Here is a 62,079-nt window from a genome sequence, read left to right as displayed (position 1 = left end):
CCATGGGCAGGGACACCTCCCACCAGCCCAGGTTGCTCAAGGCCTCATCCAGCCTGGCCTTGAACACCTCCAAGGATTGGGCATCCACAACCTCCCTGTTCCAGCCTCTCATGTTCCCACCTAAAGCAAACTGCCTGAACTAGGGCAGGTAAAACAAAGGGGCTCCAAATAGCAGAAGGCAAAACCTCCTCTTGGAAGAAATAACCATAATGGTCTGGAAATGCCAGACAAAACAAAAAGGAAGATCAGAGAGAGACAGGAAGAAAAAATAAAAAGAGGAAGGAAGCTTAGAAAGAGGAAAGAGAAGTAGAGGCAGGAAGAAAAATTAGGAAGGAAGGTCAGAGACACGGAGGAAGGCCAGAGAGAGGCAAGAAAGAACCAACAGGTGTCAATAAAATCACAACAAAAGAATTCTGGACTCCATGAGGTTGATGAAAAATCTCTGCTGCAAGTACAGCAAATTAAATATGAATAATTATCTAAAGACAGATAAATGGCCCCTCCTTTATAGAGCTGAGCTGTCACTCCAAGCTTTCAGGCATGACTCTGTATTTGCCATTGTCACTTGTTACCAAGCCAGCAGCAGGAGATTCCCAGCACCATTCTGAGCAGAATCAATCCTGGTACTAACCTGAAGCCCCTCCAGTAGCAGGGCTCAGATGGAGCACTGGAAAGCTGAGGTTTGTTTGGAGTTCAGCTTCTCCCACCAAAAGCTGAAGGGTGGGACAGAAGAAAACATCAACTAAACTGCAGTAGCCTCCAAAAAGACTTCTTCTTAGGAGGATACCTGGGAGGGAAGGGCTGAATGTCCCTTAGAAGCACAGGGACCTCTCAGGGTTCCCAGGGTAGGGCAGAGGAAGAGATGAGCTGCAGGCTACAACCAGTCCTGTTGGTTTGCTTTTTGAACCCCACATCAAAGAGTTTCTGGAGTCCTAAAATCCATCAAGCCAAGGTGTCAAAGTGCAAGCAAAGCAGCCAGGGTGGAAAGCTGTGCCCTGCACTGCCAGCTCCACCCTCTCTCCCCCTTTGCTCACACTCCCTCTCCTCTCTGCCACACACAAACTGTGCAATGCAACACAAGGAAAGATGCTCCAGCACCCAAGTGCAGGAGGACTTGGACAAGGGCTGGGTGCTGACACTACAAGTTGGAAAGGTGACTTGGAGTCAAGTCCAGCTGCTACTTTGAACATGAGGGAGAAAAAAGTTAAAGAAACCAAAATCACAGAGGGTGACCAAGAGCATCAGGGGTGCACCAAATGCAGCAGTGCTGCTTTGACAGCAAGATCTGACACCTCCAACCCTCCCAGGTTTGAGCACCTTCCTTTTTTCCCCTGAAGGAAAGCAGAAGCAGCTGCACTAGCACATAAAGGCTGTTTCTCTTCAACAACAAAAATAAAAGATAAAAAAATACATTGTTCCTCCTCTCTTTCAGCTTTATTTACAAAGAACTGGGGATCTCTACTCTAGACAGAAAAGCTCTCACCCAGGGTCAGTGGTGCTAAGCTGGGGAGGAGCTGAGGCCAGGGTCTCACCAAAGCAAACCCAGCAGGTGGACTTGGTATCAATCTTCACCTGAACACAGCCTCCCTGTTGCCAAGGGCTACAGTCAGTGTCCAAAGGGAGCAGCAGGCTGAGTGCTGAGCCAAGTGCACCAGCAGGAAGGAGAGGCTGCAGTGGGACATTTCCTACTGCTCACAGCAGCCTCTCACCCTTGCAAGTCATTGAAGCAAGTGTTGCAGACCCGGACAGGCTTCTTGGAGGAAGGGGTTAAGGCATTCTTTGCTGAGCACTCTGCACAGAAGATGTTCCCACACTGCCTGCAGTGGTGCTGGGAAAGAGAAGGAACAAAGATGCCAAACATCAGGCACAGGGCAGCACAGGATCCACCCAGTCACAGAATGGGTGGGAAGGGACCAACCCCCTGCCACGGGCAGGGACAACTCCCACCAGCCCAGGCTGCTCAGGGCCTCATCCAGCCTGGCACTGAACACCTCCAGGGAGGAGGCATCCACAGCCTCCCTGGGCAACCTGTGCCAGTGTCTGCCCCCCTCACTGCAAAGTATTTCCTCTTCATCTCCAGTCTGAATCTGCCCTCTTCCAGCTTCAATCCCTTGTCCCTCATCCTGTCACCCCCAGCCCTTGTCACAAGACCCTCCCCAGCTCTCCTGGAGCCCCTTCAGGTACTGGAAGGCTACTCTGAGATCTCCCTGGAGCCTTCTCTTCTGCAGGCTGAGCAGCCCTAACTAAGCTGCTAACATCTTAGCTGCCCCCAGCTGCTTTTACAGAGGTCTGCCCTAAACCCCATCCAGCTGTTCCTGCTGTTCCCTGGCCCCTCTTTAGCATAACAAGGTTGTCACCAAGCCCCACACCACTTCCACATACATCTCACTTGGGCTCTGCAAATGCAGCTCAGATTGATTATAAGCAATTTCACTGCAAATACCCTTAAAGCAGGGTCCCTTTTCTTGCTCCCTGTGGGGGCTGAACTATCCTCACACTGTCCACAAACTGCTGCTCTCAAAAAGGCAGAAGAACCAGGGAGAAAGCAAGCTCCACAAACTGTATTTGGAGTGCTTAAGGCCCTGCAAGCAAGAACTGTGTTCTGAGATGTCCTGAGGATCACAGCTCCCTTTTAAGGCCATTTCCTGAAGCTTGGAACCCATCTGAGAGCAAGAAAAAGAACCCCCCAGCCCCAGGCAGAGCGTGCAGCACACCTACCCTTCTCACTGTCACTGAGAAGCCTTTCCCACAGGCCATGCAGTTCTGCACCTCATTGTCTTCTGCCCATTTCCTGTTGAGAGCCTGGGTGTGCTTGATCTGTATGGAGTAGATTACAAAAAGCAAGTTTGGCTTTGAAATGTCTCTCTCATTCCTACTAATTCCCTCTCTTTTCACTGAACAAGACATGCCCCAATTCTGCCATCACACTGAATACCACAGTGCCAGGTTGGAGAGGACCCCAAGGACCACCTGCTCCAACCTGAGAGCTTTGATTTCACAGAATCACAGAATGGGCCAGGCCAGAAGGGACCTCCAAAGCTCATCCAGGCTGACCTCCCTGCAGCCAGCAGGGACATCCCCAACTGCAGTAGGTTGCCCAGAGCCCTGCTAAGCCTCATCTTGAATAGCTCCAGGGATGGGACCTCAATCACCTCCCTGGGCAACCTCTTCCAGTGTTCCACCACCCTCAGTGCAAAGAACTTGCTCCTAACATCCAATCTCAATCTGCTCTGCTCTAGTTTGAAGCCATTGTCCCTGGTCCTGTCCCTGCAGGCCTTTGCAAACAGTCTCTCTGCAGCCTTCTTGTAGCCCCCTTTAGGTCCTGGCAGGCTGCTCTTAGGTCCCCCTGGAGCCTTCTCTTCTCCAGGCTGAACACCCCCAGCCCCCTCAGCCTGTGCTCACAGCAGAGGTGCTCCATCCCCCTGAGCATTTTCCTGGCCTCCTCTGGACCTGCTCCATCAAGTGTCAAAGCTATGAGCAGCTTTAGCCCTACCCCAGCCAGCAGTGTGGCTCTACAGACCCCAAGCACAGCATCTTCCTCACTCTGGAAGGGTAAACCACCACCAATCTGATGTGAATTTGAAGCTCTCCTAAGCTGCCACCCAGAGAACCAAGAGTTTGGATGACTCCAAGTCAAATGGTACCTGCAGAGATTGGTTTTCCCTGCCCAGCTCCTGCATGGCAGCAGTGGTGTTGTCCAGTTTTTTCTTCATTTCTACAAGTTTGGCTTGAAGCTTTTCAATTTCTCCCTCACTCTTTATACACCTGAGAGGAAAAAAAACCAACAAACAACAAACCAGAATTAGTCAGCTCAAAGCATGTGAGGCAATGGGCAGTGCCTCCTGTGGGCAGGTTGTCACAGCTGGGAAGTCCTTCTCACCAAATCCAGCCAAAACCAGCCTTGCTGGGAAAAATTCTTGGTTGCCTTGACTGGGAAATGTTCTGCTGTAACAATCAGTTGAAGATCATCTGCACTGCTCCCAACTATCTGCAGCTTATTAATGCCTGGAGTGGCTGTCCCCTCCCTGGAGGTGTTCAAGGCCAGGCTGGATGAGGCCTTCAGCAGCCTGCACTGGTTGGAGGTGTCCCTGCCCATGGCAGGGGGGTTGGAACTGGATGAGCTTTAAGGTTCTTTCCAACCCAACCCAATGAATCTATGAGATGAGAAGCCACAAACTACACACCTCAAAGTTCAGAGGAGCCCAGTGGAGTTGGAAGGCTCTTATGGATGGGCTTAAATCTCTGAGCACAAGCAGGGAGCTGTGGCTGTGGTGCTCAGTCAGCTCCTGCTGAGCCTGCCTTACTTCCTGCAAAGCAGCCCCAGAGAGCAGTCTGTTCCCAGTGCCCCTGTGCTGTGCTCTGGAAGGGAGCCTGCACCCTGGAGCCTGCATCCACAGCACCAGGAACAAACACAGACTGAGCTCAGGCCTCACAGAGAATCCTGATTCAGCTGCAGCCAGTGTGAGGCTACCCACTGCCCAAACTGTGCTCCCAAAGCACAGACTCACAGAGTTGTGTGGATTGGGACAGGGAGGTGGTGGAGTCTCCATGCCCCATCCTCAGGAAAGGTGTGGCCCTGGCACCTGGTTGATGGTTTAATGGCCATGGTGGCCTTGGGTTGCTGGTTGGACTCAACCTTGGAGGTCTTTCCCAACCCACACAACTGACCACTCTTGCAGCCAAGACATTTTTCCTCATCTCCAACCTAACCCTCCCCTGGCACAATTCAGGCCACTTCCTCTCCTTCTATCACCTGAGAGTGGGGAGCAGAGCCCAACCCCACCTCCTTTCAGGGAGTTGTGGAGAGCAATGAGGTCTCCCTTCTCCAGACTCTGCCACCCCAGTTCCTGATGCCCACAGCTTTACCTCTCCAGCAGTGCCCTTCTCTCATCCTGGTTGTTCTGCACTGTGGCCTCCAGGACAGCAATGTCCCCACGCAGATCATCTGTCTGCTTCTCCAGCTCACTCACTCTCCTCTGGCTGCTCTGCCACTCTTTCTTCATGGTAGCCAGGTTCTCATTCAGGGCTGTGACCTGCATGCTGAGCTTGGCCTCCTTCTCCTCATGTTTCCTGCTTCCTTCTTCTTTCTCTTGTTTCTCTGCATGCTAAGGAAACAAAAGGGCAATGAAAATCAACCTCCCAAGCTTCCTTTCCCTATGCCCTGCAGTTAATTGAGGCAAAGAACCTCCTTGTTCTAGAACCACTGCCTGTAATCACCAATCTCTGCCAGACCAAGCTGTTGTCCCACTGGATTTTCCCCACAGTGCCTCAAAGATTTCTGTCCTTGTCACTTAAACATTCAGGTAATGTGAAACTGAAGTCAGCCCTCTGCTTCCTCTCTGTCCCTGGCACAATCCAGAGGATAAAGCTAGCACTGACCAGTTTAGCTTCAGTTTCAGCACACTCTTTCTTCAGCTCCTCTTCCCTCTTTTTCAGCTGATCCTTGGCAGCTTGGTAGTTTTTCCTCTCCTGTTCCAGAGCTGAATTCACATTATCAACTTTGCCCTGCAGCTCTAATTTCTGTTGGATCAAGAGCTGCTTTGCATCCTTGAGATTTGTCACCTCCTGTTGGGAAACAGAGCTCCAAGTGAAAGCAGCAACATTGTGTAAATTATATCAGTTCAAAATGTCTCTAATTCTCCCCAGGGAGAGCACAGGAAATGCTGCAGTCTAATCCCTGGGAGGAAGGATGACTTTACAGCCTCACAGATTGCATTGGACTGGAAGGGATCCTCAAAGGTCATCCTGTCCAACCCCCTGCAGGGACACCTCCAGGTTGCTCAGGGCCACATCAAGTCTGATCTTGAATGACTCCAGGCATGGAGCCTCCACCTAGTCTGAGCAACCTCTCCCATCCTCATGGTGCAGAACTTCCTCCTGATGTCCAGCCTAACTCTGCCCTGGTCCAGTTTCAAACCATTGAGCCTCATCCTATCCCCACAGCCCCTTCTGAACAGTCCCTCCCCAGCCTGCCTGTAGCTCCCCTTCAGATACTGAAAGGCAGCTCTAAGGTCTCCCTGGAGCCTTCTCTTCTCCAGGCTGCAGAGCCCCAACTCTCTCAGCCTGTCCCCACAGGAGAGGTTCTCCAGCCCTCTGAGCATCTTGGTGGCCTCCTCTAGACCCCCTCCAGCAGGCCCATGTCTCTCTTAACTTTACAGCACAAAGTATCAGCCCTTTCCCTAAGCCAAGATTTGTACCTCACAGCTGCATTGTGACCATTCCATTTTAAAAATGACATTGGGTGGCTGTTTGCTACTGAAGCAGAGGAAGCTTCTTTGGCTTCATTTCTACAGCTCTGTGGAAAGACACACAGAGGATGCTAGGGGCTGGAAGGGACCTCCAGAGCTCATCCAGTCCATGTGTCCATTGTCATCCTCCACAGCCTGTTCTACAACTGACCTCACTTTGCTCTCTGCTTGCAACAGTGAAGCCAAAAGCACTGCAGTGACAATGTGAGAACTAAACCAGAGTCACTATGGTTGGAAAAGCCCTTCCAGATGAAGCCCAACCATTAACACTGAGGGAAGGAAGTTTTATTGCTGTTAGATGTTTAAATAATGAGCCCAAGTTTTATAAGCAAGCAGGGAGAGGCCCAAACCTGACCAGAAAACTGAACACATTTGTGCTGCTGCCCTAACCCAACAAATTCTGCAGCAGAACAGATGGGAACCATTTGCCTTGAGATGGCACAGCCAAGCATGCAGCTGCCAACAGGCTGAGAGGGTCTTGTGGAAGGTGTCCCTGCCCATGGCAGGGGGTTGGAACCAGATGACCTTCAAGGTCCCTTCCAACCCAACCCATTCCATGGATCTCTGATGTTTACAGCAAACATCTTTGCAAAGCCATTCCAGGTAACACTCCTGAGCAGGCACAGACTTCTTGTCAGCCAAGCAACCACATGAAGCCTCAAGCTTTGTCTTGCTCTACCTTCTCAAATTCTTGCTTGCAGGCTCTGAGCTCTTCACCCAGCTTGGCATTTTCTTTTTCAAGTCTACTCCTCATTTCCTGGAGCTCCGTTGTTTTACATTTTTCATTAGCCAGGTCTTTTTCTTTCAAAATCTGGAAGAGGAAGAAAAAGTGACAGAAAAATTACTTCTTCCAAGCTCAATCAATCAATAAACACATAAATAAGTAAATACATAAATAAACAGAAACCATCCAGGGCCCAAAGCCTACTTGGAGGCTTTGTAATTAAACAAGTGTCCCAGATCTCTATCCACAAAGTGCAATCAGCAGCATGTTTGCAGCTTTAGATTTCAGTTTAGATGCAGTTTTTCCACCTGTATAAACACTCAGAACAAATTAATTTTGAACCCAATTCAGTCTGCTCAAAAGGGCTTCCCACCAGAGCCTCACTGCAACTGCCTTTGCCACACACTGCAACAGTGCTGTGCCCTTTACAGAGTCATAGAATGGTTATGGCTGGAAAGGACCTTCAAAGGCCATCCAGTCCAACTCCTCTGCAGTCAGCAAGGACATCCTCAACCAGATCAGGTTGCTTAGAGTCCCTGGGATGTTTACAGGCATAGGACATCTACCAGCTCTCTGGGATAGGGTCTCACCACCCTCACTAGAAAAGAAATCTCTTTCTCCTATCTAGACTGAATGTTCCCTCTTCTAGTTTCAAACCATCAGCCCTTGTCCTGTCAGGACAGGCCCCAATAAAAAGATCGTCCCCAACTTTCTGATTGTGCCCTTTAAGCCCTGGAAGGCTGCAGTAAGCTCTCCCTGCAGCCCTCTCTTCTCCAGGCTGAATTTCTTTGTGTGGAAGTGCCCCAAAAAGTAAGGAAGGTGCCTGTGTGGGGGGAATGTGACTGCCAGAGGGCTTCAAAAGGTGGAGGCACTTACCCTGTCATTCTGAAGGTCCTGCAACATCTTGGTCTTCTCACCCAGCTGCTGCTCCTTCTTAGATGCATCCTGCTCCAGTGTGGACTTTGCTTTCTTCAGTTCCTGAATCTGTTGATTGCTGCTAGCAATGCGATTTCTGCTGGACACCAACTCCTCCTGAGCCAGGGCAAGCTTGTCTTCTGTGCACTTAAGCAGAAAGAGAGTTCTGAGAATTGGCTGTCAGGAGAAGAGCTACAGGTACCAAGCAGTCACATCTCCCACGTGGGACAATCATTATCCAGCATGAAACATTCAGCTTCATGGAATCATGGAATTGTTTGGGTTGGAAAAGCCCTCTGAGATCATCCAGTCCAGCCAGCAACCCAGAACCTCCATGGCCATCAAACCATGGCCCCAGGTGCCATGGCCATAGGGTTCTGGAACAGCTCCAGGGCTGGGGTGTAATGAGGTGTAGGTGATCCTGCTCTGGCAGGGGGGTTGGCCTGGATGATCTTTTGAGGTCCCTTCCAGCCCCTGACATTCTGTGGTTCTGTGATGGGGACTCCACCACCTCCCTGGGCAGCCTGTGCCAATCCCTGACCACTCTTGCAGCAAAGAAATTTTTCCTCTTCTCCAACCTAACCCTCCCCTGGCACAATTTCAGGCCAGTTCCTCTCCTCCTATCACCTGAGACCAGGGAGCAGAGCCCAACCCCCAGCTCACTGCAGCCTCCTCTCAGGGAGCTGTACAGAGCAATGAGGTCTCCCCTCAGCCTCCTCCTCTCCAGACTGAACACCTCCAGTTCCATCCCCTAGCTGCTCCTCACAATCAATATTTGCCATTGATATCTATTTCAGATACATATTATTTTTTAATCAAAACCTGTAGCATTTACAAGCCCTCAAACTCTCTCCAGTTTCTTTTTCCAGCCACAGAGACAAAATCACAGCAACACAGCATGCCAGGTGGGAAGGGACCCCAAGGATCATCTGCTCCAACCCTTCTTGCTGACAGTGGAATTGAGAGGAGCTGGCCCAGCAGCCTGCCAAGCTGAGTCTTCAAACTGTCCAGGGTAGGGGAATCCACCACTGCCCCTGGGAGATGATTCCAGTGCCTGACTGCTCCATGGTGAGCACAAGTTACTGCTACTAGTGGTGCACTTTGAAACCAAAGGAACTTGTGCAGCAAATGGCATCCATAAAATGTAAACTACATTTCTGCTCCTGATTTTGTTACAACTCTTCTCACTGTTCCTGTATAAGGCTTGCAGCTTCCATGTTTGCACCTGGCTACGGCTACACAGCTAAGGATCTTCTGCTGTTGAACCAGAACCTGGGATTCAGCCGTGCTGATGGAGCTCTCTGTGGAGCTCTCTTGTGCAGTGCTGTATCTGCAGCTGCCGAAGCCCCCTGGAGCCCTGCCTCACTTCTCACTCTCACCGCAGCCTCCCGCCCGGGAGGCAGCCGTCCCAGCAGTGTCATTGCACGGCACGGCCAGCAGAGGGCGCTCCGTGCGCAGCTCACAGTACCACTGCGCTGGGCTCGCTGCAACCTCCTCTCAGGTAGGTCTAGAGGGCGAGAAGGTTCCCCTCAGCCTCCTCTTCCTCACACACCTGCATTGCAGGCAGGGCCCTAAGCCTACTGTTCCTATTAGTTTGGCATCTCTGAACCTCTACAATCAGCCAGGAAGAAGTGGAAGGGGCAAGGCCATGGGCAATGGCTGACAACTGAAGCTCTCCTTAAATCGCACAGAATCAGAGAGTGGTAAGGGGTTGGATGGGACCCTGGAGATCATCCAGTCCAACCCCCCTGCCAGAGCAGGGTCACCCAGGATAGGTCACGCAGGAACATGACCAGGAGGGTTTTGAATGTCTCCAGAGATGGAGACTCCACCACCTCTCTGGGCAGCCTGCTCCAGGGCTCCCTCACCCTTAAATTATAGAAGTTCTTCTTCATGTTTAGAAGGAACATCTGCTGCTCATGTTTGTGCCTGTCACCCCTGGTCCTCTCAGATAATCCATAAGCCAGTGGCTACTCAGATGCTGCCAGACTTTGCCCTAATTAGCTGTGCTGTTTAAATGAGCTGAAAGCACCAACTAGGAACAAGAAAAAAGGAACATGAAAAATTAACTCCTCAAAGACTGGAAAAATCCATCAGCTTTCACTCTGCTGCTGCACAAATGCAAGGGCATGCCAGGCAGACTGGCAAACAGCCTGCAGCTTTAAATCAGAATCACAATATGGGAGGGATTGGAAGGGACCTCCAGAGATCATCCAGTCCAACCCCCCTGCCAGGGCAGGAGCACCCAGGGCAGCTCACACAGGAACACAGCTAGGTGGGTTTGGAAAGTCTGCAGAGAAGGAAACTCCACAACCTCTCTGGGCAGCCTGCTGCATGCCTCCAGCACCCTCACAGCAAAGAAGTTTCCCCTGGGTGCCAGTTTGTGTCCATTGGCCCTTGCCCTATCACAGGGCACCAGTGAAAAGAGCCTGGCCCCTTCTTGACACCCACCCTGCAGGTATTTGTAACCATTGCTCAGCTTCCCTCTCAGCCTTCTCTTCCCCAGGTCTCTCAGCCTTAGCTTCAAGATGTCCTTTGTCCCAAGGCAGAGCTCTAACAGCACTAAATTCTATATGGATCAGAGTTTTTTTCACTCCTGTGTGGCTCTGGCACTTCAAAATGGTTCTACACAAGTCACCAAGTGACACAGGACATTAAAATGATATGTGAGTACCTTCAGGTCTTGCCTAGTTGCCAGCAGCTCAGACTCCTTCCCATAAAGGTCCAGCTGCAGCTTCTCCATGTTTTCCTTCTGTTTTTCATGGGTCTTCTGCAGGTCTGCCAGCTTCACCTTCTCTGTCTTGAGCTCCTGAGCTGACAAAATCAACTGCTGCTGCAGTTTATTCTCCAGCTCTGCCTGAAACATAAGCAGGGGAAGCCTCAGCTGAAGTCAGAGACAGTAAAGGAAGCTTCATCATTTCCATAAACTGCATTTTTACTGCCAGCCAAGATTTTGGGGGGGTTCTCCCCCACTTGAGGACACTGCTGTTCAGTGACCTGCTGTTTGTCGTTTCAGGTTCATGTTCTGTGTCACACTTCACAACCAAATCTGATTCCTTGTCAAAAGATGAAGGGAAGCATTCGAAATCTAAATCAGGTCTCCAAGGCCTAAAGTTTCCACAGACTGACTAGAGGACAGCCATGAACAGTGCATGGCACACAACACAACATTCCCCAAGGTTTTAGGACATCTGAACTCTTTCCATTCTGGTTTCTGAATGTCTGTTTTCTTCATGCTGCCACTCAGCTAAATTCTTTTGGTGTAATAAGAGAGGACTTGGTTTAAACTGACCATGGATATTTCAAACACTGCAGAGTCTGCCCAAGCTGCTCTCCAAATCCTGCTGCTTTGCAGGAAAATGGCAGCTCCTGCAGCTGAACAAACCCCTTCACTCCAGCTACTTCAGCACTTCATTCAAACTCACAGAGTCACAGAGTGGGAGGGCTGGAAGGGACCCCTGGAGATCATCCAATCCAACTCCCCTGCCAGAGCAGAGTCACCCAGCACAGGGCACACAGGAACACATCCAGGTGGGTTTGGAAAGTCTCCAGAGAAGGAGACTCCACAACCTCTCTGGGCAGCCTGCTCCAGGCCTCCAGCACCCTCACACCAAAGAAATTTCTCCTCATGTTGAGGTGGAACCTCCTGGGTTCCAGTTTGTGTCCATTGCCCCTATGACTGTGCACTACTAAGGGCCTGGCACCTTCATCCTGACACCCCTCAGATATTTACAGACATTGCTCAGATCCTCTCAGCCTTCTCTCCTCCAGAGCACACAGCCCCAGAGCTCTCAGCCTGTCTTCACAGGAGAGACTTGCAGTAGTTAAGTCTCCTTGACTACTCCACTCCACCTAGCCAAGGGTAGCTGTGCAATCTTACCCCTGCTAAAACCCTCAGCAGGGCTTCCAAGTCTGGTACTGAGACAGCTGAGACAGCTGGGAATGGCTTTTGTAGGACTCATTGCTACAGAATTCCTCTTCCACCACTGTTTCTTTTTATTTTATTTTATTACTGTTGTTGTTCCTACCTCCAACAGCATCTGAACATTTTATTTCCACACCTGACCTTACCCATTCCCAAGCAGAGCTGCAGCATTTACCAGAGGAATTCACAGCCCTTTGCTCAAAGGAGCAGGTGAGGCCTTACCTTCTCCAAAAGGGCAGTTTTCAGTTCAGCTTGCAGGCTCTCACTGTGTTTTTTCTTTTGCTCAAAAGACTCCTTGAGCTCTCTCAGCTTTCCCTGGAGGTGCTGCTCACTCTTTTCTTTCTCCTTCAGCAGACCCTGGATCTCCAGTACTTGTGCCCGTGCTGAGTCCAGCTCTAGGGACAGCTGCTTAGAAATCTGCATTCAAAAAGCCATCAAATAACTACCACAGCACTTTGACTGCAGTCACTTGGCACTTGCTGTAGTGTGTGAGACTGCCCTAGTGAACTGTGTGGCTGACAACTCAGGTAGTTCAGAGAGCAAACAGATAATGGCACAGGTTAAAAACTGGTCAGAGCTGATGGTTCAGCTCCAGGAAATGAGACTTGGAGGAGCTGGGGAGAATCCTCTGACAGCAGGAACCTGAAAGGTTGGCCCTACTCTGCCTTTCTCTGCTGCAGAGCAGATACCAAGCTATACCTCTCTTGTCATGCCCCTCTCTGGTCACCTGCAGATGATCTGGAGGAAACAAACCATGTTCTGTTGGACTGGTGCCCAGCCATGCTACTGCTGTGTTCTAGGTGGTGGAACCCTGGCAAGCAGACTAAAGAGCTCCCATAACACATTCCAGTCACCTCTTACTCCCAATTGCCTGCCCTCTGAGTACCAGTACGGGGTTTTCAGCACTCAGAATCCAGAGCAGGCAACTCTTCTCAAGCCAACAGTTGTCTGCTCTTTCCTCCTGCCAATTGCAGCAGAGACCAAACTCATCCTCCTGCACTTGCCCCAGAGCACCAGAGTGCTTCTGCTGACCAAGAGAGGAGCCAGGGGAGCAGCAGCAGTAGTCACAGAGCAATTACCATCACATCCACTTTTCAGGCAGCAAGAGTCCATCACAGTCCATCAAACTGTGTCCATTGATCATATCTTTTCCTTTAGGGACAGGTAAAGAACTCCATGAAAGCAGATTTGGCCTTCAGGCTGCCAGCTGGACTACATGACTTTGCATGATCTTTGAAAAAGAAGTCACAGGCAAGTGATGTACACAAAAGAAACTAAATCCTCCCAGGACAGCTGCAAATGTCCTGCCAGCCACACACAGAGCATGCTGAGTAGGCCTGAGACTAACCCAAACTAAGCCTACAGGCTAACAGCTTTCATTGGCTGAAAATAGGAACAAACAGAAAAAACAAAGGAGGCCATGGTGATACCAAGTAACTGCTTCACAACCTGAAGGGCTAAAACCTCTCACTAAGGTTTGTGGAGCACACAGAGGGAGGAGTAAAACCTGCATGTTAAAGCTCAGCATTAACCACCCAGGAAATTTTTAGTATCATCTTATTTCAGTGCCCCAGAGAGGTTACACTTGGAGATCTGCAGCCTCCTTATCTCTCATGAGGCTGCAAATGAACCTTTGCAGCATTTATCGTTCTTGCTCTCTAGATTCCTTTGAAGCCCAGCAGACAGCTTACCCCTTCTTTTTTCTCCAGGGAGTTCTTCAGTTCATTCCTCTCTTTAGCTACAGATTCTGTTTGGACCTGGAGTTGGTGTTTAACTTCTTGGTAAGACTTTTCCTAAGGAACAGAAGAGAAGGAAATATTCCTGTGAGCTCCTGAGACTGTGTACCAGGTATTTCACTTGCAGGATCTGCAAAGCCCTGATAGGTTTTGAAGCTTTCCTTTTCAGTGGAAAAGCTTTCCCCCTCAGCTGCAGAGCAGCCCTGAAGAAAGAGCCTTGGGGGTGTTGGGTGCTGAACAGTCCCCAGGAGCCAGCAGTGCCCTCCTGCAGCTGTGTGCTGGGCTGCAGCCAGAGCAGTGTGGGCAGAGGGCAGGAGAGGGGATTCTGCCCCTGGGATCTGCTCTGCTCAGACCTCACCTCCAATCCTGCCTCCAGCTCTGGTGTCCCCAGCAGGAGAAGGACTCAGAGCTGCTGGAGAGAGTCCAGAGGAGGCCACAAAGATGATCCAAGGGCTGGAGCAGCTCTGCTGTGAGCACAGGCTGAGGGAGCTGGGGGTGTGCAGCCTGGAGAGGAGAAGGCTCCAGGGGGACCTCAGAGCTGCCTGCCAGGACCTGAAGGGATCCTGCAGGAAGGCTGCAGAGGAACTTTTGCTGAGGGTGTCTAGAGCCAGGCCAAGGGGGAATGGTTTGAAGCTGAGGCAGGGCAGGGTTAGAGTGGAGCTGAGGAAGAAGTTCTGCAGTGTGAGGGTGGTGAGACTCTGGCACAGGCTGCCCAGGGAGGCTGTGGCTGCCTCCTGCCTGGGGGTGTTGAAGGCCAGGCTGGATGAGGCCCTGAGCAGCTGAGTCTAGCTGAGAGGTGTCCCTGGGCATGGTGGGAGGTTGGAGGAGATGAGCTCTGAGGTCCCTTCCAGCCTGAGCCGTTCTGTCATTCTCTGACTCTATGAACTCACACAGTGCCCATTCAAAGCACAATAGGGAAGATGAGAAAGGTGCACTGTAGGGCTGGAGTTCATTTTCTTTACCACTCCAGGTTGCTCTGGGGGTCAAGCACTCATTATCCTGCCACTTTTGAGACCTTCCTGAAACTCTGCTATTTAAGTAGTCTGATGAGACTTCAAGCTAAGCATTCCCAGATCATAGAGTGGCTCAGGTTGGAAGGGACCTCAGAGCTCATCTACTGCAACCCCCTGATATGGGCAGGGACACCTCTCAACTAGACTCAGCTGCTCAAGACCTCATCCAGCCTGGCCCTGAACACTCCCAGGGAAGGGCCATGTGGCAGGGAGAAGGGACCCTGGTAGTGATGTGACAGATGTGCTGCACTGCAAAGCACAGCCAGGTTATCAGCCTGTAAGGACACCAAGCCAGGCCCCAGGGAACAGCCTACTGACCAGCTCTGCTACAGATGCTTTGCCTTTTTGGATTTCCTTTTCTAATTCCTCCTTTCTCTTTTTGAAGGATTCAGAACTTTTGGAGAGCTTCTCTTTGGTAGCTGTAAGATCCTTCAACAGAGTCTCCTTCTCTGATTTCACCTGCTGCAGCTCTGATGTTGCTGCTTGCATTTTAGACTCTAACTCCTTCAGTTGTTTACTTGTCTCTTGATTTGATTTTTCCAGGTTTTGTTTGAGGCTGGCCTTCTCCTCCTCCTGCTTGGAAATTTGCTGTTTCACTTGTTCAAGGGCCTCAGATTTCTTCTGCAAATCCATTTTAGCATTGGACACCCTGCAAATAAAAAAGAAAAAAAAAAAAGGAAAAATTAGATTAGTTTTCTAATTCTCCTTCCCAGCTGCTTTTGTATCTCCAACTTAACCCTCTCCTGGCACAATTTCAGGCCAGTTTCTTTCCTTCTATCACCTAAGACTAGGGAGAAGAGCCCAACCCTCACTCATTGCTCTCTACAGCTCTCAGGGAGCTGTAGAGAGCAATGAGGTCTCCTCTTCAGCCTCCTCTTCTCCAGGCTAAACACCCTCAGCTCCCTCAGCTGCTCCTTCCCAGCCCTATTGTCCAGACCCTTCCCCAGCTTTGTTGCCCTTCTCTGGTCCTGCTCTAGCACCTCAATGTCCTTCTTGCAGGGAGGAGCCCAAAAGTGAACCAGGATTTGAAGTGCAGCCTCATCAGTGCCCAGTACAGGGGCAGGAATGATCCCTGCCCTGCTCCTGCTGGCCACACCACTGCTGAGGCAGGCCAGGCTGCTGGTGGCCTTTCTGGGCAGCTGGGCACACTGCTGGCTCCTGTTGAGCCTTTGCCAGTCCTGCCTGCCTCTGGGAAGTGCTGTAGCCTAGGTGACACCTACGCTTCTCTTGCTGCTTGCAGCTCTTGACTCAGCTCTGCTGCCCGGAGCTCCGTCCCTGCCGCCTGCTGCCGCTGCTGCTGCAGCTCCTGCAGGGTTTGGTCTCTGCTTGCTTTGGCATCAAGGATGTCAGCTTCAAGTTTCTGAAACAGAAAAATACAATGTTAGAACCATCAGAGCACAACCAGCAAATGGAAACCAGCCACCAGCCCAGGGTGCTCAAGGTCTCATCCAGCCTGGCCTTGAACACCTCCAGGGAGGGGACATCCACAACCTCCCTGGGCAACCTGTGCCAGAGTCTCTAAAGTGATGCTTTTCATTTTATTGTGTGTGCAGAAAGAAATCTGAATGGGTTTACACCTTTGAAAGGATCTTGCCTTTCCATGCCAAACACCACCAAAGCAGCTGAACAACTGACTATAGACACCACCACATCTCAACACGTGGGGGTTGGAAGGGACCTCTGGAGATCATCCACTCCAATCCCTCTGCTAAAGCAGGGCACCCACAGCAGCTTGCCCAGGATCACACTGTCCAGGTGGATTTGGAATCTCTCCTGAGAAGGAGATTCCATGACTGACTCCACAACTTCTCTGGGCAGCCTGCTCCAGGCCTCCAGCACCATCACACCAAAGAATTTTCTCCTCATGTTCAGGTGATACCCCCTGGGTTCCAGCTTGTGCCTGTTGCCCCTTGTCCTGCCACTGGGCACCACTGACAGGAGTCTGGCCCCAGCCTCTTGCCCCCCACCCATTGCTCAGCTCCCCTCTGGGGCTGCTCTTCTCCAGGCTCAATAGTCCCAGGGCTCTCAGCCTTTGCTCCTCACAGAGCTGCTCCAGGCCTCTCAGCCTCCTCTTCTCCAGTTTCTTAGGCATTCCTCACCAGCACTGTTCTCCAGGCCCTTCACCAGCTTGGTTGCTCTTTGCTGGATACCCTCCAGTCCTTCAATGTCCTTCTTGGAGTGACCCCACTATTTAAGATGCAGCCTCATGAATGCTGAGCAGAGGGGGAGAAACACATCCCAGCCCTGCTGGCCACACTGCTCCTGACACGAGCCAGGATGCTGTTGGCTTTCCTGGCCACCTGAGCACACTTCTGGACATTCAGCCAGCCATAGATCAACACCCCCAGGTCCCCAGTGGCTTTCTCCAGCCACTCTTCCCAAGCCTGCAGCACTGTGTGGGGTTGCTGTGACCCAAGTGCCCTGGAGTGGAGAAGGTTCACTCTGCAAACCCAGATGCTGTGTGCAACACAAACCTTTAGCTGCCCCTCCAGCTCTTCAGTTTTCTGTTCCAAAGACAGATGTTTCTCTTTGTGCTCTTTGAGACTGGCTTCCAGCTGAGCACAGTGTTCCTGCTTGTCACTCAGCGTAGCTGTCACCTGCTCCAGCTGAGCACTGACCTTGTTTAACTCCTGAGGTGAAATCAAAACACAAGGCTCGTTAGTTTTTACCTAACTTCCAAAGATCACTGCTGTCACAACTGCTTTCAATTGGTCCAATTTTAATTGGTCTAACCAATTAAAAATGGAAATCATGTGCGGGGTTTTTATTTTTTATTATTCTGAGGGGCAGGAAACTGAGAGGGGAAACACCAACAGGGGGAGAAATTCTCTGTTAAACAGTGAAATTTCTTTTAAAGCCTCAATATTCTTCTCCAACTTCACAGGCTGAGGGCTAACTCTTAACAGAGGTGCCTGGGGTTATAAATGCCAGAGGAGCTGTTGGTAATAAAGGCATCAGATGTTGCAGTTTGTGCAACGGCAACTAGAAAGCAACACTACAAAAGCTTAGGGAACAATTTTGCCATCATCATGAAACCAAGCACTGCCAAAGAGGAAAGCAAAGAGCATGGGAAGAGCTCTCCACATACCACAGATGACTTCAGACCAGATGGCTGCACACAAACCAACATCATTTCCACAAGAGACATGAACACCTCCACCTCCCAATCACTAAGATGACAGCCATGGCACAGCTTGTGGCACTTAAGCCAACCTCCTTTGTTTCATTAGTAATTAGTATCTGAAGGGAGTCTACAATAAAGCTGGGGAGGGACCTTTTGCAAGGGCTTGTGACAGGATGAGGGGGAATGGATTGAAGCTTGAGGAAGATCAATTGAGACTGGAGATTAGGGAGAAATTCTTTCCAGTGAGGGTTGTGAGACGCTGGAACAAGTTGCCTGGGGAGGCTGTGGATGTTCCCTTCCTGGAGGTGTTGGATGAGGCATTGGACAACCTGGTCCAGTGGAAGGTGCCTCTGCCCATGGCAGGGGAGTTGGAACTCAATGATCTTCAAGGTCCCTTCCACGAGTCTATGAATATTTAATAGTTGCAGAAAGAGGCCTTCTGTTTAGAGCAATTCATTACACTCCATGCTAAGTGGTGTTAGCAACTGCTGGATGCTTCCAGGAAGACCACAGCAGCACTGATTCTGACAACTCCAATATTTCATTCAGCAGCTGGTGAAGTCAGAACTGTTTGGGTTGGAAAAGCCCTCTGAGATCATCCATAAAACCACCAACGCAACCCCATCATGACCATCCAACCAGGGCCCCGGGTGCCACGGCCACACATTTCTTGAACACCTCCAGGGAGAGGGCATCCACAACCTCCTTGGGCAACCTGTTCCAGTGTCTCACCACCCTCACTGGAAAGAACTTCCTAATCTCCAGTCTAAATCTCCCCTCTTCCATAACCTCCTCTTCCCTTCAAGGAGTGGATTCCATTCTTTATCCTGCAAAATAGATTGGTCCTGATCCCAGCAAAGAGAACTGGATGCACAGCAGCTGGTTCCCATGTCCTAAAAGGTGAACTCCACAGGATAGCCACAGGTGTGTGAACAGCCTGCTCTTTGCTTTTTAGGGGACACAAAAGCTTGAAGTTTCCAACCTGCTGCTTATCTTGCAGTGCATGCTGAGCAGTGTCCAGGTGATTCTGCAGGTCTGCTCTTTGGGCAGCTTTGGAAGCTTCTGCTGAAAGCAGCAACTCAGTCTTGGCTTTCACCTGCAAGGCAAGTTGGATGGCAATGAAACATCTCTTTGACTCCAGCACATTTCAAGTTGTTTTAGACTTATCAGTAAAGTTTAACAGTAAAACCAGTAAGTTTAGCAGTAAAAGCAGGAGTTCAGTAGCAAAATCAGGAGTTTAGAGGTAAAAACAGGAGTTTAGCAGCAGAATCAGGAGTTTAGCAGCAAAATCAGGAGTTTAGCAGCAAAATCAGGAGTTTAGCAGCAAAATCAGGAGTTTAGCAGCAAAATCAGGAGTTTAGCAGCAAAATCAGGAGTTTAGCAGTAAAATCAGGAGTTTAGCAGCAAAATCAGGAGTTTAGCAGCAAAATCAGGAGTTTAGCAGTAAAATCAGGAGTTTAGCAGCAAAATCAGGAGTTTAGCAGTAAAATCAGGAGTTTAGCAGCAAAATCAGGAGTTTAGCAGCAAAATCAGGAGTTTAGCAGTAAAATCAGGAGTTTAGCAGCAAAATCAGGAGTTTAGCAGCAGACAAAATCAGGAGTTTAGCAGCAAAATCAGGAGTTTAGCAGCAAAATCAGGAGTTTAGCAGCAAAATCAGGAGTTTAGCAGCAAAATCAGGAGTTTAGCAGCAAAATCAGGAGTTTAGCAGTAAAATCAGGAATTTTCATGTCCTACTTTATAAAAAGAAAAAAAAGCTTGACAAGGTTTAGAACAATATCAGGATTTGAAGCAATTGTTGGTTCGTAATGTATGAGCTAAAAACCCAGGCACAACAAAAATGCCAGTTCTGCTCATTAAATCATGGAAAGGTTTGGCAAGGAAGGCACCTCCAAAGCTCATCCAGTCCAAACCCCTACAGTCAGCAGGGACATTCTCCACTAGATCAGATTGCTCAGAGCCTTGTCCAGCCTGACCTTGAGTACCTCCAGGGATGGGACCTCCCTGGGCAATCTGTTGCAGTGTTCCACCACCCTCATGGTGCAGAACTTGTTCCTCACATCCAATCTAAATCTGCTCTTCTCTTGTTGCAAACCATTGTTCCTCATCCTGTCACTGCAGGCCTCTGCAAACAGTCCCTCTGCAGCCTTCTTGTAGCCCCCTGCAAGGTATTGGAAGGCTGCTCTAAGGTCCCTCCCAGGAGCCTTCTCCTCCCCAGGCTGAACACCCCCAGCTCCCTCAGCCTGTCCTCATAGCAGAGGTGCTCCAGCTCCTGGATCACTTTTGTAGCCTGGCTCCAGCAGCTCTATGGCCTTCCTGTGATGGAAACCTGCATTTTGTTCCCCAAATTACTTTGTATGAATCACAGAACTATAGAATCATTCAGGCTGGAAAAGAACCCTGGGATCATCAAGTCCAACCACTAACCCTACTCTCCAAAGCTCACTCCTAAACCATACCCCCAGGTACCAGATCTAAATGACCTTTAAACACCTCCAGGGTTGGTGACTCCACCACCTCCCTGGGCAGCCTGAGCCAATGTCTGACCACTCTTGCTGGGGAAAAAAAAAAATCTTTCCTCATGTCCAGCCTGCCCCTCCCCTGCTGCAGTCTGTCTGGAGGGAGCACAGCAATCACCAGCAGGTTTCTCATCACCAGTCAGAGATCCATTACCTGCACATCCAGCTGGCAGACTTTCTCTTTGCTCTCATTGAGCTGGCTGGTGAGTTCTGTGAGGTTTGCTTCCAGGGACAGCACCCGGTCCTGGGCAGCTCTTAGGTGTGACTTTTGCTCCTGCACTTGCTCATGCAAATTTTCTTGGGCTTGTTTGTGACTTTCTGATTGATTCTTCAGCTTCTCTGTCAGCTGAGTTACCTGCAGAGGGAAAAAAAAAAAAAAACAAAGGAAGGAAGTAGAAGAGAAGGCTGGAAAAAGAGGTCCAAAGAGGTCAGAAGTCTTCTGAGTTCTAGCATGGCTCAGGATGGTTCTGCAGACTCAGCAATATCTCATTTCTTCTTCTGAACTGTTACAGTGAAGCTACATTGGACAGAACACCAGACTGCAAAATAGGGTAATGCCTCCTCCCTGGGGGTGGTCAAGGCCAGGCTGGATGAGGCCTTGAGCAGCTGAGCCTAGTTGAGAAGCATCCCTGCCCATGACCCTTCCAACCTGAGCCATTCTATGACTCTGTGATGAAAATGGAAGCAAAAGGGAATTACAGAATCACAGAAGGGTTGGGGTTGGAAAGGACCCTCAAAGGTCATCTTGTTCAAACCCCCCCTCAAGCAACAGGGACACCTCCAGCTAGAGAAGTTGCTCAGGGCTGCATCAAGTTTCTGACCTTGAAAGTCTCCAGGGATGAGGCCTCCACCACCTCCCAGGGCAACCTGTTCCAGTATTTCACCACCCTCGTTGTGTAGAACTTCCTCCTGATGTCCAACCTAAATCTACATTGCTCTAAAACTGTCAATGTGGCCTTAGTGTAATGAACCCAAAATACTAAGGGTGCAACAGCTGCAGGCTGAACTGAATTTTGGTGATGAAAGCAAGAAGTAAAACTACTTTTAAAATAAGAGGAACAAATATGTATCCAAAAATTATTCCTAAGCATGTATGACTAGCAGAGTTATGTGGGAAACATCCAAGAGGTCCTGTTCCTATGCTCACACAATCACAGAATGGGTTGGCCTGGAAGGGACCTTCAAGACCATCCAGTTCCAACCCTCCTGCCATGGGCAGGGACACCTCCCACCAGCCCAGGTTGCTCAAGGCCTCATCCAGCCTGGCCTTGATGATGACAGCAAGGAAGTCACCAAAGGACAAGTCCTAAAACTGACAGTAAGGTCTTTCAGTAAGTACCAAAGAACCAGAAGAGGTCAGTGTCACATCTGATGAGAAAGAACAAAAAGCCAACAAGATCCAATCCTGAGAATGAAAGCAAAGCAAGAGGTCTCTGAGCTCTCACCTGCATCTGCAGCCCATGGTTCTTCTCCTGCAGCTGGTTGAGGACTGCAGTTTCTCCTTCCCCAGCTTGAATTTTTGCATACAAGTCCTCTCTTTCCTTTTCCAGCAGAGCAATGTTTTCCTTGCTTTTTTGAAGCAAAGCCTCCAGGTTTTGAATTTTCTGGTCCTTGTCTCCAATTTGCCTCAGTACTTGCTCCAAATCGTTCTAGAAAATCACACAACAGCTTCTTTCATGCTAAGGGCCTCAGGAGTTACTCCTAAGGCATACAGTGTTGGGTAAGTTCATGAAACACTTTCTGTATCACAGAATCACAGAGTGGGAGGCGTTAGAAGGGACCTCTGGAGATCAACCAGTCCAACCCCCCCTGCCAGAGCAGGAGCACCCAGGGCAGCTCACACAGGAACACAGCCAGGCAGGGCTTGAGATTCTCCAGAGAAGGAGACCCCAGAACCTCTCCGGGCAGCCTGCTCCAGGCCTCCAGCACCCTCACACCAAAGAAATTTCTCCTCACGTTGAGGTGGAACCTCCTGGGTTCCAGATTGTGTCCATTGCCCCTTGTCCTATCACTGGGCACCACCAAACAGAGCCTGGCACCTTCTTGACACCCACCCCTCAGATATTTATAGACATTGATCAGATCCCCTCTCAGCCTTCTCCTCCCTGAAGACTAAACAGCCTCAGGTCTCTGAGCCTCTCTTCATAGGGGAGATGCCCAAGTGCTCTAATCATCCTTGTGGCTCTCCATTGGACTCTCCCCAGCAGGTCTCTGTCTCTCTTGAACTGGGGAGCCCAAAACTGGACACAGTATTGCAGGGGTGGTCTCAGCAGGGCAGAGCAGAGAGGGAGCAGAACCTCCCTAGCCCTGCTGGCCACACTTCTCATGATGCTCCCCAGGATATCATTGGCCCTCTTGGCCAGAAGGGCACATTGCTGTACCATGGAGAACCTCTTGTCCTTGAGGACTCCAAGCTCCTTCTCCATGGAGCTGCTTTCCAGCAGATCAACCCTTCATCTGCACTGGTGCATGGGGTTGTTGCAGGCACTCTGGTTTAGATATGCAATGTACTGACACTAGGGTAAGTCATGAAGGGACTTAGAGGAGAGAAAATCCAATTTAAGTAACAAAATCCTGGAACACCCTTTCAGATGAGGATGCACAGCTCTGTTACCTGGGCTTCTCTCAGCTTTGCTGTAGTATTTTGCTGAAGTGTCTGCTGCTCCTGGTGCTGCTGCTTGGCTTTATCTAACTGATGTTGCAAATCTGTAGAGTTTGCTGCTTTCTCCTTTAGCTGAAAAAAAGAAATAAAATAAAAATGAAACAACCCCAAACCCAACAAACTCATCAGGCTAAGGAGTGAACAAAGATCCTTCAGGTCTGCTCCAGAGTCATTCGAAATGCTAAAAGATTTGAGTCTAAACAGGAGGATTTGGAAAGTGGCATAAAAATGTATAATGCTACTTAAAGAATCCAAACCTAACCCAAATCATTGCTGTCCACACAATCCTGCAATGGCTCAGCTTGGAAGGGAGCTCAGAGCTCATTTCCTCCAACCTCTTAACTAGACTCAGCTGCTCAGGGCCTCATCCAGCCTGGCCTTCAACACCCCCAGGCAGGAGGGAGCCACAGCCTCCCTGGGCAGCCTGTGCCAGAGTCTCATCACCTCCTACTCAAGAACTTCTTCCTCAGCTCCACTCTAACCCTGCTCTGCCTCAGCTTCAAACCATTCCCCCTTGGCTTGTCTCCAGACACCCTCTCTGGGCAGCCTGCTCCAGGGCTCCAGCACCCTCACAGCAGAGAAGTTTCTCCTCCTGTTGAGGTGGAACCTCCTGGGTTCCAGCTGATGCCTGCTGTTCCATGTCCTGTCACAGGGCACCACCTACAAGAGCCTGGCCCCTTCTTCTTGACATCCACCCCTCAGATATTTGTAAACATTAATGATCTCTCAGCCTTCTCTTCTCCAAACTAAACAGCCCCAGAGCTCTCAGCCTTTCCTCCTCATCCAGATGTTGCATCCCTTCAGCACCCCCATAGCTCTCAATTGGACTCTCTCCAGTAGTTCCCTGTCACTCCTAAACTAAGAAGCCCAGAACTGGACACAATACTCCAGGTGTGCTCTCACCAGGGCAGTGACCCTTGACCTTGACCTGCTGGCCATACTCTTCTTAATGCACCCCAGCATACCCTTGGCCTTCTTGCCCACAAGGGCACATGGCTGTCCCATGTCCACCACAACTCTAAGGTTTTTCTCCATGGAGCTGCCTTCCAGTAGGTCAATATCTAATCTGTCCTGGTGCTTGGGGTTGTTCCTCCCCAGGTGCAGGACTCTGCACTTACCCTTGTTGAACTTCATCAGGCTCCTCCTTGCCCAGCTCTCCCTGCATGGCAGCATAGCCACTGCTCATCTCTAAAGCACCAGAGCCACAAGATGCAGCTGGTGAGCATCAAACCTCACAAACATCTGCAATGCAGTTGGCATTTAGGCAGATCTTAGGCAAAAGGCCATTTCAGGCCAATTTAGGCCAAACCAGGCACTTAGGGTTTCATCAGTTTCACCCCAAGACTTTAACAGCATTGGTCAAAGGACATCCCCAGGAGGACAAACCTTATCAACCACACCACCCCCACAGGCTACTGTCAGAAGCAGAACAGAGTGGAGCTTGCAGAAACTCCAGGAGGTCTCCTACCTGCTCTTCAGCACGAGAAAGTTTTAACTGCAGGTCAGCCACCTGCTGCTCCTTGTCCATCAGCTTCTCACTGGAGAGCTGCCTCTGCTCCTTCAGCCGCCCGTGAGCTTCCCCGAGCTGCCGCTCCGTCTCCAGCAGCTTACTGTGCAACTGCAAGGGGAAAGCCAGGCAGCTGCTGGGCTTCAGTCATTCTTTAGCTAACAGCTCCCTACCTCACACTCACTGTGTCCAGTGTTTAGCTTCCTTCAGATGCAAGCAGTCTGCAGTTACTGCCCTTCCAGAAGGAGATGAAGAATGTGCATGCAGAGTTTACAACACCCTTGTGGGACGGTTTGAAGAACTGTCACAACAGGATCACAGATCACAGGATCAAAGGCTCACAGGATCACAGATCACAGGATCACAGATCACAGGCTCACAGGATGTTAGGGGTTGGAAGGGACCTTTGAAGATCATCAAGTCCAACCTCCCTGCCAGAGCAGGACCATAGAATCCAGCACAGGTCACACAGGAGCACATCCAGATGGGGCTTGAAAGTCTCCGGAGCAGGAGACTCCACAACCTCTCTGGGCAGCTCCAGTGCTCTGTGAGCCTCCCAGTGCAGAAGTTCCTCCTCATGTTGAGGTGGAACCTCCTGTGCTGGAGTTTATATCCACTGCCCCTTGTCCTATCCCAGGGTGCAAGTGAGCAGAGCCTGTCCCCTCCCTCTTGACCCCCAGCCCTCAGATATTGATCTGAGATCCTCAGCCTTATCCTCTCCAGACTACACAGCCCCAGGGCTCTCAGCCTCTCCTCATAGGGCAGTGCTCCAGTCCCTTCATCATCCTCACAGCCCTCCCTTGGACTCTCTCAGGTAGATCCCTGTCCCTCTTGAACTGATGCTCCAGGACATGGTCTGGTGGTCACAGAGGTGTGAGAAGCAGGCTGGACTTGATGATCTTCAAGGGCTTTTCCAACCTTAATGACTCTGTGCTTAAGTAACTTACCTGGCTGAGCTCACTTTGGAGCTGCAGGCCATGCTGCTCTTTTTCCTCCCTCTGCTGCTGGAGCTGTTTACATTCTCCCTTCAGATGCTGGTACTTTGTCTCTACTTCAGACAACTCTTCTTTAAGCTTCTGGCTTGCTTCCCCCTTCTCACCTAGCTCTGCCTGTAATCTCTGTATGGAGGCTTCAGATGTAGAGAGCTTTGCCTGGAGCTGTTGGCAGTCCAAGTCTTTCTGATGCAAGCTTGCCTGAACATTCTTCCTGCTCACAGACACCTCAGTGTGTTTTTCTTCTAGCTGGGTGTAGTCCTGCTCTTTCTTCAGCAGCTTCTCAGTGAGACCCTGTGAAAAGAGTTGCACAGCAATTCAAGAGCAGTTCTGCTGAGAGGTGTTCAGTGCATTACTCACATTTCTTTTCAACAGAAGAAAGTTTCATGCTCAAATAAGGTCATGAAAGAAAATATTGACCTCTATTTCATGTTACACAAGTTAAACAGCACAGAGCTTCCACTGCAAATACTGGGGAGTTATATTCTCACAGAAATCACAGAAGCTAGGATTCTGTGGCTGCAAAGGATTAGACAGGAATTGAACCACAAATGCTGCTGCTCAGAGAATTGTGTGGAAGGACCTTTAAAGGGTCATCCAGTCCAACCTCTGATATGTTTCCATTTTAATGTGAACTGACAAGCACAGGAAAAACATCAATCTCACCTGGTTTTTCTGTTCAAGCTCTTTGACTAAACTGTGAAGTTTTTGCAGCTCCTGAACATACACAGCCACCTCCTGAGGTCCTTTAGCAAGTTCAGCTCTTAACTGGTTAATGGTAGCCTGAAAAGACAAACAGAACAAAATCACATTGTAGCCAAAGCTCTGCATGCAGAACTCAACAGCAGCTGGGATGGCTGAGAGCAAAATTGAAAGGAGCTTGTATACAAATAAACATCTTGGAGTGACAGGATGAGAGGGAATGGACTGAAGATTGAAGAGGGTAGATTTAGACTGGAGATGAGGAAGAAATTCTTTCCAGTGAGGGCGGAAGACGCTGGAACAGGTTGCCCAGGGAGGCTGTGGATGTTCCCTGCATAGAGGTGGTCAAGGCCAGGTTGGATGAGGCCTTGAGCAGCCTAGCTGAGAGGTGTCCCTGCCTATGGTGGGGAGGTTGGAGTAGATGATCTCTGAGGTCCCTTCCAACCTGAGCCACTGCAGGATTACCTCTGCATTTGCCTGCTCTGCCTGCAAGTGCTTGCATTCATCCTTCAGCTTCTCAGACTGCTGCTCACGTTCCAGAGTCATCTTGTCCATCAGTGTCTGAACTTGGACCAGCTCCTTTTTCAGGACAGCCACATCTTCCACGCCAGGCCTTTGGAGCTGAAGAGCACAGGAGCAGCAGTGAGCACAACACCTTTGGCAGATAATCTTCCAGTGTCAAGGTCATCTCCAAAGACCTTTCAAATCACCAGCTTACAGGCAAGGGCCACAGACTACACTACAGCTGTGCAAAAAACCACCAAAACAAAAAACCCAAACACAACCAAAACAAACAAAAAAGGGAGGAGAAAAAATGGAACAACCCTCCAGCAGCTGCAGCAAAAGAATTCTGGCCAGCAGATGGGCAGAGGTGATTCTACCAGTCTGCTCTGCTGAGACCTCACCTGCAGTGCTGTCTCCAGTTCTGAGGACCCCAAACCAAGAAGGACTTGGAGCTGCTGGAGTGAGTCCAGAGGAGGCCTCAAAGATGATCGGAGGACTGGAGAACCTCTCTAACAAGGACACGCTGAGGGATTTGGGGCTGTTCAGCCTGAAGAAGGCTCTGGGGAGATCCTAGAACAGCCTTCCAGTACCTGAAGGGGACCTACAGGAAGGCTGGGGAGGGACTGTTCAGAAGGGATTGTAGTGACAGGACAAGGGGCAATGGTTTGGAACTGGAGCAGGGTGAATTTAGGTTGGACATTAGGAGAAAGTTCTTCACAGGAAGAGTGGTGAAATACTGAACAGGTTGCTCAGGGATGTGGTTGAGGTCCCATCCCTGAAGACATTCAAGGTCAAACTTGAATTGTCCCTGGGCAGCCTGCTCTAGTTGGAGATGTCCCTGCTGACTGCAGGGGGGTTGGACAAGATGACTTTGGAGGGTCCTTCCAGCCCAGTGCAATCTGTGATTCTGTGATCTTGAAGAGAAAAGGTACATGAAAAGTGTAAGGATGCAGAAGGAGAAAGAAAGATATGGAACAACTAAACAGGGGGGAATGGCCAGGCCCAGTGGTTGGGCAGGGCCAAGAGTGCCTTGTGAGCCCTTCAGGGCAGCTGACTACAGAGAAGAAGGGAGGTCTAAGCAGTGGCCAAATGGGAGAAACTGGAAATCCCCTTCACTACTGCCTTAGGTGCTCTGACTGCACTGGAATTGCTCCATGGAGCCATGGCTGTATCTCAAGTCACCAGAAGCCAGACTCCTGGAATCCACACACTGGCATTATCAGCCAAGAGCAAGAGGGACAACTTGAACACAGGCATGGTGATGACAGCTGCCAGCCTTTCAGCCACCCTGTCACAAAACACCTCTCAGCACTTCTCACAAATGCAGCTGGCCAGGGCCAGTCAGAGCACAGCACCTCATGGAAAAAAAAAAGGTCATCTAAGGACAGACAAAACAGACCACAAACAATGGTGTCCTGAAGCTCCTCAGCCCACCAGCAGACAGCTCCAAGTTCACCAGACTGCTTTAAAAAAGGAAGAAAGCCACCAGTGTAAGGTGAGTACCAGCTCTGTCTTCAGGTCTTCCACTGCACTCCTCTCCTTCTGCAGCTCTTGCCTCAGGTTTGTCAGCTTCTGTTCTGCACTCTCCCGAAGGCTGAGTTCTTCATCATACTTTGATTTGAGATCTAATGAGGAGGAAGTTGGACAAATGATACCTGTGAGATGAAATCTGGCATTCTAGGGGAAGCTGAGTGACTGGCACAGGCTGCACAAGCAGAGAAGAGCATCAGGCCTCATGTGAGGACACTCACCAACAATCTCTGTGGCCAGCTGGGCTGCTTTTTGCTCAAATAAGTCTTTCATTTGCTTGATGTTGAAGTTTTCTACCTGGACCTCTTCCAGCTGACGTTCTAGTGAGTCTGTCTCCAGAAAAAGAACAGCATTCATTTCTTTAAAATTGCAGGACAGCAATTTTACAGCTCCTCCCACCCAGAACAAAGCAGAGCAGGAAAATAAACCAAATTCACTTCACATCCAATAAACTTAGCAAAGGGAACAACTTTACTGGAATTACATATCCACAAGCATGATGCTGGAACCTGTTGAGTGCTCCTCAGGATTAAGTCCCTATTATTTTTCATCAGGCACAAAGAGCCCTTGAGATCACTGCCACATGCTGCTGAAATCCAAGCCTTCGATTCTGATTAAAAGCTCTCTAATCATCAGCAGTCAGATATGGTTTCAAACTAGAGAAGAGCAGGTTTAGATTGGATGTTAGGAACAAGTTCTGCACCATCAGGGTAGTGGAGCACTGGAACAGGTTGCCAAGGGAGGTGGTTGAGGCCAAATCCCTGGAGATACTCAAGGTCAGGCTCAATAAGGCTCTGAGCAACCTGATCCAGTGGAGGATGTCCCTGCTGAGTGCAGGGGGTTGGACTGGATGACCTTTGGAGGTGCCTTCCAACCCATAACCATCTATGATTCTGTGTTAATCACATCAATCATATAGATATGCCCAGGGAGCTGTGGATGTCCCCTCCCTGGAGGTGTTCAAGGCCAGGCTGGATGAGGCCTTGAGCAACCTGGGCTGGTGGAGGTGTCCCTGCCCATGGCAGGGAGTTGGAACTGGATGAGCTTTGAGGTCCCTTCCAACCCAACCCATTCTGTGAATCTATGTCATGCACACAGCATGAAAATTTCATTGCATGAGTGTCTCCTGGAGAAAAACACAAAATTATTAGCCTGCAAAACAAACCCAAACAAAAATGGTAAAAAATAACTAAAAAACACAATTCATTGGGGTTTCTTTTGCTAGCAATGGGTACAGAAAAACACTAAATAAAAGCAGCCCTGTCAGATGTTGCAGTTTAAATAGCAACAATCAGAGGCTTTCTCAGCAAAAGCCTTGTACTGAGGCCTTGAACACATTAAATGATTAAAAACATGCCCAAAAGTACTCCTGAAAACTGCTTTCAGAGTTAGGGAGAAACCTGCCTCATTCTGTCAAGCTTCTGCAATATTTGCCCAGACTGCAGCTACCAAAAGCACTTAGAATGATCTTTTTTAGCCCCAAAAAGTTTACCATTCCAGCTTTCTAGGTATTTTAATGCACCAGAAGTGCTTTTTCATAAGCTAAAAGCTACACTGAAAAACACCCTGAGGAACTGCAGGAGGGTGCAGGAAGGAATACAATGAAATGTTAGTCACCTGTAGATGTAGTTGTTGACAATCCATCAGACTTGGAGTCCTTAAGAAAGCAGAAGAAATGCATCATTAGACATCAGAAAGAAAAAAATGCTGCTCCCAAAGTTCATCCAATGTTTGGGAAAGACAGGGAAATAAAACACTTCCGTGCTCAAATATTGCAGATGTTTCTAGAAATGCCTGGTTCCAAACAGCTGTATCTGGAGGAGTCCCTTCCCTGGAGGTGTTCAGGGCCAGGCTGGATGAGGCCTTGAGCAAGCTGTGCTGGTGGGAGGTGTCCCTGCCCATGGCAGGGGGTAGGAACTGGATGAGCTTAAAGGTCTCTTCCAACCCAACCCATGCTGTGAATCTCTGGCTGGAAAGGGCCAGAACGATTTTCCATTTCATGTATCACTATCAGACTTTCAGACTTGTAAGACTCAATTAACAATCCCCAACCCTTCTCTTTCCTCAATGTTGAAATCTGCCCTAAAACCACAGGTTCCAGCCATCACTAGACACATTTTGGGAAGGAAAAGAGAGGTTCCAGGCATCACTACACACATTCTGGGAAGGAAAAGAGAGGTTCCAGCCATCACTACACACATTCTGGGAAGGAAAAGAGAGGTTCCAGCCATCACTACACACATTCTGGGAAGGAAAAGAGAGGTTCCAGCCATCACTACACACATTCTGGGAAGGAAAAGAGAGGTTCCAGCCATCACTACACACATTGTGGGAAGGAAAAGAGAGGTTCCAGCCATCACTACACACATTGTGGGAAGGAAAAGAGAGGTTCCAGCTATCACTACACACATTCTGGGAAGGAAAAGAGAGGTTCCAGCTATCACTACACACATTGTGGGAAGGAAAAGAGAGGTTCCAGCCATCACTACACACATTCTGGGAAGGAAAAGAGAGGTTCCAGCCATCACTACACACATTCTGGGAAGGAAAAGAGAGGTTCCAGCTATCACTACACACATTGTGGGAAGGAATTCTGCCAGAGAGCAATTTCTGAGGTTTGTACCCACCCAGCATCTCAAGCAGCTCATAGGACAAGTGAGAGCTTCCTCTGGCCACAACACACCACAACCTGCCCTGCCTTGTTGGTTCAGCTCACCTGGTGTGACACCAACACTACTGGTCTCCAAAAGCTCTTTACAAGACATACTCCACTGTCCAAACACCATATTTGGTTTATTTTTTTTAATAAACTGGGTTATTTACTAAGTTCATGAGTTTGGTTTGTTTTCATAAACTGAGTTCTGAATAAGCCAACCAGAAGGAAAAGTCTGAGCCACACCTGCAGTGTCGGGAAGAATCATTGGCCCAGGGAGGTGGTGGAGGCCCCACCCCTGGAGATACTCAAGGTAAGGCTCTGGGCAACCTGATCTAGTGGAGGATGCCCCTGCTTAGTGCAGAGGGGGTTGGACTGGATGAGCTTTGGAGGTCCCTTCCAACCCAGCCCATTCTGTGATTCTCTCTTCTGACTTTGTCCTTCAGCTCTACAGAGGTAGTTGTGGAGAGGGAAGTGGCTTTGTTTTCAAGAACATGGCAATATTCAAATGATGGAACTAACTCAATCAGGCCACGTGCCTTACAGAAAGGGTTTTAATCCTCACTGGCACTGCTGCTGATAAACCTGCTTCAAGTATTTTAAAGCAATTACTTGCTGCCGCTGCCCCTGCAATTTCTCTAGCTCCTTCTTCAGCTCTTCTGAATACCACCTCTCCTCCTGGGGGGGAAAAAACACAGCAGATGGGGGAGACAGGATGTGAGATCTGGTGGAACAGGCTGCAAATTGAAACAAAGAACCAAGTGTGAGTAAAAGACATTTCCAACCTTCAGTGAAGCTTGCAAGTCTTGGACCTCTTGTCGGAGCAGTGATACTTCATCTCTGAGTAAATCCATCCACAGAGCAGGGAGAATGAACACACAGTGGTTAGGTTTGGTCACCTGCACCTTACAATGTGGCTGAAATGACTGCAGTGATAGCAAAAAGAACTGACAGCATTAGAAACTCTTTGTTTGGGGATTTGATGGAACTCAGAACAAACCAGAGAATGGCAGGGGTTGGAAGGGACCTCCAAAGATCACCCAGTCCAACCCCCTGCCAGAGCAGGAGCACCCAGGAACACATCCAGCTGGCTTTTGAGTGTCTCCAGAGAAGGAGACTCCACAACCTCTCTGGGCAGCTCTGTCACCCTCACAGGGACAGTTTTCCCTTCTCTTCCCCTGGCACCCCCTCTGCTCCAGCTTGCCCCCAGAGCAGAGCCTGGCTCCAGCCCTGCACATCTTTATCCCCAGCAATGAGGGCAGCCCTCAGGCTCCTCTGCTCCAAGCTCCAAGCCCCAGGTCCCTCAGGCTGTGCTCACAGGGAGATGTTCCACTGCCTGCAGCAGCTTTGTGGCTCTGGGATGTACTCTTCCAAGCAGTTCCCTGAGGTCCTTCTTGAACTGAGGGGCCCAGCACTGGACACAATACTCCAGATGTGGCCTCAGCAGGGCAGAGCAGAGGGGGAAGAGAAATTCTTTCCAGTGAGGGTGGTGAGACTCTGGCACAGGTTGCCCAGGGAGGCTGTGGATGCCTCCTCCCTGGAGGTGCTCAAGGCCAGGCTGGATGAAGCCTTGAGCAACCTGGGCTGGTGGGAGGTGTCCCTTGCCCATGGCAGGGGAGATGGAACTGGAGGATTTTTAAGGTCCTTTCCAATCCAAACCATTATTCTGTGACTCTCTGAATCACTCTCACAGAGTCATATTTGAACACTCACAGGAAATCCCTAAGATAAAGCCTCCCAGACCAACACAGGTAAACTACTCAGTGAAAGTTTTCTAGAGCAAGTCTGAGGTTATCAGTTCTTGCCCCACACCACTGCTCTCAAAAGGCAAACAGCCTGGAAGGTTCCCTGGGAATACATTCAACAAGAGAGGTTTGACCAAAGAGTTAAATAAATGAGAGAAGATTTCTGAAGCACAGAGTTTCTGGAACACAGAAGCAAAAGGAATGGCACAGGACAGTGTCAGATTTGCAGATAATTAGGTACTATGGGAACCTTCTGAGGCAAATATTGATGTTATAATTACCCAGGAAGAATCCCAGCTACCTAGAGACAAACCCAGGATCTTTCTCTGCCTTCAGGGTTGTTCTCCCCCATCCTCTAGTGGTGAAATTTCAGCTCTGTGCCAGAAATCAGGAAGAACCTATTCATTTTTTCATGCCACACTCCTGCAAATCACTCCAGTGTCTAATACTGCCCTGCCAGCTGCACGAGACAGAAGTGATTTAATAGGCAATAAACACATGGGTCTGATTTTCATCTCCTGGCAGATCAATATCAGGCAGTGGAAGTTGAAAATAGGGCATGAACAGTTAAGGAACTTGACTACATAATTAAGTGCTCAAATGAATCCAGCCTCCAGTGGCATTAGAAGCAGCTCAACACTGACACAAAGGCACAAGCACAAATGAGTCCTGCTGCACCTTGCTGGTGATAGATGACCTTCCCCTCCATGGCTTGACTCAATGCCAGAGTTATGGACTGCTTCATAGTGCTTGAACAGCTCCTCAGCTGATCCATGAGACTTCATACAGAGAGGACAGATAAAGCCCTGGGATAAAAAAAGAAAAAGAAAAGCAAACAATGAAGTGGTGAGAAGTAAAACTTTGCTGTTTGGTTGTTGGTTGTTTTTTTTGTGTTTTTTTTCAATCTTATGTTTACACAGAGTTCTAATTTTTGCTTACACACCTAAAAGGGAGCAAAAACCACTGTCAAAATTCAGACTCATTATTTTAGGCTCTGCTAAGAGTTTTGGCAAGCACAAAGCTAGAAAATGCCCACAAAAGTCACACTGCATTATTCCTGTGTGGCTTGCCCTAGGTGCTCCTGCTTTGGCAGGGGGGTTGGGCTCAATGATCTCCAGAGGTCCCTTCCAACCCCTACCATTCCATGACTCCATGATTTGTAGCTAGTTCTGCCCTCTAATAGTTAAGATTTATTTTCAGGCCTTATAAAGTCAAGCTCCCCAGTGCTCTCTTCTCTCCCAAAAGGCAGATGAGGTAAATGACTCCTTTCAGGCACCATCAGTCTTGGTACAACTCATGAATGCAGGATTCTGTGGGAAGGACACCAGGATGCTCAAAGCTCACTGGAAGGAAGCTCTCACCACAAGCTCTCCCATATTTATTTTTATTGCACCAATATGATTGAGAGGGCTCTGAACTGTTGGAAGGGCTTTGGCCTCCCACATGGCAGCACACTGCAGTGAGAGCAGGGGCACAGACCTACAGCCTGGCTGCAGCCCCCACAGAGCCTTCCAAATCCCCAGGCTAATTTCAAACCCATCCAGAAGTCATTTATGGAACAGAATAGGATGGAATGGTTTCTCTGGCCTCTCCTTGTCCTGCTCTGTAGGACTGGGAGTGGTGGGCTGGAAAAATGAGGTTTTGGACATTTTGGCCTTCTCAGAATACTCACAGAATCACCATGGTTGTAAAAGACCTTCAAGATCAACAAGTCCAACCATCATCTAACTCTACCAGGGCCACTACTCCACCATCTCCTTTGAGCACTGGATCTAGAAGGCTTTTCATACATCCAGGGATGGGGATTCAACCATTTCCCTGGGCTGTTCCAGGTTCTAAGAACCCTTCTGGTAGAGAAGTTTCTCCTCCTGTCTAACCTAAACCTTCCCTAGCCTACCTTGATGCCATTTGCTCTTCTGTCTCTTGTAATTTGTGAGAAGAGACCAACACCAACACCCAGCTCTCTACAAGCAGTTGTAGAGAGCAAAGTCTCTCCTCAACCTCCTTGTCTCCAGACTAAACATCCTGTCAAGTGCTTTAATGCTGATATTTCCTCACTTTGGCTGCTCTTTCAGTTGCTTCTCAAATGAGATTGTGGTGGCTGCTTTCCTCTCAGGGGTCCTTGCCTGCTTTGCACAGGAACAGAAACCACTTGCTGAGCTATGCTGCTAGTTTAATGTTCTTGAAACTCCTGACGAATACTAAATGAATTATCATAGAATCAGAGAATAGTTTGGGTTGGAAGGCACCTCCAAAGGTCATCCAGTCCAACCCCCCTGCAGTCAGCAGGGATATGCTCCACTATATCAGAGCCTTGTCCAGCCTGACCTTGAGTACCTCCATGGATGGGGCCCCAACTAACTCCCTGGGCAACCTGTTGCAGTGTTCCAGCAGCCTCCTGGTGCAGAACTTGTTCTTCACATCCAATCTCAATCTGCCCTTCTCTCATTTCATTGTCCCTGTCCTGTCCCTGCAGGCCTTTGCAAACAGTCCCTCTGCAGCCTTCTTGTAGCCCCTTCAGGTACTGGGAAGCTGCTCTTAGATCCCCCTGGAGCCTTCTCTTCCCCAGGCTGAACACCCCCAGCTCCCTCAGCCTGTCCTCATAGCAGAGCTGCTCCAACGCCCTGATCATCTTCATGGCTCTCCTCTGGCCCCTCTCCATCAGGTCCATGTCCTTCCTGTGTTGAAGGCTCCAGAGCAGGACACAGCACTGCAGGTGAGGTCTCCCCAGAGCAGAGGGGCAGGATCCCCTCTCTCCATCTCTGGCAATGGGCACTGGCAGCCCAGAAGGCCAATGGCAGCCTTTGGGCTGCCATTGGCCTTCTGGGCTGCCAGTGCCCATTGCTGGCTCCTGTCCAGCTTCTCATCACCCCCAGCCTGGATTGGTGTCAAGGATTGCCCTGACCCAGGTGAACCTCATGAGCTTCTCCTCATTCCAGCTCTGCAGCCTGTCCAGGTCCTTCTGGCTACCATTCCACCCTCCAGACTGACCAACCACACCACTCAGCTTGGCCTCATCTGCAAACTCACTGAATGATGGATTAGAGATACTGGTTTGATCTGACTTAAGGAACAGAGAATCCACTGGATCAGAACTTGTAATTCAGGACACATTTGTAGTCACGTGGATTGTGCCAGAATTAAAGTCTTACTCATCAACAGCAATAAAACCAGAAGAGAACTAAAGTAGAAATTCTGTTCTGTTCTGCTCAGGAAGAATCCAACTTCTTTTCTGGGAAGACTCTGAAACTGCTGCCTGGTATAAAATCATTCTCTGGACCAAAAGAATAAAAGTCTCTCACTACACTTTAAATGCCGTAAAATTGAAGAGGCCTCCTGATCTTAATTATATGAAACAGGACCTCTTAAACTGCTGTGATGGTTTGAAACTGTCTTTTTAATTTTTCCTTGCAAAATTCAGAACAGAGAAAGTGAAAGAGTGTAAATAAGTCATTATTGGGTGTAAGAAAGCAAAATAACAATTGTTCTAAACACTTCCATTGGATAGATAGAAATGTGTAAGAACTATTACCCAAAACAAAGTAGGCACTCTGCACATTCTGTGTTCGGCAGTGGGGGCAGTTGCTGGGCTGTCTGGCTGCTGTTTCTTCTTCTCTTCTGGCTGAAGATAACACGTACTGACCTTGGCAGCTAAGTTAACAACTTTCTGCTTAACTAACTCTGCTTCTCTGTCCAGGGGGGTCTGGGGGGGGAAGCTCCTGGGAGAGAGAGAGGCCCCTTTGGGAGGGTCCCCTTGGGGGGAAGCAAAGGGAGATCGGTTGTGCTTTTTCTGTTGATTGTATATATTTGTGAATGTTGTGAATTTTGTATATTTGTACATATTCATTGCATTTCATCATAGATTGTAGATTTGCTTGTAAATACAGCTTTCATTTGCTTCCAGACTGGGCTAGCCTGGTTATTGTCGGGGCGGGGGGGTGGAATTTCAGCTCACACCGACACAGCTGCTTTTCTAATGACCAACTAAATTTTATAGTATCATAGAATTGTTAGGGTTGGAAGGGACCTCAAGGCTCACCCAGTTCCAACCCTCCTGCCATGGGCAGGGACACCTCATACTAGATCAGGTTGCTCACAGCCACATCCAGCCTGGCCTTAAACACCTCCAGGAGTTGCTACCAGACGAAGCCTTACTGCTTATGCAGACACAGAGGGAAGGGTTTCTTCTGGTGGGAGGCATGGAAAAAATACCAGCTGTATTTTCCTTTTGATATCTTCCTCAGCTCCACTCTAACCCTGCTCTCCCTCAGCTTCAAACCATTCCCCCTTGGCCTGTCTCTAGACACCCTCATGAGAAGTCCCTCTGCAGCCTTCAACTAACTCTAGGATAATCTCAAACCCCTCCTCCAGGATAATCACAATATTGATGGGCTTCATCATCTTCAGGAATAACATTCCCCAACCTCTGCTGGTCCATGGGGTTGTTCTTTCCCAGCTGCAAGACCCTACCCTTGTCCTTGTTGGATTTCATTCAGCTTCTCCCTGCCCATCTCTCCAGCCTGTCCAGGTCTGCCTGAAGGGCAGCACAGCCTGAGGGGTGTCAGCCACTGCCCGCAGTTTGGCGCCATCAGCAAACTTGTCCAAGATGCAATATCACATCTCTCATCATGCTGATTCTGGTGTGAGGTAAACCAAGGAATGCCACAGCCTTCTTGAGAAGGAAACCCAAGCAAAAGCTGTTCCAGAAGAACACACCAGTGGCTGCCAAGTCTCCCAATCCCACAGCTCACATGAGGCACAACCGCAAACCAGAGAGCTAGCCAGAGTCACTCTTCTGCTGAAGGTACATTTTGGAATCAGGCACAGGAGATCAAATCCTCTTTCAGCAAGGAATCAGCAGGAGCAGTTGAAGAAGCTGCCACCCAAGCCATGAGGGAAAGAGCTGTGTTCATTTAAAGCAGCCCATTACCAAAGCCAGTCAAACAAAACAAACACAACCCACAGTGACAGCTGGGAGGTCACGATGCTCCTGTCTTCCTGCTGTGCCAGTGTGCTCATGCTGGTAGTGCTCAGACAGATCAGAGGCAGTTACACACACTTGCATACACAGTGGACAGATGAAGCCCTGTGAAATGTACATTTGGGTTTAAGAAACTAAATAAAAAATGGCAAAAGAAAAGCAGATTTGGAATCAAAACTCTGTCCAGTTCTTAGGTTGAAAGTTCTCTACAAAGCCAAAGTCAGGTTTCCTTCTGGGAGGTTTCTCCAAAGCACTTATCAGTTCCATGGAGAAGGCTGGAAGGAAGAGTTAGGAACAAGAAGGAACAGTTAGGAACAAGAAGGAAGAGTTAGGAACAAGAGGAAGAGTTAGGAACAAGAAGGAACAGTTTATGATCATGAAGGAACAGTGATGAACAAGAAGTGCTATGAACAAGAAGGAAGAGTTATGAACACGAAGGGTTATGAGCAAGAAGGAACTGTTCTGAACACAAACATAAACCAACCTAAAGCACACTTTCACAGCCAGCAGCATGCTGCACACTACTATGTTTTTCCAGACACTGTTGGTGCTCCCTTCATGTGACACAGAAATCAGCTGCATAAGTTGTGAATGAACATCAGGCACCAGGTCAGATCTGCTGAAACCTCACCTGCAGTACTGTGTGCAGCTTATGGGAACCTCAGGACAAGAAGGACATGGACCTGATGGAGTGGGTAGAGGAGGCCACAAAGGTGATCAGAGGGATGAAGAACCTCTTCTACAAGGACAGGGTCAGAGAATTGGGGCTGTTCAGCCTGGAGAAGACAAGGCCCTGGGGAGAACTTAGAGCAGCCTTCCAGTACATGAAGGAGACCTCCAGGCAGGCTGGGGAGGGACTGTTCAGAAGGGCCTGAGGGGATAGGATGAGAGGCAATGGTTTGAAACTGGAGCAGGGGAGAGATTTAGGTTGACATCAGGAGGAAATTCTGCACAATGAGAGAGGTGAAATAGTGGAACAGCTTGCCCAGGGATGTGTTTGAGGCCTCATCCCTGGAGACATTCAAGGTCAGACTTGATGTGGCCCTGGGAGCCTGCTCCAGTTGGAGATGTCCCTGCTCACTGCAGGGGGGTTGGACAAGATGACCTTGGAGGGTCCCTTCCAACCTGATGCCACCTGTGAATCCTTCATGCAGTTTCCCACAAGAGTGTCCAGATGTTTCACAGAAGGAGATAAGGGCAGTGTGGTGAGATTGCAGAAATGCTCCCAAGCAAAGCTGGCAGCAGCAGGAGAGGCTGAGGCAGCAGCATAGCTCTGCACCTAGCTGGCATCCCTCACCTAGGGACTGCAGGCACCTTCCTGGGTACAACAAACAAAACCAAACCCAGCATGTCACTAGAGAGCTGCCAAAGCCTAAAGGTAAATCAGTTTCTGATGAACAACTGCCTCCTTGGAGGTGTTCAAGGCCAGGCTGGATGAGGCTTTGAGCAGCCTGGGCTGGTGGGAGGTGTCCCTGCCCATGGCAGGGGGGTGGAACTGGATGAGCTTTAAGGTCTCTTCCCAGCCAAACCATTCTGTGATTCTAAGATGACATGGAAGGAGAAAAGCCAACTTGTAGCTAATGGACCTGGACCAACTGTGGAATCACTGACAAGCAGAAAACACTCTGACACACTGCACAGCATCTACCAGCAGTGCCACAGCAGCCTCTGCTCTGACCCACTTCTGAGTCAGCAGCAAGAAAAGCCAATGGTGCAATAATGTAGGAACAGCACCACTGTGACACCTCCATGACTGCAGGGAGGTCCCTTCCAAGCCAAACCATTCTGTGATTCTATGTCAAGAAATTCTTGCCACTCCTGACTGAAAGTACCTTGTGACACCCACCAGCTGTGCAGGCAGTGGGAGTGCTCTCAAGTTAACAGAATTGGGCCATTTTAGCCAAGCTTTGGGAAGAAGCATCTGTCCCCTTGCACATTTTTATCTCTTAACTCCAAATTAATGAGGTTTTAGTCTGCAATTCAAGAATATTTCCTTGCCTCAGGGACAGTGTAAATGCGCATGCAAAAGAGATGTGGGCTCAAAAATGCATGACATGTATGACATGCTGTGAAAGTGTTAAGGAGAGATCCATTTAGACTGGAGATGAGGAAGAAATTCTTTCCAGTGAGGGTCTGAGACACTGGAACAGGTTGCCCAGGGAGGCTGTGGATGTCCTCTCCCTGGAGGTGTTCAAGGCCAGGCTGGATGAGGCCTTGAGCAACCTGGGCTGGTGGGAGGTGTCCCTGCCCATGGCAGGGGGTTGGAACTGAATGATCTTCAAGGTCCTTTCCAACCCAACCCATTCTGTGATTCTAAAATGGGGCTTGATGGGGCTCCAAGCAACCTGATCTAGTTGGGGATGTCCCAGCTTACTGCAGAACTTTAGAGGTTCCTTCCAACCCAATGCCTGCTATGATTCCACTGACCGTAGTAAGGCTTCAAGAAGCAAGCAGTGCCCAGATGGAAGGCAATCAGGAATTTAAATAGCACAGAGAAAGTTTCTGTTCTCTCTTATCACAGCAGACATAGAAGTGTTTGAATCATCATCCACCTTAGTCAGTGTAAGAAAAGGGCACTTTGCTGCCTTTAATGCTGTAAGAGGAGTAATTAACCTTGCACTGCATTTGTATGCTAAGCCTGAAACATTTTCAAGCTAGGTAATCAGGCTCCATTAGCACAGCAGTTTCAGCAGCCAGCAGAGGAGGGTTCCATTTCTCAGAGTTAATATTTGACAGCACTGTAAAGCCAAAGACATTGCCATATGGGATGGAAGCACGAATAACAACTTATCCTGCTGGTTAAGCATGGCATACAGCACATAAAAATGGACAGGCTTTAGGCACCAACACCAACAAGACCCCAAGATGTTTGGTGCTTCACAAGGAGGAGGCTTCCAGCACAGTTCAGCAGAAGCAGGCTGAAAAAGGAAGCAGGATTGTGATAAACTGTTAAACCTTGCTCTTCAGAACTCTGATAAATGATTTATTAACAAGGAGGTTGCTTGAAGCTTGTGTCTCATTGCTTTTAATTTTAATCATTCCTCTCTAAGATTAGAGGAAGGATTGCTTGTGACCATCCAGGTAGGCAAGCCTAATGAACACAGAGAAATATGGCCTGGCCTTCCTTTATTTAAAGAACAGCTTAGAAGGTAACATTTCTCAGTCTTTCTTTTATTTAGATAGGTCATGAGAAGTTCCTTCCAACAGCCTCCTGGCTCAGGGAAGCAGCAGCCAAGGCCTGGGACTGCAGTGCCAGGCAGTGTACAGTACCTCAGAGGAGCCTTCGTTGTTCACGTCCACAGCATTTCCTGGGGCTGCAGACGAATCAGAATCCGAGCTCTGAGAGCCTCCTCTGCCTGGAGTCTGAAAGAGAGGGGAGAGAAATCAGAGTCTGTGGAGTGCTCTGGCAGGGGGATGGACTCAGTAATCTCCAAGGTGACAGAGCCCTGCAGCAGGCACCCCAGGGAGACTGTGGAGTCTCCATCTCTGGAGACTTTCCAAACCCACCTGGATGTGTCCCTGTGTGAGCTGCCCTGGGTGATGCTGCTGTGGCAGGGGGGGTGGACTGGATGATCTCCAGAGGTCCCTTCCAACCCCTACCATTCTGTGAGTCTATGACTGCAATTAATAAAGCAGAATACCTAGAATCACAGAACCATTTCAGTTGGCAGAGACCTATAAGATCATTGAGTCCAATCCTTAACCCAGCACTGCCAGGTCACCACTAACCCATGGCCCTCAGTACAGTATCTCCACTGCTTTGAAGCCCCTCCAGGGGTGGGGACTCCCCCACTGCCCTGGGCAGCCTGGTCCCATACTTGAGAATCCTTTTGGGGAAGAGATGGTTCCTCACATCTAACATAATCCTATGCAAAGGCCTCTTCTCTACCTGCTGGAGCACAGAAGGATTTTCTCTCCAAGAGCAATGAAGTGAAGAAGCTGAGGAGCAATTATGTAATTTTCAGTGCAAGGCTTTAACAAAAGCCTTTATCCAAGACTCTCCATGCATCAAAGAACAAGCAAACACCAGAAGCAGAGGGCAGGATTTCAAACCAGTTCCTCTCATGAAGGCTCAACACGAAACAAAGAATTAGGCTAAACTCTGCCCTTATTTAGACTCACAGAATTGTTTGGGATGGAAAAGGCCTCTAAGGTCATCCAGTCCAACCAGCAACCCAGCACCACCATGGCCATGCATTTCTTGAACACCTCTAGGGATGGGGACTCCACCACCTCCCTGAGCAGCCTGTGCCAATCCCTGACCACTCCTGCAGGAAAGTCATGAGGAAAAAACTTCTGTACCAAAAGGGCTCTCACAGACTGGAACAGGCTGCCAGGAAAGAGGTCAAATCTCCATCCCTGTGTGTATTTAAAAGCTATCCAGATATGGTGCTGAAGGATATGGTGCAGTAGTGGCCCTGATAGAGTTAGATAATAACTGGACTTGGATGATCTTGAAGGTCTTTTCCAACCACAGTGATCCTGTGAAATCCCCAGGCAGCACCACAAGGCTCTCTCCGTCCTCATCATGTCCCACCTCAGTGCTGCCCATTTCACAATGACATTTGTATATTGAGTTCTGCTACTTCTAGCCCTACAAACTGGAGATTAGCAGAGCCTGCAGGGTGCAAGCTCTCCTGTTCCAAGCAGAGTGTTGTTATTATGTGGTCAGTTAAGGCATTTGCTGTATGGAGCACTTCAGCCATGCTGTAATCACAGCAGAAGCCATCACATGGTGTGGCTGACTACCGGCCAGAAATTATTAAAGAGCACCTGGGAAAATCCTTTAAACCTTTCAACAAACAGTGTGCAGTCCTTAAAAAGAGAAAGCAGGATTCCAAGCTAGGCTTAGAAAGCTTAGGGCAAACAGGTGGCATTTGCTGCTGAGCAGCATGGAAAGGGAAGAAAGGTGAGAAGGAAAGAGGAGGTTAAGCAACTTTCAAGATCTGGAGAAACAGCCCAGAGCATCTATCTGCTGATAACACAGGCCAGTAAGAAACACAGACTGGGTTTGGTTGGAAAGCCTTCCTTTGACACAATCCCAGCATGCCAGGTGGGAAGGGATCCCAAGGGTCATCTGCTCCAACCTTTCCAGCTGATAGTGGAGTTGAAAGGAGCTGGCCCAGCACCCTGCCAAGCTGAGCCTTCAAACTGCCCAATGGAGGGGACTCCACCACTGCCCTTGGGAGATGATTCCAGTGTCTGAGTGTTCCCATGGGAAACATTTTCTTTTGGAGTCCAGTGGGAATCTCCCCAGCAGTATCTTGCCCCCATCACCTCTTGTCTTCTCCATGGGACTCCTTGTAAAAACAAAGTCTCCATCCTCCAGGAGACACCCTTGATGTGTTGCTCCATGGTAATGAGGTCTTCCCAGAGCCTTCTCTTCTCAAGGCTGAACCAACTCAGCTCTTTCAGCCCTTCCCCATGTGGCAGGTCACCCTTAAAGGCATACCTGGAGTTGAAAGCCTGAAGCAAAATTAATCTCTCCCCCAGCATATTTCTTTCCCAATTGTCAGAGCTGTATTTGTGTAGTTTGTGGAGAAGCAGGTTTCTCCTGCTAGAACATCCAACTGCTGGAGAGGGTCCAGAGGAGGCCATGAAGATGATCAGGGGGCTGGAGAACCTCCCCTATAGGGACAGGCTGAGAGAGCTGGGGCTGTTCAGCCTGGAGAAGAGAAGGCTCCAGGGAGACCTTAGAGCAGCCTTCCAGTACCTGAAGGGGACTACAGGAGAGCTGGGGAGGGACTTGTGACAAGGGTTTGGAGTGATAGGATGAAGGGCAATGGATTGAAGCTGGAAGAAGGCAGATTTAGACTGGAGATTAGGAAGAAATTCTTTCCAGTGAGAGTGGGGAGACACTGGCACAGGTTGCCCAGGGAGGCTGTGGATGTCCTCTCCCTGAAGACGTTCAAGGCCAGGCTGGATGAGGCCTTGAGCAACCTGGGCTGGTGGGAGGTGTCCCTGCCCATGGCAGAGGGGTGGAACTGGATCACCTTTAAGATCTCTTCCAACCCATTCTGTGTATCTATGAACTAGGGTTGTAGAAGCAATCTGCTAAACTTCATCAACCTGTGTTGTTTCAGAACTGCCAGCTAATGCAAAGAAATCTCATTGCCAACAGAAAGGATGGCAATGGCTGGAGCTTGTTTGCTGTAAAGAGCAGAAAATGCTATCATGAATGAGTTGAGCTCATGCCCTCATTTGATGGAGTGCAAACATGGATTTCTACCAGGTCGTTTTTGCAGAGTCATTTATCTGTGTCTAGCTGCACTCCACTCACTCATAATAACTCTTCTCAGCAGTTAGACATTCAGAATTAATTAAACCTTGGGAAAAAAATATGTTAAGCCCTGAGAAAGTCTGAACAAATATGGATTTATACAGCGTTCCCAGCACAGACTGAAACACTACAGTTGCCCAAGCGTGCTAGGGTCCTGAAGCAACCAACAAGACACAAGAATGAGGAGGTAAGAAGGAAAACAAACCCTTTGTTACCAAACAATTCTCAGTGCTAGCAACAGGGGATAGCCCAATGAAGAACTGCAAAGCTGCTTACTTCTAAAGAAGTGCGGCATGATGTTATTTTAGTCTGGAAAAGAGAAGACTGAGAGGGGATCTTATTAATGTTTATAAAACATCTGAAAGGTGGGAGATAAAAAGAAGGGGCCCAGGCTCTTTTCAGTGGTGTCCTATGATAGGGTAAGTGGCAACAGACACAAATTGGAAGACAGAAAGTCCCATCTCAACGTGAGGAGAAACTTCTGGAGCCCTGGAGCAGGCTGCCCATAGAGGTTGTGGAGTCTCCTTCTCTGGAGACTTTCAAGACCCCCATCTGTTGGCATTCCTGTGTGACCTGCCCTGGGTGAGCCTGCTTTGGCAGGGCGACTGGAGACGATCTTCAGAGGTCCCTTCCAACCCCTACCACTCTGTGATTCCATAACATGAAAAGACTCCTGACCTCACAGGCAGAAAACCTTTCTCTCCCACTGTGCCATCAGCCCCACAGAAGCAGACCTTGTACTCAGGAAGAGACACACCTGGTGCCTTCACCTCCACCTGGCAGGAGGGCATGAGCACAGCTGCAGTTCAGCACCCACCCAAGCAAACAAACCACCCAGGAGCCCTGTAATCATCAACCCAAAAAGAAGACGATAGCTAAGGTGTGAGATGCAACACATCCCAGCAAAGTCAATACCTCTGCTTCTGAGCTTGGTGTAAGGGAAAAGGAGCCTGCATTACCCAAGCTAAAGAAAAGCCTGCAAACCCTCTTCTGCCTCTAGAGCACAAGATCCAAAGACCGAGAAGCTAAGTAAAAAGAGAGCAACAGGATCTTACCTACACAGCACAACCACTAACAGTTGTAGACAGTTAAATCAGAGTCATGGAACCATACAACTGTTGAGGCTGGAGGAAAGCCTTGAGATCAAGTCCAACCTCTCACCTGGAGCTCACACTCCCACCACTGCTGCTGAGCCACTGCCACTAAACCACAGCCCTCAGCACCACAGCCACATGGCTTTGAAATGGCTCCAGGGATGGGGACTCCACCACCTCCCTGGGCAGCCTGGGACAGTGCCTGAGAAGCCTTTCTGAGCAGAAATGTTTCCAAGCACCCAAGCTGAACACAGGCTGGCACAACCTGAGCCCATTTCCTCTTGCATGTGAGAAGAGACCAACCCCCACCTCACTGCAGCCTCCTCTGAGGTAGCTGTAGAGGGCAAGGAGGTCTCCCCTCAGATACAAAGAACAAAGACAAAACCTCTTGTAAACAGGATTCAGCAGAGGAGTCCCTCACTACAAAACAGAAGATCAAAACAATCAGTTTTCCATTAGCCTCCTCATTACAACAAATGTTGTTGGGTTTGGGTTTTTTTGCAAGTTTTGTTATCTTGCAAATATAAGCAGCAAGCTTTGCTTTCACAGACCAGAGAATACAGCCACTGTCCCCCCAGCAGATGAAGCAGAAAGGGGCCACAATGGGCACAAAGGACCTTCAGAGATGAACACAGTTAAAGAAAAGACATCTCCCTAAAGAATGTGCTTACAGAAATCAAAATATCTGGGCAGGAAGGTTGTGTGTTGGACGTTCCACACAGATGTCTTTTGGAGATACCTTTGTCTAGGGCAGCACAACAAACAATGCATGAAACTGAAAAGTGGCAAAGAATGAATGAAGAGGGGGAGGGAGGGTACAGTGCAAAGGTACAGAGCAGATGGAACCCCAAGGAACCCCAAGGTGTCACACTGAAAACAGAGAAAATTTAGGAACAGCATGCAGGGAAAGCACCTCAACCAAGGACCTAGTTGAAGACAGCCTGGAGAAGAGAAGGCTCCAAAGCAGCCTTCCAGTACCTGAAAGTAGCCTACTAAAAAGCTGGGGAGAGACTTTTTACAGGGTCTTGTAGTGATAGGATGAGAAGGAATGGATTGAAGCTTGAGGATGGGAGATTCAGACTTGAGATTAGGACAAAATTCTTTCCAGTGAGGGTGAGGAGACAGTGGAACAGGTTGCCTGGGGAGCTGTGGATGCCTCCTCCCTGGCATCAGCAACCTGGGCTGGTGGAGGTGCCCCGGCCCATGGCAGGGGATTGGAACTGGATGATCTTTAAGGTCTCTTCCAACCCAAACCATTCTATGAATCTATGTTCTTCTGAGGCTCACTTTAAACTTCAGAACATATCAGAAGTATTTTCCATATTTTGTCAGCCACAGCCTGCAAGTCGAAAAGGTCTGTGTGAGGTTGTGCACAGTCACCACCTCTGTAGAAGACCTAAGGCTCTTTTAGTAAGAGGTGGGTTTTTAAAAGCGTCATTATTTCTAGCAATTAAGATATTAACACATTCCTCTCTTTATTTTGGGGGGCAGGAAGGATTCTGTTTCACCCTTGTTGGCAACCAGCTCTTCTGTAATCCTGTAATTTCTAGGACCTCCTGGGCAAAAGCCATTTGTTTAAACTCTCCAGAGAAGATTTCCTACAACACAAAAGCTTCTGCACTGACTTTCACGGTTTTACAGGAAGTCTTTAGCTGAGCTAATATTTAGGGGCAAATTTCCTTTGGCACTGTTTGAAGCTTTTTTTCCCCCCTTCTCTCAGAGCAGCTTTTCTTGCCTGCCTGTTATTCCTCAGAATCAATAAACACCCAGCCAAACGCTGCCAATATTTCATTAGGGTCTGGACTAAGTTTCCCATCAAACTTCAGGAAGGAAGTTCTTTCCCTGTAAACAACCAAACTCCAAACAGACCAAGAGCAATCTTCACCTGCTCTAGGACTGAAAAACAATCCCAGGCATGCTTTATGTCAAAAAAAAATCAGCAGTGTGCACACCCAACGTGCTTTCCTCCCCTCTCTTAACAGCTTCCTCGCATGGCAGATGAGGACAGCAGGCAACGAAACCCCAAATCCAAACGAGGGGTCACACAGGCAGCACGCTCCCAAAGAGACACTTGACAGGCTGCTGGCTTCTCCTCTATCCGTGAGCTCCTTCTGCACGACACTGAGACCGCTCCTGTGGGCTCTGGAGCGCTGCCTTCCCACCGCCTGCGTGACTCAACCTTTTTTTTTTTTTTCGGTGCATCCTCCAGCCAAGCGCCAGCGACGGAGGACTCCCCGGGCCCCGAGCCGCGCTGACACCGGCCCCGAGCCAGCAACTCCCTGAGAGCTTTCACCAGCGAACTGCAAGCGGAGAAACGTCAGGATTTGGGAAAGCCAGGAGGATTTCATCAACGACCGTCACAACTTGGGCTTTGCACAGAAGGCAGCGCTGCCGGAAAAGCCGGTTCCTAAAATGAGGGAAGCAAGCAGCCGGTGGCTGCGGGGCTGATTTTCGGCGTCAGGAGCCTGTTTGCCTTGCTGACCCCCAGAGAAAGAACGGCAGATCTCCCCTCGGAGGCTCTCCCCTGGCTGGGCTTCCGTCGAACCTGCCCTGAGCGCGGGCGGCCCCCGCAGCCGCGGCGACGAGCGAAGGCGGCGGGCGGAGACACCGGCGCTGCGGAAAGGAACCACGCCGGGGCAGGGCCACCCCTCGCCCCACCGACAGCACCGGACCGCCCCCTCGCCGGGCCGCGGGGCCCCCCTGGTCCCCGGCACCTCTTGCCCAGTCCGAGGGACGTCTCCCGCCCCACACCGGGACGCGGCGTGGGGCTGCGCGGGGCCGTCCCATCCCGTCCGAGCTGGGGCCGTCCCCAGCGGCGGGCAAGAGGGTGGCGGCGGACGAGCCCACGGCCTCCGCGGGCCTATCCCCTCCCTTGCCCTACCCTGCGGGACGGGCCCGGAGCTCCGGCCCCGCCACCGGCAGCCCGGCCTCAAGCCCGGCCGGCACCAGGAAGCGACACCGCCACGCCGCGCCAGGGCACGCCGCCCTCGCCGCCACCCGGGCCGAGCCTCGCTGCCTTACCCGCTGCAGAATCCGCCGGAGCATAGTGGCGGAGCCCAGCTGCCAGCGGGCGGCCGCGGCCAGGCCGAGAGAGAAGCCGCGGGCCCCCCAGGCAGCGCCGCCCCCGCCCCGCAGGAGCCCGACGCGGCCCGCTCGCCCCGTGACAGCCGCCGGGGAGGCGGCACAGCGCCGCTCCGCCCCGGGGAGGAACCGGTCCGGCCCACACCGGGCGCCGAGGGGAGGGGAAATGAGGGAGAGAGGCCGGAGGTTGCCCGGGTGGAGGATGGCAGGCCGGCAGGGGCTGCCTCTCAGGCTGGGGTGGCTGCGGCGGCGCGGGGGCTGCTCCCCGGTCTCCGCTCCCCGCCGCGGGGGCCCAGGCCAGGGTTCCTTTCCGCCGCGCCAGGACCAGCACCGCGGCTCTCGGTGCGCCGCCGGCTCTCTGCTTTCAGTCTGCCGAGGGCAGCGGGAGAAGGGAGGACGGCGCTATCGACACCCGGCCCTCGCCCTCTGCCGGCACGGCCTGCAGCGCTCTCGTAGCCCGGGGCAGGGAGCAGGCCTGGTGGCTGCCCAGCCCCAACCGTTCCTCGCGTTTCCCTGCTGCTGGCCGGGGGAAGGAAACAACCTGCAGCTGGAAGTCGCAGCTGAGGGCTGACTGCGTGAGGCAAACGCAGCGCCAAGCCTGTCACCCTGCAGGGCTGCAGGCACTGAGGCAAGTCTCCTTAAAGGAGGACTGCTGAAGCAAACTTGCTTGCATAGTTAACTGGAAATTTAATTCTGAAGGACCAGGTGCTTCCTTCAAGCCCTGAACTGAAAAGGTGACCTTGTAGTGTGAGCCCTTAGGTGTTTTTTAAATGCCGGAGAAGAGCATTCTGCTCAAAAAAAAAATACCCCTGCTTCCCAAAAAATACAAAGTACAGCCTCAAAACATCAGTCTGACGAAGACAGAAGCTGTATCTGTAGGTGCTGAGGCAAAAATCCACAGGAGATGTAGCAGGAGAGTTGAGTGGCCAGCAGATTGAGAGGCGATTCTGTCCCTCTGCTCTGCCGAGACCTCACCTGGGGTCCTGTGTCCATCTGTGGACCCCCAACACAAGGACATGGAGCTGATGGAGCAGGTCCGGAGGAGGGACAGGAAGTTGATCAGAGGACAGGCTGAGAGAGTTAGCATTCTTCAGCTCTTCACTTGAGGTACTGAAGAGATTGGCCTGAGCATCAATGCTGCATGTGTGAGGCTGACTGTGGTTTTCAGCTTCTTCACAGCCTGTCCTGACTCTGTGAGAACAGCTGTAACAGAGAGCTGACAACAGGAGGCCAGATCCTGTGCTACAGAAAGCCCCTTCCAAGTCAGTGCAATTACTTGCATGAGTGACAAGCATGTGCACTGATTAAGGCTGCATGGGCAGCATTAATACCAAACCCAAGAGCTCAGAGTCATGACTTCTATCTACTGTTGCAGAACATGAACCTTGTGGAGGTTGTAAAGCTACCCCCAGGAAACTCAAAGACAAAAATAACAGAATTACAGATTCCTAAAATGGTTTGGGTTGGAAGGGACCTTCAAGATCATACAGTTCCCACCCCCCTGCCATGGGCAGGGATACCTCCCACCAGCCCAGGTTGCTCAAGGCCTCATCCAACCTGGCCCTGAACACCTCCAGGGAGAGGACACCCACAGCCTCCCTGGGCAACCTGTGCCAGTGTCTCCCCACACTCACTGGAAAGAATTTCTTCCTAATCTCCAGTCTAGATCTGCCCTCCTCAAGCTTCAATCCAATATCTCTATTAACAACAAAAAAATTGCTCCAGTGATACTTTGATCCACTCACCCCAAGATGGAATCACTGTGTAGAGTGTGCCATGGGGCTTTGTTGGAGTAGCTGGAGAGAACTTAAGTCATAAAGATGTGTGAGATCATGTAAAAAATAAACTTGATCTGAATATGACCAAAATCTGAGCAGATCTGCCACTGAGTCACACAGAGCACTCCTCCCCAAACACCTCAGAGCAGACATGATTCTGCAGAAAGCTGAAAGCCCGCCACAAAACAAACACTGTCAATTTCCACCCTGAAAAGCTGTGGGGTTACCACAGCCATTCTTATCCTGTTACTTCAGAGATGTTAGCTCTTGCTGGCAAGTTTCCTAGGCACTTTCCAGTAAAACATAGAATCGTGGAATTGTTTGGGTTGGAAAAGACCTCTAAGACCACTGAGTCCAACCAGCAACCCAACACCACCAGGGACACAAAACCATGGCCCCAAGTGCCATGGCCACAGGTTTCTTGAACACCTCCAGGGATGGAGACTCCACCACCTCCCTGGGCAGCCTGTGCCAATCCCTGACCACTCTTGCAGCAAAGAAGTTTTCCCTCAGCTCCAACCTAACCCTCCCTTGGCACAATTTCAGGCCAGTTCCTCTCCTCCTATCACCTAAGACTAGGGAGCAGAGCCCAATCCCCACCTCACTGCAGCTTCCTCTGAGGGAGCTGTAGAGAGCAATGAGGTCTCCCTCAGCCTCCTCTTCTCCACACTAAACACCTCCAGTTCCCTCAGCTGCTCCTCCCCAGCCCTGTTCACCAGATCCTTCCCCAGCTGTGTTGCCCTTCTCTAGACCTGCTCCAGCCCCTCAAGGTCCTTCCTGGAGAGAGGGTCCCAAAGCTGAACCCAGTATTCAAGGTGTGGCCTCACCAGTGCCCAGTCCAGGGGAACCATCACTGCCGTGTTTGAACCTTATTGTTACTAAAATGAGATTAGTAACAACTTCTCCCAGCTTTGCATGATCTTTGGTCTGCTGACAATGACCTCCTCAGATGAGCCTGCCCCTGCCCAGCCTTCTGAGGTTTGCACAGCTCCACAGCTGTAGGCATTCTTTGCAACCCCCACGGTGCTGCAATGCAGCAGTGTGATGGCCTGGCCACCTGAAAGGCAATGCTGGGACTTCCTGCAGCCTCCTTCCTGCAAGGAGAAATGCTGTGGCCAAAGCCTCAATGGAAATCACTTCCAACAAGTGGAAATGGATGTTGCTGTCTTGTCATCATGACACCGGTTTCATTTATGGACAAGTATAAAGTGATTTTCTCTTTCTGAAGAGGCTGATCAGAACTGTCTCACACAAGATCTGAATCTCTTTACCCTTTCCTTGGAGGCCAAATACCAGACACAAGTGAAAATGACTCATTTTGTACGCTTCTAACTCTAGTCTCGTGTCACAATCATTTGGACACGCTGTACTCTGCACACTGGCAGCAATTCCAAGCCTGACCTGTGTGATGGACCTCTGGCACTAGCTTCAAAACATTCAGTATCTGCAGTGCTGGTGTGCACACAATGGCCTTGCATCCAAATACAACCACCCTGTGCACACATATTTCATAGATTCATAGAACTGTCAAGGCTGTAAGATACCTCTGAGATCATCAGAGAATCATAAATAGTTGGGGTTGGAAGGGACCTCAAAGCTCATCCAGTTCCAACCCCCTGCCATGGGCAGGGACACCTCCCACCAGCCCAGGTTGCTCAAGGCCTCATCCAGCCTGGTCCTGAACATCTTCAGGGAGAGGACATCCACAGCCTCCCTGGGCAACCTGTGCCAGTGTCTCCCCACCCTCACTGGACAGAATTTCTTCCTACTCTGCAGTCTGAATCTCCCCTCCTCAAGCTTCAGTCCATTCCCTCTCATCCTGTCACTCCCAGCCCTTGTCAAAAGCCCCTCCCCACCTCTCCTGGAGCCCCTTCAGGTACTGGAAGGCCTGAAAATACTGACCAAAAGAAAGATCTTCTGTGAAAATCTTCTCTACAGTCAAAGTGTTTTAAATCTTCTGTGTCTCCTGAGTATGTGCACAGCACACATTGGGCACCAAATCTATTTGATGTCCAATTTCTGCTGTGCACATACTCTGGCTATCATAATTGAAGAACATATGCACATATCTATGGATTTAATAATTGAAGAACAATTAATTCCATATTACAAAGAGCCTTATCAGTTCCCTATCACAATATTTTTACTTTTCTCACTAGGCTTCAGTTTTCACCAGAAGCTTCACAGACAAATCAATCATCAGTCAACTGGTGATGGACAGTACTCAGGTGGACAGTAGCAGACGCAAACCTGTGTGAGGCTCTTCTGACACTTCCTTGGAAATGGCTACATCATTTTAGCCAAAGAATTCCCTGCCTTCTCCCCTCAGCTCCCCACAAGAAGCAGCCAGAGGCATCTATTTAGCATTGAAAACATCTTAGCACTTTATTAATATTTAAGCAAGTATGGAGGAACTGAAAAGCAGCATAATTTAGTGGAAAGAGCTGGGCAGCCTTTTCCTAGGAGCTAATACCTGTGCCCTGCATCATGGAAAAAAGGCCATTTTTCTTTATCAGTCATTCAGTGGGATTGTTCCCTGCCACTCTCTGAAAGGTCATCTCTAGTGGTTAATATATAACTCACCAATGTGTCAGCTCTTCCCTAAAGCATTCATTCAGGCTCTGCAGGGAAAATCCCTCTGATATCTGTGCCAGAGCAAAGGTAGCTGGCAGCTGCAGTTCCACAAAACAGGATTTCAGCTGCAGGGCCAGCTTGGGAATGTCTGTCTGCCATCCCTGCCTTGCCTCTGGCTGCTTCCTCACACTCACTGCTGCTCTGCAACTGTTGTTGAGGCTGTGCTGCAAATCAGGTCACTGAGCTGATCCAAGTTAAAAATAATCTTTGTTATTTACAGGGCTGTTCTTCATGCAGTTCCTCTTCTGTCAGAAGGATGGCAGAAACTGCAGTGCTGGTCCCACTGGGACACAGAGTCTGGGGTAGTTCAGAGATTCATGGAATGGGCTGGGTTGGAGGGACCTGGAATATCAGCTAGTCCCAGCCCCCCTGCCATGGGCAGGGACACCTTCCTCTAAACCAGGTTGCTCAAGGCCCCATCCAACGTGGCCAAGGGTCTTGGCCACAAATTCATAGGGAATCAAACTACCTGTAGAAAATTCTTGCTGTGCTGCAAGGCCTGGTCCAGTCTCTGGGTATGCATTGAGCTGAAAGTTTGCTCAAGGCCTCATCCAACACCTTGAACACCTCCAGGGAGGGGGCATCAGCCTGTTCCCGTGTCTCACAAAGTTCTGGTAACATTGACAAGAGGCATTAATAACTCCTAAACTGTACTAGTGAGGCTATTCCAGAGTGAGGCACAATGAGTTCAATGCACAGAAAATGCTGAGGACCAAGCTCTACAACTCCCTGAAAGGTTGTTGAAGGGGAGGGGGTTGGTCTCTTCTCACAAGTCACAACTGATAGGACAAGAGAAAGTGGTGTCAAGTTAGGCCAGGGGAGGTTTAGGTCAGACATGAGGAAAAAATTCTGTACCACACTTCTCACAGGCTGGAACAGGCTGCCCAGGGGAGTGGATGAATCCCCATCCCTGGATGGATTTAAAAGCCATCAAGCAGATGGTGTAGTCATGGCCCTGGGAGAGTTAGATAATGGTTGGACTTGATGATCTTAGAGGTGTTTCCTGGCCATGGAGATTTTGTGAAGTGCTGGCTCAAATGGTGTCACTCTCAGTGAGAAGGGTGGAATGCCATCAGGAGAGTGTGACAATAAAGCACCAAGCATCAGAACCTTCACACAGAGGGACTGTGCTTTGCTGTTAAAAAAACAAATGAAACAGGAGAAGTTGCTCCACACCTGACTGCTGCAGGAGCAGCAGCTATACATGGAGGTGTCAGAGAATGTAGAGAGAGATGTGTGTTCCTCTGCTCTGCCCTGCTGAGACCACAGCAGGGGTATTGTGTCCAGTCCTGGGCTCCCCAGTGCAAGAGGGAACTGCTGGAGAGAGCCCAATGGAGGCTGTGAGGATGCTGAAGGGACTGCAACATCTGTGTGATGAGGAAAGGTTGAGAGCCCTGAGGGTGTTCAGCCTGGAGAAGAGAAGACTGAGAGGGGATCTGAGCAACACCTGAGGGGTGGGGGTCAAGAAGAAGGGGCCAGGCTCTTCTCAGTGGTGTCCTGTGCTAGGAAAAGGGCAATGGACCCAAACTGGAACCCAGGAGATGCCACCTCAACATGAGGAGAAACTTCTTTATTGTGAGGATGAGAGAGCCCTGGAGCAGGCTGCCCAGAGAGGTTGTGGAGTCTCCTTCTCTGGAGGCTTTCAAAGCCTGTCTGGCTGTGTTCCTGTGTGACTTGCCCTGGGTGATGCTGCTCTGGCCAGCGGGGTTGGACTGGATGTTCTCCAGGGGGCCCTTCCAAGCCCTCCCATGCTGTGTTTCTGTACCCCCAGACACACACACACTCACACCCCCTCACACACACACAGAGGTCATCTCTCCACTGAAAAGAAATGCAAACCATGCCACCTCGGGGTTCTTGCTGCCCGGCAAATCCTGCGTGCGGCTCTGATGCCTGCATGGAGGCAACAACCACCAAAGCCCATAGAGGGAGCAGGTCGCTTGCTTTTCCGGAGCCTCAAGCACCAGGAGAGAGAGCAGAGACAAAGGCACGGGAGGAAAAATGCCTCAGGGAGGAAGACCCGGGGCCAGAGCAGTTGCCCTGCGAGCAGCTCCTGCCTTTCAGGGCATGGTCAAGAAGGCTGCAGATCCACATCTGCCGTCGGTTCCTCCTTCCCTCTTCTTGTTCACTGAGAGCCCTGGGGCTGTTCAGCCTGGAGGTGAGAGGCTGAAAGGGGATCTGAGCAATGTCTATCAATATCTGAGGGGTGAGTGTCAAGAAGGGGCCAGGCTCTTTTAGGTGTGAAAAGGGACACAAACTGGAACCCAGGAGGTTCCACCTCAACATAAGGAGAAACTTCTTTGGTGTGAGGGTGCTGGAGCCCTGGAGCAGGCTGCCCAGAGAGGTTGTGGAGTCTCCTAGAGACTTTCCAGACCCACCTGGAGGTGTTCCTGTGTGAGCTGCCCTGGCTGCTGCTGCTTTGGCAGTGGGGTTGGACTGGATGATCTCCAGAGATCCCTTCCAACCCCTGCCATTCTATGATTCACACTTTGTCCTACAAGAAGTCAGGAATCTCTCAGTGTTTTCACCCTTCTGCAGTCACTGGGTTGTCTCTGCACTTCACCTTCTCTGCACATTGAGGATGGAATTTGCTTGATCAGAAATGGAGCAGAATTTCATCTTCCAATACCTGTCTAGAAGTGACAGAGGAATGCAGTAAGAAAAGCCTGGAATTTCCTGATGAAGAAAAGGACTAACTAGAAATTGCACAACTCTATGGTTCAGACATGCAGAAACTGCATCCAGAATGCAATAGGCAGAAATCTCAAGAGTTAGTTATTGTCAGGAGAGGCTGTGAGTGAACTTAGCTGGTGAGCAAAGCAGGGAGAGCAGCAGCACAGGGAGGGGATTCTGCCCCTCTGCTCTGCTCTGCTCTGCTCAGACCCCACCTGCAGCACTGCCTCCAGTTCTGGGGCCCCCAGCACAAGAAGGACCTGGAGCTGCTGGACAGGGTCCAGAGGAGGCCACAAAGATGATCAGAGGGCTGGAGACCCTGCCTATGGGGACAGGCTGAGAGAGTTGGGGCTGCTGAGTCTGGAGAAGAGAAGGATCCAAGGGGACCTCGGAGCTGGCTTCCAATAGCTGAAGGGATCCTGCAGGAAGGCTGCAGAGGAACTTTTGCTGAGGGTGTCTAGAGACAGGCCAAGGGGGAATGGTTTGAAGCTGAGGCAGAGCAGGGTTAGAGTGGAGCTGAGGAAGAAGTTCTTGAGTAGGAGGGTGGTGAGACTCTGGCACAGGCTGCCCAGGGAGGCTGTGGCTGCCTCCTGCCTGGGGGTGTTGAAGGCCAGGCTGGATGAGACCTTGAGCAGCTGAGTCTAGCTGAGAGGTGTCCCTCGTGGGGAGGTTGGAGGAGATGAGCTCTGAGGTCCCTTCCAGCCTGAGCCATTCTGTGATTCTATGATTCTGTGGTTCAGCCTTTCAGATTAAAAGACTCCAGCAACTAAAATAAAGCTTTTGGGGAGCACTGCCCTTCCTAAGATGCTTGCCTGAGTAGTGTAATTATTCTCAGCTTCAAAATTGCAATTACTAATGAAAATAATTGGTGTGCAATCTGTGGCAAAGACTTTATTGATCATCTTGGAGCTGTGAGTGAGTCCTCTTCACAGAATGGCCAGCAGAGTGTGCCCCAGCTAGCTTCCATTTCAGCAACAAAACCTAAGAGCTGACATCAAGCATACAATATTTATACCTTAAAATTAGCCTAAGAGCTTTTCTCCCCACGCACTAAGGTCTAATAATACTTCAGCATTTGTCTCCTGGGGAGCCAGAGCAGGTCTGAGGCTTGCAACATAAATAGTTTAGCAGTCATGCAGCAGTGAAAAAGGAACACTCAATGCCCTGCAACTCCCAGGCACTGCAGCATGAGGCATTAAAAAAAAACCCAAAAGAGCTACTCTTCGTTTTCCTCAGCTAACCCAGGCACTAAGTTGCATCATCTCTACAGGTTTGCCTTTATTTTGGTTTGTTTTCCCTTGCATCATCCAAGAGAGGCCATTAGAGGAGGAGATTCTGCACTGTGATGTGATTCAGCAACTCTGTGTGAAGCAAACATTGTTGGTGCACTAACAAAACACAACTGGCAAGAGCTGTCCTTGGATGGAGCCTGACTGGGAGCAGGCAAGGGGCAATGTAAGCTGAGCCTCAGTGGTCACAGAAGCACAGACTGGAAGGGGTTGGAAGGGACCTCTGGAGATCATCAAGGCCAAGCCCCCTGCCAAGGCAGGGTCACTTAAAGAAGGTCACACAGGAACATGTCCAGCTGGGGTTTGAATGTCTCCAGAGATGGAGGCTTGGGCACAGTGCTGGGCTTCATGGTTTTTTTTCTGTGTTTGAAGATGATCTGCACATAGCTGCTGCTTAGAGCAGGCCAGTGACAACAGAGGCATGACTGTGAGCTGCTGCCTCACCAAGAATGGCTCAGCAAATGCATTTTCCTTTTTATCTGAAGTCCAGGTAGCTTTTGTCCATACCAACACCTGAGGCCAGCCTCTCTGAGTATCTCCCAAGGGCATAGCCACAGAAAGAGCAGAGGAAAAGAATTTAGAAAAGATTGTAGGAAAGATTCACGACATTGAGGGGCTGGAGAAGAGACACTAAGCTGGGGAAGGGTCTGGAGAACAGGGCTGGGGAGGAGCAGCTGAGGGACCTGGGGGTGTTTAGTGTGGAGAAGAGGAGGCTGAGGGAGACCTCATTGCTCTCTACAGCTCCCTGAGAGGAGGCTGCAGTGAGGTGGGGGTTGGGCTCTGCTCCCTGGTCTCAGGTGTTAGAAGGAGAGGAACTGGCCTGAAAATGTGCCAGGGGAGGGTTAGGTTGGAGCTGAGGAAAAACTTCTTTGCTGGAAGAGTGGTCAGGGATTGACACAGGCAGCCCAGGGAGGTGGTGGAGTCCCTATCCCTGGAGGTATTTCAAAGCAGGTGGAAGTGGGAGGTGGTTGAGCAGTGGTGGGTTTGTGAGCTGTAGGCAAATAGGTAGGGCTCTGAGAGTTTCCAACAGCTGCTCCTCTTCCCCTGTGTCCCAAGGTGCTGCCTCTCCTGCTGTGTGTTCCCAGGAGACTGGCTTTCCTCCTGGGACAGCCCTTCACTGTGCTTCACAGTGACTGCAGCTTCTCTGCTCTGCCCTGAGCCTCCCTGGCATTTTTGTCTGAAGCACTGGGGGCATTTGGAGGTATAAAGGAAGGCTCTGGAGCAGGAGCTTTGGGAGGGCCAGCTGCTCACTTTCCCTGGTGTCCATAGCACCAGCAGAGGAGAATGAGCAGAGGAGAAAGGGCAGAGGTGCCAGGGCTTGCCCACACCTGCAGACTTGCTGATTTCCATGTCTGCAGATTTACTCCAGCAGGATAAAGTGTTTGAAAAAGGATTATCTTGCTGGCTCTTGTTTGCCAAAGATCAGCCTGCAGCAAGTTTTTTACAGCTGAGATACAATATCCTGATAGCAATGTTGGTGATGGAAACTCTGCCAGCTCTGGAATGCCAACCACACGCTGCCCACTAGGGCACTGGAAGGATTTTGTTGCCCCAAATGCCTTTTTCTTTTGCAAATGGCAGTATGTTGGGGGGATATTACTTGATGCTTCCAAGAGCAAAGGCTCCAAGCTGCTTAGTGGTTAGCCAAGGCCACAGGCACTATGTGCCAAGGTCCCTGCTGGGGCTTACACAGCACTTCTCATCTTCACATAGAGCCTGGGACCTGCTCCTCACAAGCTGTGGTTGCTGCTGGCTGCAGAGCTGTGAGGGCAGCTCTCTGGTGGCTTGGGGCAGGCAGGGTGGTGGTGCTGGTAGGTGGGACACATGCTGCCTGGCACTCCACTGAAGGAATTGATTTAGGGATCAGCACCCCAGACACTGGAGATATTGTGTCTTTGATGGGTGGGAAACCCTGGGAACAGAGTGCAGCTAGAAAGGAAAACATAGACAGGTTGACTCCCAGTGGTCACTATGACCTAAGGGAGTAGTGCAGGGACCTGCTAACAGGAACTTGGTAAAATTGTAACATCGAAGATGCAGAATTATGGAATCCTTTATCTCTTGCCTGACGCTTGCTTAAGCTTTGGAAAAATATATGTGTTCGTGTGATACTCTCTCTGTAGCCAGTCATGAACTTACAACTGTAGTTTGGACATACCAATGACCAATTACAAGCTGCCTGCTGATATTATGTTAACCTATAGAAAGAAAAAGCTGTGTACAATAAATCGACATCCTGCTTGTATCAGGCTTTGTCCCGTCTCTCGCATCGCGGCACTCCACCTGTTGCTTGCAGGAAAAGCAGCCTGTGCTCTGAGCCAGGACTCCCAGCACATCCCAGCTCAGGCACTCAGCCTTACCCAGGGCTGCCACATGGTGTCTGCTTGGAGACAGGGCTGCTCTGAGAGGCTGCATGAGAAGGATCTCTCTGAGAGAGTTGGGGCTGTTCAGCCTGGAGAAGAGAAGGGGCCAGGGAGAACTTAGAGCAGCCTTCCAGTACCTGAAGGGGCTCCAGGAGAGCTGGGGAGGGACTTTGGACAAGGGCTGGGAGTGACAGAAGGAGAGGGAATGGATTGAAGCTTGAGGAGGGGAGATTGAGACTGGAGATGAGGAAGAAATTCTTTCCAGTGAGGATGGTGAAATACTGGCACAGGTTGCTCAGGGAGGCTGTGGTTGTCCCCTCCCTGGAAGTGTTCAAGCAGGGTTGGATGAGGCCTGGAGCAGCCTGGGCTGGTGGGAGATGTCCCTGCCCATGGCAGGGGGTTGGAACTGGGTGATCTTTAAGGTCCCTTCCAAGCCAACCCATCCTATGGTTCTATGACTGTTATCAAATACATTCAGCAGAGGTTCTGGCCCTGCTGAGCCAGACTCATGGACATGAAGAAACCTCTGCTGAGAGCACTTGCTCCCCGCCAGTGAGCAGCTCAGCTGCTATTCCTGGGTATCAGAGTCCAGCTGGGTGCTTTGGCAATAGATATTTTTAAATAAAGGTTAAAGAACATCTTTGTCTTAGGTTACCTCCAGAAATGTCTGTGGAAACAAACTCTCTTCTTACAGCTGTGTCCTCCAGGTCCTGAAAGGAGCAGGCAGACCAAGCACACGAGTCCCACCAGCACTAAATCTACACCTACCAGCTGGCTGCTTATCTCCACTTCAATCAAACCAGTTCATTGTTAAAGTTTTACAAAGCAAGCCAGCAGCAAGGTGAAAGATGAAGAGATTCCTGAATAATAGATAAGAATATTTTTAGTCAGCTCAGCTGTATTCCTGTGTCTGGGAAAGCAGCAGGAAAAATCCCTCAGAAATGAGCTGGCTGAATTCCAGCCAAAGCAACCCAACCATCAGCCCCCTGGCAGGGCCAGGGGCAACCTGTGGGGTTGAGGTGCTGGGGGGCTACCCATGGGAGGGGGTAGGGCAGAGCTCAGAACAAGGCTGCCAGCAGGGCACTTCTCTAGGGATGGGGACCAGTGCCTCACTGCAAGACACTGAGGTGCTGGAGCAGGGCCAGAGAAGGGCAACAAAGCTGGGGAAGGGTCTGGAGAACAGGGCTGGGGAGGAGCAGCTGAGGGAGCTGGGGGTGTTCAGCCTGGAGAAGAGGAGGCTGAGGGAGACCTCATTGCTCTCTACAGCTTCTGAGAGGAGGCTGCAGTGAGGGTTGGGCTCTTTTCCCTAGTCTCAGGTGATAGAAGGAGAGGAACTGGCCTGAAATTGTGCCAGGGGACGGTTAGGTTGGAGATGAGGAACAATTTCTTTGGTGCAAGAGTGGTCAGGGATTGGCACAGGCTGCCCAGGAGGTGGTAGAGTCCCCATGCCTGGAGGTGTTCAGGAAAGGTGTGGCCATGGCACTTGGGGCCATGGTTTGGTGACCATGGTGGTGCTGGGTTGCTGGTTGGACTGGATGATCCTAGAGCGCTTTTCCAACCAAACAATTCTGTGATTCTCCAGGGACCCATGGGTGGGCCCAGTTTGTGTGGCCCCTGGCAGGGCAGGACTGTGAGGAGCTGCAGCCATTCCTGCTGCAGCATCACTGGGGCAGGAACCAACAGCCCTAGGGGCTGAAATGTGGTCCTGGGCAGGTTGGAGGGAGCCCTGGAGGGGCTGGGCAGGGTCAGGGCTCAGACTGCCCTCAGAGACCTGATGTTGTCATGCAGAAGTGCAGGATTGCTAAGAATGAAGTTCTTAGTCTTTCTGTTCCTACAAATGATGACAATAATATTTCTGCCTCCTTTTCACTCACAGCTGTTTAAGCCCAGTAACCCTGTCCTTAAACTTGCAGCAACTGCAACTGCAAACCTATTGCCAGGGTCATTCCTTCCCATCAGGCTTCCCAGAACCTAGTTAAGTGCAGGGGCAACAAAGAATTTGCAATGCACTGGCAAGGACCTTTCCCACGTGCCAAAGCCTGAAACTACCAGGCTGGCTGATTCCAGCACTGCTCTGCATCCTGCACCCAAGCAAGGATCACTGCTCCACTGTCATGGTCTGAAGAGACAAAGATATTTAAAAGCTCATTTCCCTTCCTGAGCCAGCCCCTCCCTGTCCTCTTTCCCATTTCATGATGATCACAGAGTGGTTGACATCTTTGATCTCCCCATGGATCCTAGGAGCTTCTGAAGAAGCGAAGGTAGAAAAACATCCTTGACTTAAAAGCGTGGGAGATACTGCTTGAAACTGCATCTGCTGAAAGAAAGTGGAGAATGAAGAGTCACAGTGGATCTGTGCCTGGGGTTGGCCCAGCCCAAGAATCCCTCAGAGAATGCCAGGCTGTGCACATGCAAGCACACAAGCAGCAGAGCAGTCTCACACAGGTGCAGATGGTGCAGATCACATCAAGGTGGAGGGTCCCCCAGGTGCAGCTCCACTGCTTGTACAGCTCTTCAGATCCACCTTCTGCAGCTGCCACTTCCCAGCTTCCCCAAAGTGACTGAAAGCTGCCTGCCTGTATCTTGCATCCTTGGCAAACTGCTCTCTTAGCTGCTCCTCACCCCTCTGACTGCACCACAGGACATCTGAAGCTGTGTTTCCATCACTGGGGAATAGTGTCCATGCCTCAGCTGCCTTCTCAGGTGTCTCAGCCTACTGCTAGTCCTTTCTTCCCTAAGCTGTGGCTGAGTTTTGAGTGAACACAACTGCCAAAAAAAGCCCTCCCCCACTTTCTCCCTCTCCCACATCTTCTCCCAGCTCAGCCCTTGTGCTGTACCATCATCAGTATTTGTGTGGCTACAAGGTGAGCTGGATCAGGGAACTAAACCAGATGAAAAAGAACCCCTGGGGACAGAAAATAAGATGCAGTTTCTGCACTATGGCTCCCCACAAGGTCATGCAATCCTTGTATGCAGTTTTGGGGAGGGTGCTGTGAGCACTGGAAGCAGTCAGTGTGAGAGAAGGGGGAGCAGGCCAGCAGCTTTCTGAACAGCTCTGCTGGCCTCAGTGTGCTGCCATGGCTTGGCATTTGCTCTCACCACCATTTGTCCCCAGAAAGCACACAGGAGTCCTGCTCTGAGGAGTAAACAGGCACACAGTTACTCAGGGCTCTTCCTGAACACCCAGTTCTTGGCACAGCAACATCTAATTATTGCCTGCATCTGAGGCTGAGACCATAACTGCCAAAACACAATCATAGAGTTGTTTGGGTTGGAAGAGACCTTAAAGGTCATCCAGTCCAACCAGCAACCCAACACCACCACGGCCATCAAACCAGGGCCCCAGTGCCATGGCCACAGCTTTCCTGAACACCTCCAGGCATGGGGACTCCACCACCTCCCTGGGCAGC

General features: G+C 50.2%; 1 protein-coding gene across 1 annotated transcript; it reads right to left on the bottom strand.

Annotated features, from left to right (window-relative positions):
- Nucleotides 1-1,692: 1,692 nt before the first annotated feature.
- On the bottom strand, nt 1,693-47,896 carry EEA1 (early endosome antigen 1). Its single transcript, XM_054386508.1, has 29 exons — nt 47,873-47,896; nt 40,748-40,840; nt 33,175-33,302; nt 31,537-31,591; nt 31,364-31,429; nt 29,716-29,755; nt 28,320-28,427; nt 28,072-28,193; nt 26,530-26,685; nt 26,029-26,145; nt 25,318-25,656; nt 24,332-24,481; nt 22,816-22,935; nt 21,647-21,850; nt 20,356-20,556; nt 18,668-18,781; nt 17,036-17,191; nt 15,782-15,921; nt 14,880-15,210; nt 13,504-13,605; nt 12,035-12,229; nt 10,562-10,744; nt 7,849-8,034; nt 6,928-7,059; nt 5,380-5,565; nt 4,867-5,105; nt 3,645-3,765; nt 2,719-2,817; nt 1,693-1,828 (listed from the first exon to the last, which is right to left on the bottom strand). Exons 1-29 carry the CDS (start codon nt 47,894-47,896, stop codon nt 1,706-1,708), a joined length of 4,230 nt encoding a protein of 1,409 aa, XP_054242483.1. The 3' UTR covers nt 1,693-1,705.
- Between the last annotated feature and the right edge of the window lie 14,183 nt (nt 47,897-62,079).

Source organism: Indicator indicator, chromosome 14 (assembly GCF_027791375.1).
Source record: "Indicator indicator isolate 239-I01 chromosome 14, UM_Iind_1.1, whole genome shotgun sequence".
In the NCBI taxonomy this organism is placed as follows: domain Eukaryota; kingdom Metazoa; phylum Chordata; class Aves; order Piciformes; family Indicatoridae; genus Indicator; species Indicator indicator.
Note: the sequence above shows the minus strand (reverse complement) of the source record. Positions and strands in the feature narration are given on the sequence as shown.

Coding starts and splice junctions, on each gene's coding strand:
- EEA1 (XM_054386508.1), bottom strand. CDS start 47,896: ATGCTCCGGCGGATTCTGCAGCGG. Junction 31,592..33,174: donor GGTCATCTATCACCAGCAAG/GTGCAGCAGGAC, acceptor GGATTTACTCAG/AGATGAAGTATCACTGCTCC. Junction 20,557..21,646: donor ACCATGGGCTGCAGATGCAG/GTGAGAGCTCAG, acceptor TTCCCTCTGCAG/GTAACTCAGCTGACAGAGAA.